This window comes from Microtus oregoni, unplaced genomic scaffold (assembly GCF_018167655.1).
Source record: "Microtus oregoni isolate MIOR12 unplaced genomic scaffold, Mior012 000011F_ref0000422, whole genome shotgun sequence".
NCBI classification, from domain to species: domain Eukaryota; kingdom Metazoa; phylum Chordata; class Mammalia; order Rodentia; family Cricetidae; genus Microtus; species Microtus oregoni.
In genome coordinates this window covers 51,480,001-51,545,000 of record NW_024543070.1, presented here as the reverse complement: position 1 = coordinate 51,545,000, position 65,000 = coordinate 51,480,001, and the positions used below count along the sequence as shown (strand labels likewise).

At 52.3% G+C, this 65,000-nt stretch overlaps 4 protein-coding genes across 7 annotated transcripts in view; 2 read left to right on the top strand and 2 right to left on the bottom strand.

Annotated features, from left to right (window-relative positions):
• The window catches only part of Gprin1 (G protein regulated inducer of neurite outgrowth 1), a 14,106-nt gene extending 989 nt beyond the window's left edge, over positions 1 to 13,117 (bottom strand). The window contains exons 1-2 of the mRNA XM_041659953.1: positions 12,767 to 13,117; positions 1 to 2,924 (exon numbers count right to left, since the gene is read on the bottom strand). The exon at positions 1 to 2,924 is cut by the window's left edge and continues 989 nt beyond it. Of these exons, the coding sequence (XP_041515887.1) occupies positions 16 to 2,772 (2,757 nt within the window). The 5' untranslated portion in view covers positions 2,773 to 2,924; positions 12,767 to 13,117 and the 3' untranslated portion in view covers positions 1 to 15. The remainder of the gene's footprint in view (positions 2,925 to 12,766) is intronic.
• Positions 13,118 to 21,878: 8,761 nt separating this feature from the next.
• Sncb (synuclein beta) lies at positions 21,879 to 29,689 on the bottom strand. The gene is made up of 6 exons (XM_041660431.1): positions 29,408 to 29,689; positions 28,669 to 28,798; positions 25,963 to 26,004; positions 25,690 to 25,808; positions 22,962 to 23,051; positions 21,879 to 22,607 (listed from the first exon to the last, which is right to left on the bottom strand). Exons 2-6 carry the CDS (start codon positions 28,787 to 28,789, stop codon positions 22,575 to 22,577), a joined length of 405 nt encoding a protein of 134 aa, XP_041516365.1. The 5' UTR covers positions 28,790 to 28,798; positions 29,408 to 29,689; the 3' UTR covers positions 21,879 to 22,574.
• Positions 29,690 to 35,234: 5,545 nt separating this feature from the next.
• On the top strand, positions 35,235 to 39,062 carry Eif4e1b (eukaryotic translation initiation factor 4E family member 1B). The gene is made up of 7 exons (XM_041659755.1): positions 35,235 to 35,321; positions 36,413 to 36,579; positions 37,020 to 37,115; positions 37,671 to 37,734; positions 38,339 to 38,452; positions 38,548 to 38,687; positions 38,948 to 39,062. Exons 1-7 carry the CDS (start codon positions 35,235 to 35,237, stop codon positions 39,060 to 39,062), a joined length of 783 nt encoding a protein of 260 aa, XP_041515689.1.
• Positions 39,063 to 40,861: 1,799 nt separating this feature from the next.
• Tspan17 (tetraspanin 17) lies at positions 40,862 to 55,352 on the top strand. Of its 4 annotated transcripts, none has more exons than XM_041660103.1 (10): positions 40,864 to 41,141; positions 41,530 to 41,845; positions 43,801 to 43,851; positions 43,924 to 44,070; positions 44,429 to 44,599; positions 46,561 to 46,686; positions 46,915 to 46,962; positions 47,447 to 47,563; positions 47,638 to 47,699; positions 55,254 to 55,352. In XM_041660103.1, exons 2-10 carry the CDS (start codon positions 41,756 to 41,758, stop codon positions 55,264 to 55,266), a joined length of 825 nt encoding a protein of 274 aa, XP_041516037.1. In that variant the 5' UTR covers positions 40,864 to 41,141; positions 41,530 to 41,755; the 3' UTR covers positions 55,267 to 55,352. The 4 variants fall into 4 exon arrangements, with proteins under 4 accessions (XP_041516036.1, XP_041516037.1, XP_041516034.1 ...); XM_041660100.1 differs by lacking the exon at positions 55,254 to 55,352 and adding an exon at positions 48,187 to 49,513; XM_041660102.1 differs by lacking the exons at positions 46,561 to 46,686; positions 55,254 to 55,352 and adding an exon at positions 48,187 to 49,513 and having other exon boundaries at positions 40,862 to 41,141.
• The last annotated feature ends 9,648 nt before the right edge of the window (positions 55,353 to 65,000 follow it).

The following is a 65,000-nucleotide window of genomic DNA, read 5'->3' as shown; positions in this document are numbered from 1 at the left end:
AAAAATGGGGACCGATCACTCGGCCGTGGGTCCCGCCCGCGAGCAGCATCGCGGCCGGCGCACACTCTGCAGCAGCGCGCGGAAGAGGCCAGGCGGGCGCTTGGCGGCGCCCTCGGCGGGCGCGGTGCGCACGGAGCCTGCACGGCCTGTGCCCGCGCGGACGGCGGGCGGTGGCGCCGGCGCCCCTTGGCGGCCGTGCTCCTCTATCTGGCGCTCCAGATGCTTCTGAATGGCCATGCCCAGCACCTCCACTTCCATGGAGGCGCCGTACACCTCCCACGTCATGCCCTTCTCGTCCCAGCTCACGTCGCGCACCGGCTCGGCCGCCTCCTGGGGTGCCATGGCGGCCGCCAACACCGAGCCGGGCCGGACCCGCACCTCTGGGAAGGCGGGCGGCGGGGCGGGCGGTGCCGCGGTCTGCGGAGTCATTGGCCCGGTGGCCACGGAGCGCGTCTCGGCGGCTCCCAGCGACACCTGCAGGCCCGCGTCCCGGCGCGACGGTGGCCCGGGCGAGGGGCTGGGCTCGCGCGGTGCCGCCTGGAAGCTGAAGGCCGGGCCGGCCGCGCCGTCCTGCGGGGACATGGGGCTCAACGCCACCGAGACGCTGGCCTGAGCGCCGGCCTGTGTGCCCGCGTCCTCGCGGGGCGGTGGCGCTCCCGCGTCCCACGACGGCGCCTTGGTGAAGTTGTCGCGAGTCCGTGGCCCTGTTGGGGGCGCTGCACCCTCCGCGCGGGGGCTCTTCTGAGCCGCAGCTGCCGCTAGGTCTTTCTGGCTGGTGCTGGCACAGGGCGCTGGCTCTGGCAGGACCCCGGGGCTCCGGGCATCTCCCAGAGGCTGGGCTGAACTGCAGGCTGTACCATCGGATGGCCTGAAAGGGGCCTTGGCCTTCTCCAGAGGCAGAGGTGTGGTCTCAGCCGAGGTTTGAGACTCTGCTTTTCTAGGAGATGGAGATGAGGAGTCAGCCTTCCCTAGGGACACAGGTTCCACAGACGCAGGGGGGTCGACTTTTCCCGGGGGATCCATCTTCCCAGACACCTGTGGCTGCTCTTTTTGCAAAGTTGGCACCTCCACATTTCCCGGGGATGTGGTACCCGGAAGCTGGGTTACCACCTTGACCCCAGACTTGGGCTCAGCACTCCCTGAGACCCTGGTGGAGTTCACAGGATTCCTCTTTTCTGGAGCCTTCGCCGCTGTATTGCCTTCTGCTCTTTCTGAGGCCATGAGATCCGCCTTTCCTGGGGACACCATAGCTAGTTTTCCTGAAGCCGTTGGGACCACTTTTCCTAAAGTCGTGGAGTCGGCTTCTTTAGAGAGAACAGTTTCCGCCTTTCCCTGGCTTGCAGAGCCCACCTTGCTGGAAGTGAGGGGCCCAGCCTTCTCTGAGGCTGTGGGACTTGCCTTCTCCAAGGACTGTGGGTCTCCTTTCCTCTCAGCTGCTGTCTCAGCTTTTGCAGCAGACAGGGACCCCCACGTCCCCAGAGACTTGGCATCTCCTGAACTTGAAGACATGGGGTCTGTCTTTCCTGAAGACTCAGGATTCCCTTTTTGAGATGTTTTTATGTTTCCTGTGACTGTTGTGTGATCTGCCCTTCTAGAAGACTTTGTGTCCTCTCTTCCTGAGGATAGGGTTTCTGTCTTCACCAACGACACGCGTTCTGCCTGCCCAGAAGACAAGAGTTCTGGTTTCACTGGGGACACAAGTTCCACATTTTTTAAGGAAACTGGGTCCGCACTGCCTGGAGGTCCCGGACTGTTCACAGATGCTGCATCTGTCTTTGACGGAAGTACACCTCCCAGCTGTCCAGCCGATACTGCTTCTGTCATTCTCGTAGACACAGGCCCACCCTCTCTTGAGGAGGGAGGGTCCTCTTTTGCTGAGGACAAAGTTTCTGTATTTCCCACAGCTGCAGGATCCGCCATCCCCAAACATACAGGATTCACCTTTTTGGTCCCAGGAGTCACTGTTCCTGAGGATATAAGTTCTGTCTTGCTTGATGACCCTGGAGTTATCTTTCCTGAGAATCCAGGATCTGCCTTTTTAGTGGATGCAGGGTCTGCCTTTTCTGGAGGGTCCATATCTTTTTTCTCCAAAGACACAAGATCTCCCTTTGCTGCAGACCCAGGGTGCTCTCTTTTGGAATATGTGGGATCCTCCTTTCTTGGCTCCATTTTGCCCGAGGATACAGGCTCTCCCTTTCTTACAGACACAGGCTCTTCCCCTTCTGGAGACGCTGTATCCACCATACTGGAGCACATTGGATCTACTCTTCCCAAGGACCCAGAATCCTCCTTCCTTGGAGTTGCACAATCCATCCTTCCAACAGTTCCAGGCTCCCCCTTTCCACAGATTGCAGGCTCTGCCTTTCCCATCAACACGGATTCTTCCTTCCTCAAGGACCCAGCCTCTTCCCTTCCTGTGGGAGTAGAATCTGCCTGCTTCAAGGAGTTGGAATCCATCTTTTCCAAGAACACAGGATTTCTGTTCTCTGGGGTTGTAGGAGCAGCTTCTGCTGAGGACACGGGCTCTGGCTTCCCAAACAAAGCTGTTTCAGAGGCTCCTGAGATCAAGGCTCCATGTCCTCTCACTGTCTCTGGCAGAGGAGTGCAGGGAGGAGAGGAGCAGGCTAAGTTCCCAGCGGGGCTCTCAGAGCAGGAGGCCCCTTCCCCAGCCCCACTGGGACCGCTGTGTCTGGAGTCCATGCCTAGGCTTTGGTCAAGGGTATGCTTTAGGGGTGCAGGGATGGCCTTTGGGGAGGAGCAGCAGTCCCTCATGACCGGGCCCCCAGTGCCCAGGCTCCCATTGTGTGGGAAGCAGAGGGGTCTTGGGGGGCTGGAGTCCTTCTGAAGCAGTTGGAGCCAGGTTGGTCTTCAGGACTGATCATCTACCCTCAGAGCCATGCTTGAGCTCAGGACAGCTGTGGCTTCTGAAACAGAGAGAACAGACTCAGGCTTAGGACACACTCCAGGGGGAACGACTCAGCCATGTCCAGGCTCCTCCCTGGATTCTCTGTCCCTGTCTGGTCCTCTCGTCAAGAAGGCCTCAGCTAAAACCATGAACCCAATCCTATCACTCCCTGCACCATCACACCCAACAACTATCTAAGAAGCCAGTGCTCCCAGCACTCGGGATACCACGGCAGGAGAATTTCTAGCACAAGGCCAAGCTGGGCTACACAGTACCCAGCCTCAAGACAGACAGACAAACTGACCCTTCACAGCTTGACCAATCTGACCTTTCAACTTCATTACAGTTTCCTCACCTTCATCAGCCTTATCTCATGCAACGTGCTACCCAAAGGGAGGCGCTTGTTCTCAAGGCCAATGGCTGAAAACTTTTGATGTCACTGGGCCAGAAGGGTCATTTCAATGAGGGAAGCAAGCTGCATACGAAACAAGGCGGGGGTAGCGTAACTGGCAAATTGTAGAGTGCATGGCTTTCCGAAGGTGGATCAAATGCTGTCCCGGAGGCTTGAAACCTGGGAACTCTTGCTCTGGTGCCATAGGAAAATGAGAAATCCAGACTTTGATGTAAAAGATGCTAACTAATTCAAGATTTAAATAAAAAACCCCAAACACTATGTGGGCCAAAGAAAACATGTCTGTAGGCCACCAGTTTATGTCTGTGTAGGGGAGCTGTGAACGGCCTGTCAAGGAAAGGACACAGTCATGAGCTTTCAAAGACTGCTCTGAGGTGGTGTGGCAGTTGCGCTGGAAGGAGAAAGGAGCTGGCCAAGACCCAGGAGGAAGCCAGTCAGCTTCTCATTCAAGTGGTCCGCCCTCATTCTTATAGCCCGGCCTATGCAATGCGCCCTGAAGGTCCGTCCTTCAGGCAGAAATGAGACCTGTAGAACTGGTGGAAGGCAATTGGCTGTAGTGAACGATGGTGGGCGTGGTCTGCAGAGTACTGGGTAAGGTGGGGGATTGCTGGGCTGGAGATCCGAGGAGAGAGGAAACTGTGATGCCTGGGGAGCGTCTGGGAAAAGGGGCCAGCAGGCAGATAGATGGACCTAGGAGAAACTGCCATTACCCCTGCCGCAGCCAGAATGAGCAGAGTTGGTGATGGTGTTGGGGTGATGGCCCCCAGACCATCTTACCCATGGTCAGGCCAGAATCTCTAGAGCAGCAGTCCTCAACCAGTGGGTCGCAACCCCTTCAGGTTGAGTATCAGCTATCCTGTATATCAGATATTTACGTTATGATTCATAACAGTAGCAAAATTTTAGTTATGAAGCAGCAATGGAATAATTTTATGGTTGGGGTCGCCAAACATGAGGCACTGTATTTGAGGGTCGCAGCATTAGGAAGGCTGAGAACCACTGCTCTAGAGCCTCTCTTGGCTTTCATAGGCCATGAACCACCTATCAGTGAAATATAATTAATCCGCCTTGAAAACATATCCAAACCTGGCTGCCATCCTGGGCCCCTGCCATCCTGGGCCCCATGCGTCAACACTCTGCACCTGGATTACCCTTACTTTCCCTTCCCCTATCCAGTTTATTCTTAAAAGCTGTGGGAAGAAGGATCTTAAACCCCAGGCAGATCACCTTCTGCTCAGAACTGTTCAGCATCTCCCCAGTTGATGCGAACAAGCAGCAGATACAGTAACTCTGGAGACCCTGCATTTGCTGGTTCTGTTGTCTCTGGTCTGGTCCACCCTCCTCGCATCCTCCCCTCTCTGTGTGTGGTTTTAGCTTCAATGGGCTACTGCATGGTTTCTTAAATACCACCCAACGCTCTCAGGGCCTTTCCACCAGCCATCTCACTCCAGGTCCTGCATGGTTTACTCTCTGAGGTCTTTCCTGATCTATCCTGTATAAACTAATCATCCTCAATGTTGATGTCACTCTCCATCCACTGTGTGTCTATATAGACAGTCTCACTATGTAGACTGTGTGGCTGGCTTGGAACTCTCTATGTAGACCAGGCTAGCCTCAAATTCTCAGAACTCTGTCTACCTTTCCCTCCTCAGTGCTGGGGTTAAAGGGACCACACCCAGTTTTGTTTTCCTGAATTTTTAAAATCCAAAATACTTGTTACTGTCTGTTGTGCTGTAGATCTGTGTTCATTGAATGCTAGCCCCATGGGATGGCACAGTTGTAATCGCAGTGTTTGACAACAAAAGCAGGAGCTTGAATTTGAGGTCAGCCAGGGCTACATTGCAAGAACTGGTTTCAAAACAAATCATAACACACACACACACACACACACACACACACGCAGTCACACAAGGACATCTAAGCAATGGGGACTTTACTGTTCTCATCCACACATCAGCGTCAAGAACAACAGGCATGTACACAGGAAGGAAATCCTCAGGACGTATTAGCCATGTGAAACACTGCATGAGCCTTCTGACATCCAGCAGCGCTACCCCTAGACCCAGACTCCCCTTATTCTTGTTGGGAAATTAAACCAGCTGTACTCTTCTAGGAAGGGTGTTTGTCAATCTCTACATGTGTTTACAAGACACACAGTGATTTAGCTAGCAAGCCCCCTTCCAGGGATATTCCTGCAGACACAGGATGGTACCTCATCGTACAGGAGAGCCCCCGGTGGTGAGGAAGTCAGAAATGGCCAGGGTATGTGAGACGGCCACATGGACCACCACACAGACACTGGAACATGTAGAGTGAAGAGGAGAGATGCCTGAGAGAGACTGAGCAAGCAAAGACACGTAGGGACAGGGGCAACATGACCGCCAGGATTCTGAGCGTGTGGCTGAGGGAAACCATGTGCGTGTTCATGGGATTATTTATAGGCAGAAAATTCCAAGATAAAATCTCGTGAAACTTTCATTGTGATGGCCTCTCTATAGTAAGACCCGGATCTGAGGGTGAAAGAGCCTTTCTTTGTATTTGGGTCTGAATTCGGGTTGTAGGTGAGCACTGCACGCGTGCTGTGACAGTGGCCGTGTGTCCTGAGAAACGCATGCTGTGGGTGATCTTGCGGTTGCTTAAATAGCACAATGTGTACTTAGTACAACCCTAAACAGTGTGGGTCAGCAACTCTCTGTGGCCTCTGGATGCAATCAGGAGACTCAGTCAATCTGAGATGATATGGGGAATCTCTAGCACACCATCTATAGTCAATGAAAATGCGCAATTTAAATTATGTGCAGGTGTTTCTCTGCATATGGGTATATGTGCATGTGTGCATAAACCGAGGAGACCAGAGGCCTCCTCCTGGAACTCCTCCCCCTGGAACTGAAATTACAGGTGGTTGTAACACGGATGCTGGGAACTGAGTAGGGGTCCTTTGCAAGCGTGCTAAGTGTTCTTAACTGGCAAGCCATCTCTCCAGCCCTATATTAACTTAGAAGAATAAACAGAAGGAATTCATCCTAAAAAAACAGCAAAGGGTTGTGGATGTAGCTCGGTGGATTGCCTAGATAGCTAGAGTGATTGCCTAGTGTGTGCAGGGCCGTGGGTTCCTTCCCCAAACCACAAGAAAACCACCAACTAACAGTTTCAAACTGTAGGTCCCTACACCAATGACCCAGCCATTGTCAGGTCATCCTCCTGGGCACTGCTCACTTTCTGTGTCCACAGGATTGGCAGCACGAACAGGTCAGGAGCACTTTGTGTTGAACCTGAGGAGGCGACGGGAGCTCCCACTCCATTTTGCATGGCTGCACAGTTTTGAAAGAACAGAAAAGTGAGAGAAACCTCTACTGGATCTGTGTGAGGAAGTCATCTCCCCAATGCTTGTCTAAGCCTGTATAGTCACCTCCTTTCTTTGTTGGTATTTATCTTCTATAACTTCTTCTCACATCCAAGCAACACACACACAGACACACACACACACACAGACACACACACACACACACAGACACACACACACAGACACACACACACACAGACACACACACACACAGACACACACACAGACACACACACACACAGAGACACACACACACAGACACACACACACAGACACACACACACACACACAGAAAGAGAGAGAGTGAGAGAGAGAGAGCTTTGTGCACACCCATGGCTGGCATTCCCTCCTGTCTCAGCTTCCACACACCCTCTGCTGTGAAAATCTTTTCCTCCTAGACTGACTGTGTCATTAACATTTTGGTTCTCAGCTTAAATGTTCCCTCCTCCAGGAAGCCTTTTTTGCCCACCAGCTTCCTCCGGAGTCTCATGGCCCCTTCCTATATCCCCCTTCCCAGGTTTCTATCACTCTGCATGTGCCCATTTTTTTTTTTGTTATTGTTGTTGTTGTTGTTGTTTTTCCTCAAGACAGTCTTCCTCTGTAGCTTTGAAGCCTGTCCTGGAACTCACTCTGTAGCCTTGAACTCACAGAGATCTGCCTGTCTCTACCTCCCGAGTGAGGGATTAAAGGTGTGTGCCAACATGGCTCGGCTGCCTGTGTCCATTTAACCTGAGTCCCTGACTGGGCTTCAGGTTCCCGCTGAGTCCTAACTGTTCACCACTGGGTTCCCTAAATCTCAAGTCTGAGGCTTGAGGTGATGGTAGTCATCCCAGGGATGGACACACAGGAGGGCAGTCTTGCTGAGGACTATAGGCTCCTCGGTTTTGGAGAGCTGAAACTGGATGCCTTTTTAATTTATGGGGGGTGTGCAAGAGTCACGTGGGTGTGGTTGAAGTTTTGGATCTGGATTCCATCAGCATAAAAACAAGGGTATGGAAGAACCCTAGTCTGCGGGGACAGGCAGGCATCGGACATGAGCGGCATGCGTGAGTCTGTCTTCGTTTACTTTGCCCACCAATAGTGATGTTGGGATAGAGCAAAGGAGATGACTAAAGGTCCCGAAGCAAGAGAGACCCCAATACCCTCCAGTGAAGGTGCCTGGAAGGATCACAGTGGGGGTCGTGACAAAAATACTGTATCCTAGAAAGCGGTAGCGGCACCCAGTTCCAGCTTCTTTGACAAATGAGAATGCACCCACTAACGCAACACTTACTGGACACCTCTGCAAATTCCATGTGCTGGGGATACGGGAAAGGATGAGGAGAGGGTAATAAGCCAGTAGTAAATAAATGATGTCATTTCTGATATGCGATGTTGTGAGGACAAAGGAGTGGGCCACTGGTCGGGACACGTGGTCAAGAAGGCCCCTCTGAGGAGGTTGACATTGGAGCCAGCCATGAGAAAGCCAGAGAGGCTGGAGCAGAACTGGTATCAGAGAGGGAGCGGAGAGGAGGGAGAGGCCTTGTGGGAGTGGTGGGTGCTATCCTAAGGGTACTGAGCAAACACTGCTGTGTTTTAAATAGGAAGTGTGAGTGACTGTTCTGTGGCCAGGTCCTTAATTCACTGAGCAAAGTCACACATATGGATTTTTTATATTTTAAATATTGGCTCATTTTTCACATACACGAAGGCCAAACAAAACAATTGTTCCGGTCGATTTTGTGACCCATCTTGTCCTTGGGACTGTGGGAAGGAATATGATAAACCCGAGTGATTGGGCAGATGGCCAAGAGAAAGTACCCAGATTCCAGTGAGGACCAAGGTCTGTTTGCCGTGCTTCCCAGTTTCCTCCTTTGGAACACAGAAATGTAACAGCTGCCCAGCAATTACACAGGGAGGGACGTACAGCCCGCAAGGGTCAGAAAAGGCTAAAGGAGCCGTTCCCCGGCCCTTACTACCCCTTAATTCACACCGGTAGTCCAGCCCATCCTAGGGGTCTCCCCACAGCAGCCCCTGCCTCCGTGTGGCCTGGGCAGAAAGTGCAGACAGCTCACCAGTCAGCAGCTCTGAGTCTCCCATCAGGGCCCTTCTCACTAACCCCACCACTCACACCGACTCATGCCTCCCTCCCCACCAGGCCTGTCGTGAGAATTAGAGTAGATGAGGGGTGTGCATGGTTCTGCGCACGTTAGGGCCAGGCTGTGTAGATGGAAAGACTGTTTTTATCTACTCAGCCTGTCAGAGCCCAGCTGTGCTCCCAGGAGGGGGCGGGGGTGGGGGGCTGAGTCTGAAATGGTTGCAGCAGAGACAAAATTCAGCAAAATCTGGCGTTAGGACATGCTTGTTTGGCCTACAATGCTAACAAATTATTTTTTAAGTCAGTGTGTGTCTGTATGTTGTGTGTCTGTGTGTGTCTGTGTCTGTGTGTTGTGTGTCTCTGTGTGTATGTGTCTCTGTGTTTGTCTATGTGTCTCTCTCTGTGTGTATATATGTGTCTGTGTGTGTTTGTGCATGTGTGTGTATGTGTGTGTCTGTCTGTGTGTGTCTATATGTATGCGTGTGTCTGTGTGTGTATATATGTGTTCGTGTGTGTCTGTGCATGTGTGTATGTCTCTGTGTGTGTCTGTATGTGTGTAGGTGTGTGTATGAGTCTGTGTGTATATGTGTGTGTGTCTATGTGTCTCTATGTGTTCGTGTGTGTCTCTGTGTGTGTCTGTATGTGTGTGTATGTGTCTGTGCATGTGTGTGTGTCTCTGTGTGTGTCTGTATGTGTGTGTATGTGTCTGTGTGTGTCTGTGTGTGTGTCTGTTCTGTGTTTGTGCATGTATGTCTGTGTGTCTCTGTGTGTGTCTGTATGTGTGTGTATGTGTCTGTGTGTGTGTTTATGTGTGTCTGTGTGTGTCTGTGTGTGTGTGTCTGTGTGTGTCTGTATGTGTGTCTGTGTGTGTCTGTGTGTGTGTCTGTGTGTGTGTCTGTGTGTGTATATATGTGTCTGTGCATGTTTGTGCGTGTATGTCTGTGTGTGTATGTGTGTGTCCATATGTCCAAAGGTCAACCTTGGATCTTATTCCTTGGGAGCTGTCCACCTTATTTTGGGGGCAGGATCTCTCACTGGAACCTGGGACTCACCCATTAGGCAGGCTAGCTGGCCAGTTAGGCTCAGGGACCTTCCTGTCTCTGGTTCTCTGGAGCTTTCTTTATGTGGGTGGAGGGGATCAAACCTCTCTAGCACCTTAAGTCAATTTTAAATAAAGGAGCAAAGTCATCAACATCTAAACATTGATAGAGTCCGTGTGGAAATCCAATGTCCAGGTTTATTCTGGCAAACTAAAATTTGGCAAGCTGAGCCGGGCGGTGGTGGCGCACGCATTTAATCCCAGCTCTCAGGAAGCAGAGGCAGGCGGATCTCTGTGAGTTCGAGACCAGCCTGGTCTACAGAGCTAGTTCCAGGACAGGCTCCAAAGCCACAGAGAAACCCTGTCTCGAAAAACAACAACAACAACAACAACAACAACAAACAAAAAAAAATTGGCAAGCTGGGCATGCTTCCTGCAGAGCAACAGCCAGCTGGTGCTGAGAAGAGTGTCCTGAAGGAGGCGAGTAGCCACAATCCCCCCTCCCGATGGTGCCCTGGATACTAACTGTCCATTGCCACTCATCTCTGATCATCACTTCCTCATGTATGTTACCTTCCTGCCCTGCAAGTGTCTAAGTTTTCACACCTTACTCATGTGCCAAGAAAAGCAGGAAGTAACTCTGTCCAAGTGCTTCTAGAGCCCACACACCTGTCCGGCAGGAGATATGCTCCTGGTCTCCAAGAAGGAAGCGGGAAGTCCGGCAGGTAGGCATGGCCAGGTGTTTGTATGCCCCTACTGCAAAGCCAGGAAGAGATTGGCGTCCCAGTTCCCAGCTCCAGCTTCTCAGCTTCTGAGGTGGGACTGCGCCCAGTACAGGGGACGGACAGCTTGTGGGTCAAGCCCCAACCTAGTCACTAACTTGTCCTGTGACTTTGTGTGGGTTTTCCCACTCTGGGAGCCTCAATCTCCCATTCCAAAGGCCAGAGACAAACCCCAAAGGATCTGCTGCTTACAAGGCTGGGGAAATCCTTCCTGAATTGAGAGGAGTCTCAGTAGCTTCCAGCCACTACTCCAAGGCAGCCCAGGCCTGGAGCCTCACATCCTCTTCCTCTATCCTTCCACTAGAAACCATCTCCACTCCTATCCTACCTCATGCTTAGCCCTGGACCCAGAACCCCCAGGCTCATTTTACCATGTAGACTCCATGACAACGGGGGCCCTTATCATCCCATGCCATAGATGAGGACCCTGAAGTCAGGAGGAAGACTGGGGTTCAAAGCCTGGATTTTTCTCAGTCTATCAATCAACATCTGGACACTAAAGCTAGACTCTTTTCTTCCTCTTTGTGTGCGTGTGTGAATGTGGGTATTCTCATGCACACATGCAATTCAGAGGACCACCTCAAGGGTCAGTTCTTCACTACTAAGGTCTTTCTGTTGTACACCTTCAGCTTCTAGGGATCCTCCTCTCCCCTCTCACAGCCTGAGCGCTGAGGTTAGGCTTTGGATGGGTTCTGGAGGGCTGAATTCAGGTCCAAACACTGGCTCCTAAAGTCCCTTTCTTTTTGGCCTAGGCCAAAGATCCTTCAAATCCTATGGGCTTCATAGGTAATAGAACCAGAAAGCATCACAGAGCAAGTCAATGTCTCTGCATACACACACATGCCTTTGGGGACACGCACACCTCATGGACACACGGCTGCATATTTGGATTGGACATAAGGAGGTGTGCGTGATCCATATAGGTAGCAGGCTGAAATGACCGTGTAGGGGAATGGGGGAGGGGGCAACTCATCTGGTATGCAAATGAGCAAGTGGACTGTTTGTGGAGGGACTGCACCAGCTCATGCCAGTCTGGGCCAGGACCTGGTCCCAGTCTGTCAACCCTGTGAGCACAGGATGGCCTGTGCTTTTATGCCTTGTGGGGGCCACTGGGGACCCTGTGGGCGTGGGCATCTGCCATCACGTGGCCTTACAGTTTCACCTTGGGAGAGCTAGCCTGAGGGTATGCATAGGCCCTTGTCTTTGGGCTATCCTGGGAATGCAGAGCTGTGGGCAGAGAGGCGGGGCTAGCCTGGCTCTTCCATTCCCTCTAGGATTTCTTCCCAGTCTGGAGTCATCTCTACACCCCCAGCCAGGGCCAGAGCTGCCAGGCACCTGCAAGCATCTTCTGCTATGGCAACAAGACTGACAAAGGCTTGTGTATGTCTGTGAGTGTGACTGAAAACCCCAGGCTTCTGCCACTTGTCCCCTCATCTAGTGCCCTCACAGCGACAAGCTACCACAGGTGACAGAGTCTATAACAAAGGCCTTCTCTGAGAGACATTCCCCACACCACCTGTCCATTTGTCCATCCACCAGTCCACAGAAGGGCAAGAATGGACGTTCAAGGGTGTGCAGACATGTGCTAGTGTGGGCTGAAGAAGAGCTAAGAGACAAAGCGAGTGTGTGCGGAAGGGTCACAACCTATTCCAAGGTGTAGGGTGCAGAAGGGGCATAAGCACAAGCTGGCCAGAGCAGGGCAGCTGAGTGTCGATTTGAGTATTGCTGACTTGATCCAGGATGGGTGCTGTGACTGCGTAGACCCCACTGAGTGCCCTGGGTGGGTGTACAGGTGGCCGGGTTTGTGAATCTGATGGGATGACCAAGGGCCATGGTTGTGTGTGTGTGTACCTGTGGCCTCATCTAAAGATGAGGTTCCCAGGCATGATCGCGGTGTGCGACCACGTCCAGGAGTGTGTGCTACACTGGGTGTGTGACGGGTGGGATGAATCAATGAGAGCAGCCCTTCCCCCCGGTGGCGGGAATCGCCCCCCTCCTGCACCGCGGTGCGGAACAAAGCGGCGGGCAGCGGGGCTGAATGCGGGGCGGCCTGCTCACACCACAGGCCGGGGCAGTGCACCGGGGCCCCGCCCCACCGCGCCCCGCCCCGCCGCCCCCGCCCCGCAGCCCGAGCCCCGCGCGGTCCAGGACCCTGGACAGCGATCCCAGCCGGCGCGCCCAGCCGCCCCACGCGCGCCGGCCGCTTACCCGCGCAGGCTCCTCGCAGCTCCGGTTCCCGCCGCGCAGACCACCCCGGTGCTCCCGGCCGCGCTGGCGGGTGGACCCGATTCCGCGCTGTCCCCGGTCGGCTGGGCGCCCCGCCCCGGGCATGCGCGCTGGGCGCACCCGAGAGCCGGGAGGGGGCGCCGCGGAGGCGCGCGAGGGCCGGCAGACGCCGCCCGGGCCCGGGGGGCTGCGCGCCCGCCCGCTGCTCAGCTGAGAGCACCGCGGGAGCACGGGCGGCGGCGACCCCGGAACCCAGGTTGTCCCGATCTGCCAGCTGCCTAGGCGAGGAGATTTCCCGCTTCCCACCTCGGCCGCACTTCCGGCCTCTGCGCCCTCCGCCCCGCCCCCGGCCCTTTGTTTCGCTGCTGCCCACGCTCCCGCGAGTGGCCGCCCTGGGCTGGGAGGATTCCTGCTTCCTCCCCGCAGCATCCTCCCACCCTCTGGTCCTCCCCCTGGATGCCCTCCAACAATTTATCTCACCTTATTGAGCCTCAGTTTCTAGGTCTGTAAAATGGGTCTAGCATTAAATCACCTCAGAATGGTCGTGGAATAAAAGGTTCCTGGAGTCGATGTCCAGGGCTTCCACTTGAGTCTGCAGAAGGCGTGAGGACTCACTGCCCATTTCCCTCTACATTTGAGCAGAGGAGTGGGACCCTTCCACTTCTGCCTCTCAGATGAGGACTCTGTCTTGGAAGTGAGTAGAGATCCTTGTGCCTGAATTGTGAAAACCACCTGCTAAAATAATAACGAAGGCAAATGAAACTTTTAGGCAGGGACACAGAGCTAAAATTTGGTTTATAGATGTCAATGACTTTCGAGTCCAGTCACTCAGGAGCAAGGGGATACTCTAACCACATTTTCCAAATACAGATAAGTTTCTTGTTTGCGGCCAGGTCGAATTGCAAATTCATACAGGTCACTCCCCGCAGCCTCACACTTTGGCTTATGTCTTTGGAACCACTTCTTATCTGATCACCAACTTAAAATAATAAAATCTAGATAGCAAGTGAGGATTTAAAATTCACAGGAAAGCCTAGTTTTAGGGACGCTGCCTCTAACCAGGCACTCAGGAGTTTAGGCAGGTCGATAAGCCTGTGCTCCGAGCCAGCCTGGGCTACAAAGTGAGTCCTATATCAGCCTTGGCAAGACTTATCTAGTAAAACAGAGAGACTCTGTTCCCAAAAATCTTAGAACAATTAAATTCAGATGCAGACCTCTTCATCGGAATAAATACGGAGCGCGGGTCCGTTTTCAGGACCACGGACAGCACAGAGTCGCTCTCTCTTGTTATTGGTGCTGAAAATGGTTCTCCTACTGCCCAAGAGGGTACTTAATTAGCTTCAGAATTTACAAAACCTGTTTCGCACTCATCATCTCATCTTGCACCGGCCGCCCCTTCAAGGTGAGCGTTATTGGCTTTGTGACAGAGGAAGCAACTGAGGCTTAGGAGGTCCAGGAGACGCCAAAAGTGGCTTTGAGTTACAACATTCTCCCCAGAGGCAGAACGACACTGGAGCAGAACCAAGTATATTGAGAAGGCCGTGGTAGTGTTTCAGGTGAGGAAAGGGACCCGGAAGCCTTTTCTGGGGTGGATACTAGGCAACCCTTACCTGGGGAGGGGGAGAATCAACTGGCCTTAGTCATGAGGTGGATGTTGACAGAGGCTCTTGTTGGTCCTCTGAGGTTCCACCTTGTGGATGGAGAACACATACTGTATGTGTGTTGGGGAAAAGGGGTGCTTGTGGGATGACCACCCTAGTTATGAGTCCAGAGTGGAACTCTAACGCTGCCACAGCTGGAGGCACCCCGACGGAGAGCTGACAGCCATGAGGGTGGGGAGGGCGTCAGCATATGGAGGGAGCATTTCAAACAAGCAGGCAAGCATTAGAATCCTAGTGCCTTCCAAGGAAACACCAGGCTGCTCTGAAAACGGGAGGAAGGAAGGGCAGTGAGCAAGGAGACAACGTTCTCAGGAAGTCTGCACCCTGAGAAATAGAAGAGGCATGGTGGCACACTTCTGTAATTCCAGCACTCAGAGGAGGGGAGAGAGGACCAGAAATTTACGGTCAGCTTGGACTCCATAAGATCCTGTCTTTTCCAGAAAGGGAAAAAGGAAAAGAAGAAAGAACAAAAATGAATGTGGCATCTTCCACAGAGGCAGAGGAGGTTGGGATGGGAGGGGCCAAGACAGAAGGAAAGGGAAAGATGCCAGCAAGAGGAGGCAGGAGTCTGGAAGGAGGGATGAGATGCAGATCCTGGAGATGCCTCTGAGAGCCTGGGGTGAAGATGAAAGGCATGTGGCTGGCCTGTGAGGTGCTAGGACACCAGCAGGGGGTGAGAAGGTGACCCAGGGAGGGGAAGCAGCCAACACAAGGTTATGAAGACAGCAGTCACAGTGGATGCCTGGAGCTTAGATCTGCAGGGAAGTCTTAGAAAGTGGAGTAAGTGTGCACCAGAATTCCCCTGGCCAAGGGCAAAGGACCTGGAGAATGCATAGGACAACACTTGGCAGATGTTCCTTAGGGACTGTCCCTGGTTATTCAGCTCCTGTGGTCTCTTCCTAGGCATCTTTCTATGCCAAGTGGTTCCAGCAGTCTGGGTGCTTCTCTTTGACAAAGACTTGGGTAGTGGATTGTTGAGAGTCCTCTTTGTGGGCGCATCTGAAGGGTAAGGTCAGAACTCTGGCTGTGTCTGCTATGAGGTCATGGTTGAGGCCTCTTTCCATAGGTCCTCTGCTGTACCTCATGACTGCTTTTGTTCCAAAGGGACTTGCTAATAAAATCGCATTTTAAAATTTCTGGGCAGCGAAGCACTTGCTAGAGCAAATGAGAAATAGAAAATGGGCAAGAAAGCAGCTTCTGTGTGCTCAGTGTTGGCATTGCCAGTTGCTAGCTTCGAGGTCTCTGAACCTCATGGCACCGTGTGTAACACTAGGCTTTCAGAGGTCCACAAGTGCCCGGCATCGTGTAGCCTTTGTGTAGATCACCACTGCTAATGGAGTCTCACACAGATGTCCTTTCTCATTGTGGTACCCACATTTTCCCTAGGGGACTACTTCTGCGCCCATCTATGGGGCAGGTGATGACCCAGATCTGGCCAGCCACTATCCAGTAATTCATTTTGGGGATAGGGTGAAGCAGGGAACCAAACACAGGGCGAGTGGCTCTTTTACTTGTCTGTAATTTTAGGTGAGGCTAGACTGATGACGTACCTACTTGGAGTTATATGTGTCGTGCATACTAGGAGCTTTCTGGAGAGTTATATGTGTCCCTTTATGGAGAATCTACCATGGCCTGAAACTTGGTCTCACCTTATAATAAACCTACATGGTTATCTACACCCGTGTGGTATCTGTGTACGTGTATGTATCCGTGTGTTTGTGCCTCAGGTTGGACTGCGGCTGGGGAGCCATACACCTTCGCATGCACCAGAAGATAAACAAGCGCCTGCCGCTCCTTGGCGGGTGCCCAGGCTGGGGGTGGAATAAACAATCCCAGTGACTTTCTGTAAAGAGAGCGTGTGTGGCAACAGGCACCATGGAGACAAGCAGACTGTATCGGAGCAGAGAAGCAGCCAGCCCCCAGTGCCACTCTGAGTGCCTGTACGCACATGCTCACAAGCCACACAATGTGTATTGCATGTTCTCCCTCCCTCTCTGTCATGTCCATATCATGTTCATGTCTATTTCAAACACAATCGTGTTTCACACCCAGGACCGCCCACTCCTGGGCTCTAGCCAGATAACCTCATTCCAGTTTTACTGGAAACTAAAGGCTTTGAGATGACCAATTGATAACATCGGTTCCGATCTATGCTAGACTTTAGCTTTTAGCAAATCGAATCCTCCAGGGATAGCGCGTGCCTGAGTGTGTGTGTGTGTGTGTGTGTGTGTGTGTGTGTGTATTAGGATTATGGTGAGCTCCTGCGTGCAAACCCATCTTTGTGCATCATTCTTGCACACAGTTCTTGTGCTTCAGGGAGACGAGTGCAGTTCAAGTTTTCATGCTCATCAAGAAGCCGTCAGGCCGCACACCCCTTCAGGCTCCATGCCTCTCCTGTGCCCCTCCCAGGTGATGCTGTTAGTGCTCCCTAAGTGCTCCACCTCATCTTATTTCTTAAGGAAAGCCCACTGAGATGGAAAATGATGAGTTCCACTGGTCAGATGAGAGGAGTAACTCACTAGGGCCACACAGTTAGAATGGGACAAAGCCAGGAGCTGTCCTATGGCCATACAGACACATGCAGCACCCATGTCTGTGCACTGACCCCCAGTTAGCCTAGAGAGCTAACACCTGGCAAGGCCTTCCTGACTTCCCCACATATACTGCTCCCAGGCCCTCACCCTGCTGCCCCAAGAATCACGAGGATCCTTGTTTGGCCTGAGAACAGCTAGCTGGGCATGGTGGTGCAGGCATGTATTCCCAGATACTCAGGAGGCAGGAGGATTGAGAGCTCGAGGCTAGCCTGGACTATAATGAGTTCTAGACTAGCCTGGGCAATTGAACAAGAACCTGGCTGTCTAGAAGTAAACATAAAAACGGGTTGTGGTTGCAGTGTGGCAGTAGCATATACCACACTCTGGGTTTGATCTCCAGTACTGAAAGAAAGTAAACATAAGAAAGAGCTCACACTCTGATGCCCACATAGGCCCCTTCCCTACCCTCCTGCAACTCCCCACTCCTAACAGCTGAAGGCTGGGGTGGCCCAGGATTTGGATGGGTGACTCAGGCTGAATCATGGCCCAGCTGCTCTTGACAGCCCCTCCCCCTTCTGCTCATAGAGCCTATTTGGAGGGCAGGGGTGGGCCTTGATGTTTGGGGAGGGAGAACAGGGAGCAGGTGGGGGGGGACAAAAGGGGACAGAGCACTTAAGAAAGAGACACAATGCAGGAGTCCCTGCTTCTTATTCCACCAGGAATGGGCCAGGAGCTCCTCGTCTAATCCCTGAACTCATTTTGGCTCCCTGCCCCCGATAACACTGCCATTAACTAGTCTAATTGATCACTCCCAGTTAGCATCTCTCACTCTGCAGTTGATAAAGACCTTCCCATCCGGCGGTGGAAACACACATCCTCACTTTGGAGCCAAGGAAATCAAAGTCCTGTGAGCTAGCCAATATCACACGTCCGTGGGATGAAAGAACCAGGGCAAAAGTTCAGGCCTCCTTGGTCCAGCCTGTCAAGGTGAGCAGGGAGCAGCTGAGCAGAGGAGCTGGTAGAAACATGGTGGGTGGGGTACTGGAAGGCATTAGGGGCATCAAAAGGGTACCGTGGCATGGCATAGTCGAGCCAGGGTTAGGGCAGTGAGAGGCATGGCTAAGTAGAGAATGGTAGATGGATGATTAAAACTTCTCTCCTTCCCTGTAATTAGTGGATCACGGAATTGTCTGTGCCTTCAAATCTTTCATTGTCATTGATCAATATTCAAAGCATGGTGTTTCCCTGGAAAATGCTTTGGTTTCGGAGAATTTTCTTCTGGAAACCTCCATTTTCTTATATGGAAACCATGGGCCCAGGCTCTGGTAGGTAGGCTGTAAGAGGCTTGAGAGAAATCACCACCCTGCCCTTTCGGAGCTGTGAAGGTCTCCACAAAGGCTGCTACTGCTTGTCACTTTGTATTACCATTTAACTAACATCCACGGGTGCTGGACAGAGGGTAGAGTGGGCTTTTGGAAGCCTCGGGGCAGTGCTGAACAGGAAGTGGGTAACATCTCTTCCTTCCCCCTGCCTGGGCTCTGTCTGGCCTTCCCCCACCCTCAGCCCAGGAGCCTGTTTCTAGGCAACCAGATGGATGCAGAGATGGTTTGGAGGGGAGAGAGCTATAAATAGGGAAGAGAGAAAACAAAAATAAAGTTCCAGAGAAATCCCTGAAGCCACATTACTGGGACTGGGGGGCAGGGAGACAGACAAACGACATGATAAGGACATGGGGACAGCCCCTAGCCCTTCATTAGGGAACAAGGCCGGTTTCCAGCTAGCTGCTCAGCGGGAGTCTCCAGGGAGCCGAGGTGGACGAGCATGGTGAGGGAGAAGAAATGGCTGCGGAGCTATAGGAAGTCTGGGAAGAGAGAGACTTCCAACAACGTGGAGTTGAGAGCAGACGCTTAAGAGGAAAAGGAGAGAAAGCCAAGGTCAGCCGGGGTGAGGCTGGATACTCCAGGCGATCTTGGGAGGCCAGGCAGGTCTCAGGCTTCCTGACAGCACACACAGGCTGCCCTCCCTGTAACATTCAGGCTCTCCAGATAGCCTCCCGGTGTCCTCTTCATTCAGGTGCCTTCCTCACCTCACCGCAGAGGAGCCTGACCTGGCCGATTTATTTTTAAATTTTATGACTTAATTTTTTTTTTACATTTATTCATTTTGGGGGTAGGAAAGCACATTCATGGAGGCTAGGGAACAATTTTCTGAAGTTAATTTTCTTCTTCTACCATGTGAGCTCCAGGGATCAAACTTGGGTCAGCAGTCTTGGCAGTCAGCGCCTTTACTCGCTGAGCTAGCTCACTGCTCCGTGGCCGCCTTTACTTGCTGTTCATCACCCATTCCCGTCAGACTCCCTGCCACACCCTTTTAGGTTTCTCTTAAGGCTTGGAATCATCTCTTTCTATTTCTTTTTTTTTTTTTTTTGAGAAGGGTTGGGTCTTGCTATGTAGCACAGGCTAGCCTCAAACTCATGATCCTTCTGGTTCAACCCCACACCTGGCATTGCTGATCATTTTGTGATTCCTGGCCTTTGAGTTGTCAGAACACCAGGGGTTCCTTGAAATCCTCGCATATAAGACAGGAGTATGGTGCACACAACATGTGTGCACAGCACCACGAGCACGCGCGAGCACAGATGCAAGCACAGCACATATGTGCACCCGTACCACTGGTGCAATCGTCACACACAGATCAACGTGCATGCAGTGTCACTATGGTGCTCAAGACACAACACACGTGTCTGTCCGCATTTGCCTGTTATACATATTTTTCCATTTGTCTCTCTTCAAAGCCAGGGAATACAGGTTTTGAAAATTCCAAAGGTCTTGTCATTTAGAGTCAGGAATAGGGCTCAATCTGGCTTTTGACATTTTTCAGCAACCAGCCCTGGGTGAGTCGCATTGCCTCTCTAACTCCTGTTCCCTCCTTTGTAGGCTGAGGTTGTAGCAATGAAATATTGAGAGTGATTTCAGGTGAAATTAGTGAAGGTAAGTACCACATGCTTGGTCTATACGGGGAGCTTGGGAAATGGCTCAGACCCATGAGCTGAACTTACACACATACACACACACACATGCTCACATGCATGCATGCATGCACACATACACACACAGTCCTCAGACATGGGCTGGCTTCTTCTGCTTCTGGATTTGCGCCTGGAATGTATTTGCAGAGAATGCTGGTCTCTGAGCAGAAGCGTTCTCAGTGGGGCCAGGTGTAGGATTTGGCACTTAGGAAGGAGGAAATAAATCTCTTCACAGGCCAGATGGTAAACCTGGTTTTGACACCCAAAAATGGGGATCAGGAGCTGAAGACAAAAGGTCGAGCCAATAAATAAATAAATAAATAAATAAATAAATAAAGGGTTTAGGTGCTGTTTTGAGGATTACAGATCTCTCTCTCTCTCTCTCTCTCTCTCTCTCTCACACACACACACACACACACACACACACACACACACACTGCCCACAGACTGGGCATAAGAAAATCAGGACAGGGCTGGAAAAAGTGTGCACAAACCAAAGGTATTCAAAACTTAGAAAAATAGAGTGTGCTGGTAATTTAACCCTATCTAGAAGCCAGAGCTCAGCCAGAGGGCCATGCACGTCATAGTGTCTAGAACAGTGGTTCTCAACCTGTGGGCCGCGACCTATTTTACAAACTGCTATCTCCAAAAGTATTTACCTTATGATTCATAACAGTAGCAAAAGTACAATTAAGAGGTAGCAACGAGGATAATTTTGTGGTTGGAGGTCACCACAACATGAGGAACTATATTAAAGGGTCACACAGCGTTAGGAAGGTTACGAACCATTGTTCTAGAAGATAGCGGGTTGTAAGTACTGTAACTGAGCCAGAAGGCGTCTCCGGCTCCTACCACTCTCACTCATCCAAGCCCACCAGTTTGTTTCCCGCGGTCATCTGTTAGCGGCTTCCTGCTTCCAGATATAAAGGCCCAGGTGACCACAACACCCCGGTCTCCCACAGGGTTAATGGCCTTCCCAGACTTGCCATCTCCTCTCCCTCCAACGACTCTAGGGAAAGGGGAAAGAGTCTGACTGAATAAGGCAAACTGCTTCCAGCTACGTAGCTGGACTTCAAGGCGAGGTTGAGGGGGCTTCTCTGCAGTAAATCTGGCAGGCGTCTGCCAAGCGTATGCAGACAGGACCAGGTTTCTACAGCAAATGGGAACACCGCACAGATGGGGCGGAGCCTTGAGCCACGCGCTCTGTGCCAATAAAGGAGGCGTTTTCCTACTTGCAGAGGCGGAGCCTCTACGCAATGCGGGTCTTTTTGAGGTTCCCTTCTTACTCTGAGTCGGCGGGGGCCCCCTAGTGCTGATCCTGGTTTGCTCCAGGTGTCTGGCGGGTTTCCCAGTTTCCTGCAGACCCTCTCCTACTCCAGCTGAAAGCGAAAACTTTCAGTGGTGCTTCTGGGAGGGGAGAGTACCGCCTGCCGGGAGCTGTGCCCTCTCCTGGGCCAACGTCTCCAACGGTTTTGTTTGTTTGCGTTGGGCAGGTGTGCGTGGATGTGTCTGTACAGGACTGGAGTGGGAGGGGTCTGCTAACGGCTAGCGACGTCTTTCTGCGACTCAGCTGCAACCGCAACAGAGAGCGCAGGTCTGCACGTGCGCTCTGTTTGCACTCTCGCCGGGTGCTGACACTCGGGCTAGCGCGCGTGCACGTGCGTGCATGCGTATTCACGATGCCAGTGCTGTTTTTTTTTTTTTTTCTTCTCTTGGCCCTGTACCCCTTTTCCTGCCAGGAGGTGGCGCCCGATACTAACTTCCCGCCTCCCAGTCAACTTCAGTCCCAGCACAGGTAGCGGTGGGGGCCATCACCCTCCGAGTCGTGGGCCTGCTTGGAATAGGAGATGGATAAACTGAGGTCCCAGGTAGTCAGCGATGTGCCTGTGTTGAGTGTGCCAGACCCCAAAGAGCGGAGGGGCAGTCCGGGGCCCGGAAGCCCAGCCCTGCCCATGCGGCGCTAGCTACAGACAGATTGGCTTTATTCATGGACACGCTGGGGGGCGGCTGGGCCGACCCACCCGGGACACGCTCACACGGTGGGTGGGGGGGCTCTCCATGCCACAATCACAACACACGACGCCCGCGCTTGGACCGAGCGGGCTGAGGGAGGGGGCATGGCACAAACTGGCTCCTGGTATGGGTTAAAAAAAAACATTTTAGGGGTCGAAGTGGGGCTGCCCGCGGGGGGCCCCCTCGGGGAAAACCTCTGCTGGGTTGGGGAAGGAGCCATAGCTTTCCCATCTTGGTTTAAAAATACATAGAACATGCTACATCCACGCAGACACTGGACCAGATGGAGGGTGAGTGGTAACACTGGTGGGGCAGAGCTCCCAGCTGGGCCTCTGCCCGACCCCAGTTCACGCCTCAGGGATGAACGCGGGCAGGTAAGACAGACTGAAGGGCAGGGCAGACACTAACACAGGCTCGAGGGCGGTGCCTCGGAGCCGAAGGAAGATCTCGTGTTTGGGGGAAAAGGTAGAAGGACAGCCCTGGTTCTGGGGATGAGGGTTGGAACAGGGGCAGGGAAGGAATTGTGCTGCTGGTGCCAGGGCCCTCCTGGACCCTTACGCCTCTGGCTCATATTCCTGATATTCCTCCTGCAGCGGGGAGTGGGGTGGAATAGAGAAAAGCATAAAGGAAGTGTTGGAGACTGAGTGGTCAAGTGCAGCCCGCCAGATCCCTCCCCAGCAAGGAGGAACAATGTTTGCCCCACCCCCAGGGTAGGAAGAAACCTGGAGTTGGGTCCCGCCGAGGTAGTCCAAGGCAGTTGTGCCTGGGCCCTAGCATTAGGCACCATCTGCCATCTGTCCTCTCCTCCCTACTTCCACCTCCTGGAATCTGAGTTATTGAAGCCCCCCCCCCCACCATTCCACTTACGTTGGGGACCTCCCACCCCGCTAGGGGTGATGTCATCTTCAGGCGCCCCTCCCCCAGTCCTGTGGCTCCCTCACCTGCGGTGTTCCCTCATAACTTTCCCCTTCAGGTTCCATCAGGGGTTCAATCAGTGGCTCTTCAGCGGCTTCTTGGGCCACCTCCTCTGGCTGTGAACAGAGGAGAGCAGGGCTGTGTGGGAAGCTGGACATTCCTTACAATCCCATACTAGCATGCCATGGGTTGCTTGGAAGAGTGAGGTAGACTAGGGTAGCTTGGCAGTGCAAGGGGTATTTGGGCGAGGTGTCCATTTGGAGGTCTTAAAAATGAGAAGAAGATGGAGGTGTGACTGATGAATTCCCACCCAATCATCAGGGGAAGCTAGGAGTGCGGAGGGAGGGTGGAGCACTCTGTCGCTCAGCCCAGCACCTCACAGCCTCTACCTCCATCCCTGAGACTGAGTAGATAGGAGACAGCTGATGGGTCTCCTGTTTAGGTGCAGTCAAACTGCTGGGCTGACTATAGGACCCAGGAGAGAACTCCGGAAGCTCCCCTCTCAGGCAGACTGGAGCTGCCGGCTCAGGTCTGGGGCTGGAGAGGGGCTCTGTGCCATTCCCTCTGCTGCCTTCCACCCATCCCTCCCTCCCCCAGGGCTGAGCTTGGCCTGATTTCTTCACTGTAGCTATTTTAAGATAAGCTGGAAGCAACAGCTCATGGTGTTGCTTGGATGTGTGAGCTAAGACTCTCCCCTCCCCCCCTGCATCTGCTGCCCAGATGGGCACAGACCAATGAGCATGGAGGAAGAGGTCTGCTAGACACATGGTCCGCCACCTGCAAATGAGCACATATATGTAAACACGCGATAACTTGGGGTGTGTGCATGGCTGTAGAAGACCGCGTGTGGACTGGCACATGCCTAGGACCCTGAGAAGTTGGCACTTCCAGTTGCCTTAGTCCCATGGGTGGCTTCAGCTCCTTGGAGTTCTGTCTACCTGCACCCCTTGAATAGAGGGCTTTACATCTCCTGTAAATGAGGGTGGCGGCTCAGACTTCTCTTTGTGGGGATGACCAGAGAGATGAGAAATATTAGTTTCTCCCAGCTAGGACCGGAACCCAGGAAAGACACAGTTCAAAGTCCCAGCTTGAGGCCTTCAGGGTATAGCTTCATGCTAGAACATGTGTCTAGTGTGCTAAAGGCCTTGGCTCAATCTGCAGCACCCTCATCCCAAATAAATCCCAGCTTGAGCCCTTTGTGTGGAAGCGAGTACGCCAGGACAGTAGAAAGGCTCAGTACCTAACCACAGTGGAACATGGACCCTGGGAATGGAGAATGATGGCAGGCTTAGAGGTCACACAGTGGATTAGGAAAAGCAGAATACAGAAGAGCTTGTCCTCTTCCTGATGACATACTCATGAGATTAAAAAAGCACCCCACAAGTCTGCAGTGATGGAAGTCAGGAAGCAGGTGCCCTGGGGGAGTAGGCAGGGCCTGGACTGAAGGGAGCTAAGGGAGTCCCTCCTGATGCAGGCACATTTCACCGCCTCATGTAGGCCTGGCTAGGGTAAGGGACCCTAAAGGCAGCATAGTGCAGGAATTCTGGAGGCTGGCGTTTTGTGTGATGAACTGATTGCCGGCTTCATTGGGGAGATACCTTTCCAAAATGCCTTTCTTTTTGGGGTGTGTGTTTGTGTAGGGGGGGGGAGTTAAAGCCACCTTTTTCAAAAAAAAAAAAAGATTTATTTATTTATTTATTTTTTGCTGAGCGGTGGTGGCGCACGCCTTTAATCCCAGCACTCGGGAGGCAGAGGCAGGCAGATCTCTGTGAGTTCAAGGCCAGCCTGATCTACAAGAGTTAGTTTCAGGACAGGCTCCAAAGCTACGGAGAAACCCTGTCTCGAAAAACATGTATGTATGAGTGCTTGTCTGCATATATGTCTTCTGTATGCCATGTGTGGGCCTGGGTCCTAAAGAGTCCAGAAGAGGACATTGGATCCTTTGGAACTGGAGTTACAGATGGTTGTGAGCCACTATGTGGATGCTGGGAACCTAACTCAGTTCCTCTGCAAGGCCATCTCTCCAGTCCTACAAGAAAGAGTCTTACATAGTCCTGCCAGGCCGCATGTGGAGCATTCACCATTTGCCGGCCAGGCTTTCTATCGTGGTGGCTCTCAAGGTGGAGTCTCTAGACCTGCAGCGTTACAGTCACCTGTGTGGTTTTGTCTCCTGACTTCTGCCTCAGGACCTTTGTGTTTCCTGCTCAAAACAGCTCGAAATACAGTCCCGGCACATCTCCGGGCTGTCCAATGGCACCTCCCCAGGGAAACTCTCCTAAACTCAGGTAGTCCTGTTACAGTGCTTTGCCCCATCACAGCGTTCTCGTCTCCACTGCGCATGCATACCCCGTCTGACGCCCATGCGCACTGGCCGGTTTTGCGAGGTGATCTCTCTCAGTAGCGTGAATGCAGGGCACCACCCACTGTGAAGCCACTAAGAACAGGTCTTCGCTGGCACGGACAGCCATTCATCGAAAGGAAATGACCGAACAGGCCGTGGCTTGCTCAGACGTGCCCAGGAATATCTGGAATCATGCCAGTAAGCGGGCTATGCACTCACAGCCCCTTCTGGGTCCCTTCACAGGGAGCATGGCATCTATGCATACTTCCCCATGGCTTCATTCTGAGCCCAGTGTAGCCCAGTCTTGTAGGAACGGAGGCAAGCAAGCCTGTGCCCCAGGCGGGTGGAGTAGAGGTGGATGATAGCAGGCATGTGTGCCCAGCATGCCCGACATGTGCTGGGGGATCACTTGCCTTCAGGTCTGTGGGGAACTCCTCCTTCTTCACCAGGCCAGTGGCTGCTGCAATGTTCCCAGCCCCAGAAAACACAGCGCCTCCCAGATGTGATGCCTGCTCCTTGGTTTTCTCAGCCACTGGAGCAGGGAGGTATTGGGGGAAGGGTTCAGTGCCAGCCCCCCGCCCCACATAGTGTCCCAGAGTCTTCCTTTCCCAGGGGCAACCCCACAAAGAAACCTCAGGAGCCCCCATACCCCTCCCCACCATAAAGTACAAGGACTGGTCTGGTACCTGAGGCCACACCTTGGACCACTCCCTCTTTGGTCTTGCTTCCTATAGGGAGAAAGAAGAGCATATTTAAGAAGTCTGAACATAGCGAACAGAGATTCCAACCCAATGTGGGGGTCATGCAGTGAGCAGAGAACCCAGATAGCAATGGGTCCCCTGAACTGCCTCTCTGAACCCCCACATCCCACGGTTCTCACCCCACGCTAATTACACTCAGTTCCTACACATATTTCCTCAGGCCTTCTGCTCCCCTGCCCCAACACCCACACCCCCCAGTGGACGCTGCCTGAGTGGCTCTTAACTTCTCCCGGTCTGCAGTCTGAGCAGCGGAAGGGGCTTGGATAGCTTTCTCTTTATAGTTGGAAACCAGAAGCTCAGTAAGGGCCCTGCAATTGGTTAGGAGCTGAGTGAGCAAGTATTCAAAGCCGACTTGAAACTCCTGTTCCCAGGTACTGCGTGAATGTGTAGCCCAAGATGGGAGGTGGTGCTGGGAGGAGCAGAGACAGGCGTTTGGAAGATGCCCTTGGTGCCCCATGTATGTCTTTCATGAGCAGGTCCTCCAGACAAGGGCCAGTTCTTCCTTTTGACTAAAGCGGAGATTGTTAGGTGCAGGTGAGTCTAACGGTGATGTTCAGACGGTAGAAGGAACTCATGACACTGACTGGGTCTTCGTCAGATGCTGACATGGTACTGGAAGAGGCAAGAAGTTCTGACCACGGGGTGTGTATCCTCCTGGACCTGGGCAACCTGCCACGTGAAGACTTAGCAGCCAGACAAAGGCTAGTAAACCTAGGCTAAGGCCAGTACAGAGAGGGTGAGACTAGGTTAGCCAGAGTCAAGGGTGAGGCCCGGCTGGGATGAAGTGTGCCCCAAACTAAGGTCAGCCAGAAGTTGGAGGTGGAAGGGACAGGAGTCATGCCATGCATTATTCATTCCCTCTTCGACAAATTGTTTGTGCATTTGATGTGCAAGGCCTGTCTGACTGTCTGACGGGCCCATGGCCCATTGTCTGACCTGGAGTAGTAGGGAAAGAATATTTAGACTCCAGGGACTTCAAGAGGTGGGGACACTGCCTGGGACTTGAGATACGGGGAGCACACTGATATTCTAAAAGGAGACTAGGGAGGAGGAACCAGGCAGGCAAAACACCACCCCAGGACCAGAAACATTGGATATGGTGAAAAACAAGGCTGGAAATGCAGGCTGAGGTAGGGCCACGAGGGGTACTGCATGCTAGGCTACAGGAGCCAGGGTCTTAACGCAGAGGTTTCTGGGTAAGGGAAGACTAGAAAGTAAGTGTCTGCCAAGGAAAAGCCTCCGTGACTTGGAGAGGCAGAGAGACAACAGTGGGGTGCTGGGTGTTTAAGAAGCGAAAGAGACGAGGGATGAGTAAAAGGGGGGCAGAACAGATGTGCGCTCAAGGCTGGGCTTACCTACCGCTGCTCTTGCCTCAGGTGGCAATGCCTCCTGGCCTCCCTGCAATTTACTTGCCTGTAGCTTGGAGGGACAACTATGAACTGGTCAGATCATGTCAATCTCTCACGTATAGCCTTTAATGGCAATTTCAAGGATGCTCCAGCCTGACACACAAGGTCTTCTTGTGAACTGGCTCTTGCCTACCGACCTGAGCTCGTCCTTTGCCATGACTCCTGCCCTCTGCTCTTCAGACCATTCTAGGTCCTCGTATCCCGCCTTTCTGCCTTCCCAGGCCCTTTGGTGTTCAGGCCTGTTCCACACACACCACCCTCACAGGTAGCTCCCCTTTGGCTTTCTTCCCCCAAATGATTCCCACACTTGATGCTTGATGCTAGATCCATCCCAGAAATGCTGTGCCTCGCCAAGAGGAATTTGCAGTTTTGTCCCCTTGCCTCGCCACAGCTCAGCATCCACACAAGGCTTGGCACAGAGTATGTTTTTAATGAGCACAATCCAAATTTGCTATGACCTTGGGCAAACTGTCCAGCTCTTTTATATCTTTTTCTACAAGAGCAAGCCCTGGCCCACCGTATGAGCTTCTAAACGAGTCCGCTAGCTTCCATTTCTAGCCTTATCTCTCCTTACGGAAAGAACCCTACAAAGTCCTTTCGCACTCTGGGTGAGAGACATTAACCTCCTGCCCTTTGTCCTGACACCAGCTGACCTCTGAGAGGAGTGTGAACTGGAGGGAGAGCTGTGGTAAATCCACAGGCAGTGTGTGTGTGTGTGTGTGGGGGGGGGGGGGGGGGCAGGTAGCTGGAGAGAGCCCGCCAATACCCAGGGAAGGTGGGGCTTCCTGGCTGGATTCACACCTCAGCTTCAGGCTTTTCCAGCAGTGTGACCTTGGGCAGTGTGGTTAGCAGAGGGCCCCAGTGTCCCCGATCTGTAGAAAAAAGGCCAGGAGCATCAGATGCTGTGGCCTTTCACGGCACTTGGCCTCAAGTAAAGGTTCCCCATCAGGTCACTATTAATAGTGATGTCAGGATAAGAAAAAGGAAACTTTGGTGAGCTCACTGCATTGTCCTGGGTCTTTCATTTGAACACCATCTTCACTAGCTCCCACCCTGTTCCCACCTCCCTCTGGTCAATTCCATGAGCTGGCTGTGTCTCCAGTGACCCCTACTGACCTCGCCCATCTGCTGACTCATATTCTCACGCTCAGACCCCTCAATCTCTCTGAGGACCCTTCCTGGTACCCCCAGAAGACACCCAGCCCGGCAACCCCTTGCCCACCGACGTAGAGGACACCCTCCTTGGTCTTCTCTGCTGCCTCGGTGACCCCCTGCTTGGTTTTCTCGGCTGCAGCCACAACGCCCTCCTTGGCCATGGACAGGCCCTTCATGAACACGTCCATCCTGGCGGCCTGGGGAGGGCGAATACACAAGTGCCAGGTCCTGGCTCCACACCTTCACTCCGGCCCTCCCGGGGGACCTGGTGCCCCCTCCCTCCATCCCTGAGAATTGGCGCGCTTCTGGACCCAGAGTCCCCTCCTACCCACTCCACTCCCCAGCTCTAGGCCTCAGGGCCATGCTGCGGTGAGTCCTAGCGTCCTTGAAACCCCGGGACGCGGGAGGGGCCACCACCTCGGTTATCCGGAGATCTGCAACCTGCAGGCCCGCAGAACCGGAAGCTGGACTCGGCGCGAACACCCGGACCCAACACACGCACACGACAGTCACACGGTCAGCATGCAAACACACACCATGGACATGCTCACGTGCACACACAAGACACGGGCGTTCAGAAGCGCATGGACACTCTGACACACGGGCACGGACGCATGTCCGCACATCCACCCAGACTGTAGCAACCGAGAGGACAGACACACGCATCCTGCAGTGCACCTGCCCGCGCCTGCCCAGCGCTTTCCACCTTCGTGCCCACGTTTCTCCCCAGTGCAGTTTCCATTTCCCTCCTCACCTCACGCTCGGTCCCTTTGGACCCCAGTTCGATCCGCTTCCCTGAGCCTCACCTGGGTTTCGGGGGCCGGGCTGGGGATGGAGCTGTGGTGGTGGCAGCGGCGAGCAGATGCCGAGGTTGGGCTACGCGGGGCAGGGTTGGGATTGGAGCCAGTGGGGTCCGGCCGTGGTCAGGAGCTTGGGTCACTGGCCCTGAACAGGAGCGCAGCAGTGGTCCGGCCTCGGGTGCGCTGCCACCAAAGGATGCTACTCGAGCGCTCCGGCTCAGCTCCGACTCCAGCTCTAGCGCTGCCGCAGCTCTGAGCTCAGCACCCCCCCTGGTGGCCGCGCCGCCCCTTCCGCCTGACTGACAGGGGGCGGGGAGGATGACATCTCCTCAGAGCAAGCAAGCCTCCCGGGGAGGGCCTCTGACGTGTAGTCGGGGACCCTGGTGCTTGAGACGCTAGTCTTTGGGGAGTATGGGAGGGGGCAATGCGGCGAGAGAGGAGTGGAAATGAAATGATGTGGTTGGCTTGGGAGTTGAGATAGATTCGAATCCTAGCTGGTTTTGTTAGTGACTGTGGGATCTTGAACCTCTTAGCTCTCCTTTTGAAATGCCAGTTCCCTCTTCTGTAGAACCAAGCAGGGAGTGAATGCCTGTCTGGAGGGTGGAGACTGGGGGTGGGGGGAAGCAACACAAGGACCTGACCTCAGGGACATGCCGCGTGTATGCGCTCATGCCCATGCAGATATGAGAGGTAGGAAACAAAATAAATGTATCCACACTTAAACCAAACAGGGTTATTTCAGCTGCGAGGGGTGCTGGGAAGATAGTAAGATGCTGGTGTGAGAGACAGGGCTTGAGGCAGAGTCAGCAGACAGCAAAGCCCTCTGCGAAGAACCTTCTTGGAGTAGAGAGATCCCGAAGAAGCACCAAAGCAGACCAAAAAAGGCGAGGGTTAGATCCACATAGCTGAACCTTCAAGTGCAAAGGTCAGAGGCACTACCACGCCAAGGGGCGGTCAGAAGGCAATGCCACCTACAGTAGGAGCTAAAGAGAAGAGGACATGGACCTTTGAGTATAGTCACAGGCAGGGATTCTGATGCACCACGGGACCTCAGTCAGCTTGATGACAGAATTACGCCCATGCAGGTGTGGAATGGCAGGTGAAAGGGACCCTGTCAGTTCAGGGAGTCGAGGGAGGAAGTAAAAAGGAGGTGGCACTTAACGTGGGCTTCACCGAATGGGTAAGATGTTCCCTCGGGAACAAGGTCGGAAGGGTGTTTTAGGCTGTGGCTATTACACAGGCAAAGGCAGTGGGGACAGAAGTGCGGTGTGTGTGAGAGATGAGTGATGAGCTAAGGTGTGCCAGCAGCAGACAGCAGGGCACGGGCAGGAAAACGCTCATGGCTGCGGCAGGACTGTTGAGTTGGCAGAGGCCACGGGGTTGGCAGCATTTGTCGGGACTATGAATGCACAGTCCTTTGGGATCAGCAGCTCCCCTTCCAGGAACTCACTCTGTGGATCCCTATTCACGTGTGCACACCGACACGTGTGTGCACAGGTGCAGGCATGGTCATTGTACACTACAACTGACAATGTCCTCTTAGAGGTCTGGGTACTTCCTTACAGGACACCCACCCCGTGGCACACTGTGATGTGGTTAGGAGCCAGGAGCCCGACCCCCATGTACCAACACACTAGTGAAATAAGACATGTTAGTGAGAAGCAGGCTGCAAAGCTTGTGGATACTGAACATGCTAATTCTGATACATAGCAAAATTATATTACACACTTACATATTTAATAAGTTATATGTAAGAACAGTTTTTTGTATATCAATATGATTTTTATTTTATTAGTATAGCATATATTAATATATAAATGTATATGTACATATTACATGTATTTATCACATGCTATATGTATTAAATATAGATTTAAATAAATGTAATGTGATGTTTTTGTTTGTTTGATTGATTGTTTTTTTGAGAGAGGATTTCTTTTTTTGAGACAGAAGTTCTGGCTGTCCTAGAACTCCCTCTGTAGACCAGGCTGGCCTCAAACTCATAGAGATCTGCCTGTCTCTGCCTCCCAAGTGCTGGGATTAAAGGCTTTGCTCCCCCCCCCCAGTGTAAAGCAATTTTTAGATTAAAAAGCAGTTAAACATTTTTTAAAAGATTTACTTATTTGTTTATTATGTATACAATGTTCTGCCTGCATGTATGACTACAGACCAGAAGAGGGCATCAGATCACAAACAGGTGGTTGTGAGCCACCATATGGGTGCTGGGAATTCAGGACCTTTGGAAGAACAACCAGTGCTCTTAACCACTGAGCCATCTCTCCAGCGCCAGCAGTTAAACATTTTTAAAAATATACTTAATGCGTCTTTACAAAAGATTTCTTTATATCTTATGTGTATGAGTGCTTTGTCTGCATGCTTGCCTGTGCACCACAGCATGCAGTGCCTGTGGAGGCCAGAAGAGGGCGTTGGATCCTTTGGTGCTGGAGTTACAGATGGTTGTTAGCTATGTGCATGCTGGGAATCAAACTTTGGTCCTCTGCAAGAACATCAAGTGCTCTTAACTGTTGAGCAGTCCCCTAGACCCCTAATCCACTTCCCTTGCTCACTTCTCACAGGCCTGCAGACAATCCTTTTTCACCCTCATCAAGATACAGGACCCTCCTTTAGATGATGGCTCAGTTACCCATCCAGACACACAGGGACACACAAGATTATATTTTGGTCCTGGTCAGGTTTTATCTGCCTTCTCCTGATGGCTTGTGCACCATCATACAGACCCTTGATTCTAGGACACACTGCCCTGTCCCTAAGGTCCTTATTTACAAACTGCGGCAAAGGCAAGTTGACAAAGGACAAGGAAAGAGAGGGTGTGGTTATCACAGAGCAGCGGTTCTCACCCTCCTAACGCTGCGATCCTCATGCTGTGGCAACCCCCAGCCATAGAATTATATAATTGCTACATTATCATTGTAATTTTGCCACTGTCATGAGTCTTAATGTAAATATCTGACATACAGCATATCTGATATGTGACCCCGAAGGGGTCATGACCCACACAGGTCGAGAAGTGCTGTCATGGAGAGACTGGAATACCAAGCGGCTCAAGCTTTCTAAACAAAAGCAAAACCAAAGAGCCTCATAGCACGATGCTGACTGGCCAAAGTGTAAATACAAATAAAGTAAAAGATTTAAAAAGAAAGAAAAATCTCAGAACAGTGATGGGATTCAAGAGCCCCAGCTTGTCAACCCCACTTAGCTGATCTCTAAAGGCAAGCTGACCTTGGCAAAGAGCCAGATTCCCAGCAGGCCCAGGGACTTGTTTTAAATGCCTCCTGTCCCCCCCCACACACACACACACAAGCCCTGCCTCCAGCCCTCCAAGAACTGTAGAAGGTTCCCTCAGGCCTGGAAGCCACCCTGTGCCAGGGAAGAGCCAGGGCTCTGATGGAGCCAAGACCACACCCATCCCTGGAGAGAGCAGCAACTCCCTTGGTCCATCAAATACAGATCAGTAGCATTGTCCCTGTCTGGGCCTTCTGCAGAGCTTCCTGATGTGAACCTGAAGGCTCTGGCAGCATCTACTTCCTGTCTTTGGGGAATGTTTGTCCTAGGAACCCATGGGAATGGAGCCACCACACTGTGAAAGCTGAGCAGCTGTACATGGAGACGCCACACAGAGCTGAGGTTCCTCTGACAGCTGCATTAACTACCCCATGTGAGTGACAGAGGCCCTCAGCCCAAGCTGTGAGCAAGCCTAGCCTATCTGGCTTTGGAGCATAGTTGAACTGACCCCACAGGTACTGCAGATCTGCAAACATAGTAAATGATTCTTACTATTGTGGGTCACTGGGACAGGCGATGTGACATGGCAATAGGTAAGTGGACGGTTGTTGTCCTTCTCTGTCTTTCAGTATTCTAGACATAGCACCTCTTCATCGTCTCTACAACCTCTGCCAAATGGCACACATTAACACCTCGGTGGGCATCCTCCCAATTATTTTCATGGTTACAGTCTGAGAACCTGGCTGTGGTGGTGAATTTCCCCACTCCACATACACCAAACAGGGTCTCTCAGTGTGGCCTTGGCTCTCCTGGAACTCACTCTGTAGACCAAACTGACTTCAAACTCAGAGGTCCTCCTTCCTCTGCCGAGTGCTGGGATTAAAGGTGTGTGCAGTCACACTCAGTTTTGGAGGTTAATTTTGATTGTCTGTTAAGCTCGATTAAAAAGCATCAAGGCCCAGGGCATTAGTGAACTGTATCTTTTGGAGTGATATTTGACTGTGAGGGAAAAACTGACTGACTATGGGTAGCACCATTCTGTGGGTTAGCCTAGGGTCACAGGCTGAACAAAAAGGGAAAATAAAGCCAGCTGAGTACCCATGTATAGATAGAAGTTTCTGTCACATCCAGTCCTGCAGCCATTAAGTCCCAAATAAACACACAGAGGCTTATATTAATTTAAACTGCTTGGCCTACTGCTCAGGCTTATTACTAACTAGCTCTTATCACTTAAATTTACCCATATTTCTTGTTTATGTTTAGCCATGTGGCTTGGTTCCTTTTTTCAGTGAGGCATTCTCATCTTGCTTGCTTTGTGTCTGACTGGTGACCGACTCTGCCTTTCCTCCTCCCAGAATTCTCCTAGTTTAGTTGCCCTACCTATACTTCCTGCCTGGCTACTAGCCAATCAGTGTTTTATTAAACCAAAGGAGTGACAAATCTTTACGGTGTACAAGACATTATCCCACAGCACCCATGTTCCCCTTCCTCTGCTTCCAGTCCATGAAAATGTGGGCCATGCCTCTCAGATGCAAAGGACTGGACCTTCTGAAGTGTGAGCCCAAATGAACCAATCAGATATTCAGGTTGAACTTATATCTAAGCAACCGGAAACTTGGAGGGCAGGATTCAGTTGTCTTTAAATAAAAATAAAGATTAAAGTGTGTATGTGCACATGTGTGTGTGTGTGCACACCATCCTGTGGAGATCAGAAGACAATTTAAGGGGGCATGCATGTGTGCACACCATCCTGTGGAGATCAGAAGACAATTTAAGGGGGCTGACTTTCTCCCACCGTGCAGGTTGCTGGGACTGTCAGTCCTCAGATTAGAGGCAAATGTCTTTACCTGCTGAGTCATAGTGTTAGCCCCTAACAGCCAGTTCTGGTCCATGCATACAAACCCCACACCACTCTAAGGCCCAGGTCAGATCCTAGACTTTCTCCTCCCAGCCCAGCTCTTGCTCCTTTCTGGCAGAAGCTTGGCCAGTGTGGACTGAGGTCTGTACTCAAGGGCACAGATGAGTCCTGTTCCCACCAGACCCTGGCACAGAGGGTACAGCTTAAAAAAATGGTGCTGGGGCTGGAACCCAGGGCTGCTCAGCTCCACCCACCCATTTGGTGCCCATTATTGTGTGCCAGGACCTAGCCTCGCGCCCCAAGTACCGTGGTGTGGTTATAGGTGTGGGTTGTCAACAGTGGACCTAGCCTCGTGCCCCAAGTACCGTGGTGTGGTTATAGGTGTGGGTTGTCAACAGTGGACCTAGCCTCGTGCCCCAAGTACCGTGGTGTGGTTATAGGTGTGGGTTGTCAACAGTGGACCTAGCCTCGTGCCCCAAGTACCGTGGTGTGGGTTGTCAACAGATTGTCAGCCTCCAGCAGAGCATTCCACCCTGCCCCTTCTGTGAGGGCTTAGCTTCTAGTCTCTTCTCTTTCCTCAGTTGGTCCCCTCTCCGCCCAGGCAGAGCTTTCACCTGACATCAATTGAGCAGTGAGCCAGGCCTCATTCTCTGGAGCCTCACGTGCAAGCTCTGAGTCATGTATTGACCTCCTGATCTGCAAAGCTGGGGGTGGGGGTGGGGGTGAGGCTCCATGGCTTCAGTAATTCAGATCAGTGCAGGGAAGGACTTAAACACATGCTGGATGACTGTGGCCCTGGGCCTCACCAGGGATGTCCAGGTGAGTGTTCTCAGCAGGAGGCAAGGAGGACATAGTGGATGGGGGCCCTACAAAGTGGAGCGCCTCAGGGTACCAAACCCTCCAACCACTCAGGACAAATCAGCAGTGTGGCTTTTAATACAAAAGTCTGCCAGTCTCTAAACATAAGCAAATGGCTACTCTTCTGTTTGGTTGAGGCAGGCTGTCTTATAGCTCAGGCAGGTCCCAGACTCCCTCAGTACTTGAAACTGGCCTTGAACTCCTGACCCCCCTGCTTCTACCACCCAGATGCTAGGATTGCAGGCATGTGCTACCCCATTCAGTGATTACTGCTTTAAAAATCTCAGCTGCTTCTAGAGCCAGAAAAATGTCACTGGATGATAGTGAAGGCACAAACTGAAGGTGTAAATGGAACCAGGGTGTGTGTGTTTTGGGGGATGTGCTATGGAAGTGTTGCTACCTCTGTCACCTGTACAACAGCCTACTTCAAAGTCAGCTTTTGCTCAGTAGGTCCCAAATACCCTAAGAGCAGACCCCAAATATCGACTCTAACTCAATTCTCTGAGTCCCCACCTGCTGCCTGAGGACGGGTTTTTCTTGTCACAGCTGTGCAGAGTGGTGAGCACTTACCTTCTAAGAGAAGGATTCTGGTCAAACCCCTATTCCATCCCACCCCACCCCCACCCCACAAGCTCCTCCACCCACCTGGCTGCCCAGGTGGGACTGGGCTCTCTGCTTGGTTAAAAGCAAGGCCTTGTGACCTTTTAGCTGCTGGTGGAGCTTTGCCATGGCTACCCCCGACGCTGTGAGTCTACCTACCTGCCTATCCCAGACCCACTGGCTAGCTGGGGTAAAAAAACATAGGGAGAGGGGTCGGTCAGCCAGAACTGGGGCTTATGGATCCAAAAAAGGATTTTTTTTATTTTTTAAAAAAAAATTTTAAAGACAAGGTTTCTCCGTGTAGCCTTGGCTGTTCTGGAACTTGCTCTGTAAGCCAAGCTGGCCTCAAACTCACAGAGATCCACCTGCCTCTGTCTCTCGAGAGCTGGGATTAAAGGGGTGCGGCACCAGCTCCCCAGCTCTGGCTCACTGCCATTCTTTTCTCTGGTCAGACAATCAGCGCTGACGGTGAAGAGCACAAGAGGAAAGAGGAGGTGGAGAAAGAAAAGCCATCAGAAGCAGCGGTGAAGGTCCTCCCAGGAGAAGACACGGGAGACCCTCCTGCACTCCTGACTCCGAGGAGGAAGGCCCACAGAGAGCAGCACCCCCTGCATTATAGGTAGGGAGGCCACAGAGACCCCCAGTGTCTGTATCACTTGAGCTGCCCGAGACCCTTGGATCCTGCCTCACACGCAGTGGGCTTTTTAAAAAAATATTTTTTATTTATGGATATGAGTATTCTGTCTTCCTGTAGGTCTGCACACCAGAAGAGGGCATCAGATTCCATTATAGATGGTTGTGAGCCACCACGAGGGTGCTGGGAATTGAACTCAGGACCTTCGGAAGAGCAACCAGTGCTCTTAACCTCTGAGCCACCTCTCTATCCCTTGGTGGATTTTTAAAATACCCTCTCACCCAGGCTGCAGGGATAACTGACTTCCCATACCTTTGGGGACTATGTCCCAAGTCTCACCCCCTATTTTACAAGCTTGTTAACCCAGTCAGGTACTGCAGGGGTGACATGTGGGGTCTTGACCCTCCTCTCTCCTCATTCCCCAGATGGGTTCTGTGGTTCTTCAAGAATGACCGGAGCCGGCCCTGGCAGGAAAATCTGCAGCCCGTCACTAAGTTTAACACTGTGGAGGACTTCTGGGCGTGAGTGCCGTGGGGGGCTCTGAGCTGGGAGTCAGAGGAATTACAGTCTGCCACCTTTTCAGGGGCTGTCAACATTTGCTGGGAGCTGCGGGTTGGTAGGCTCTAGACAGACCATGCCCTGCCCCAAAGCGTCTAGGGGTTTAGGGGGAACCTCAGGCCAGGGAGAAGCAGGAGTGAAGCCTGCTACTCTGTGGCTTTGGGGCCCTGACCAGGTTCCTTTCTATCTGGAAAGCTGGCTCAGCCATAGTAAGGATTAGGCTGATGCTCTAGCATTTATGTGCCAGAGAAGAGAGTGGAGGGAGGCCACACAAACTCAAGAAGGAGGCCAAGCTAGAATGCCCTATTGGTGTGGACTTCCTCAGGCTTTCTCAGTTGGGTCAGGTTCCCAGAGAAGGGATTCTAGGCAGCAGGGCCCTAGAGGCATGTGTGGGGGTGGGGAGGTCCTGGGAAGAAAGAAGCAGGTGGTGGGAAGTTAGGTCTGGTGAGGAGCTGGAAAGTCAGGCTCAGGTGAACCGCGTGCTGCAAAGCCTTGAACTCTGTGTGGGGTCTTTCCAGGACGTACAGACACATCAAGCTGGCCAGCAAGCTCTCTTCCGGCTGTGACTATGCTCTGTTCAAGGTAGGCTCTGCTCAGGGGACAGAGTCCACGGTTTTCCCTTCATGAATGACTGGGGCGTGCACAGATGCTCGAGTCTGGAGGGAAGAGAGTCTCAAGGATGGAGCCCAGGCTATTAGCCTGGCTTCTAAACTAGCATGAACATCAACATTGTGTGTGTGTGTGTGTGTGTGTGGGTGGGTGGCTGGGAGCATTCCTTATGTCCAGTCCAGTCCCATCTTGGAGGCACTACCATCAGCATTTAGAGATTTCTCTGGGTGTCTTCTGCCCGGCAAGGTCTGGGGACCACAGAGCCAAGCCTGGGAAGTTTACCCTAGTCCACAGAAATTCTGACCCAGAGGCACCCTGTTCAGTAAAGGTGACAAGCACACAGAGAAGGTTACAAAAGGTGGCAACAGTGGGGCTCAGCGGCTTGTGGGGTTTTGGAAGGGGCCTGTGTGGGAGGCTGAGTGATTGGTGGCAGCACCTGCTTGTGCAGACGGCATATAGGTAAGAGAAGCAGGCCTAGTTAAGGCCTGGATACAGAGCAGACAAGGCTATATGCCAAGAGTTTGGTGCCCACTTCCCTTAAAACAAAAGGAGGCAGTTAATCTGCCATTCCTCACAGGATGGCATCCAGCCCATGTGGGAAGACTACAGGAACAAGCGGGGTGGCCGTTGGCTGCTCAGTCTTGCTAGACAACAGCGCCACACGGAACTGGACCGTCTGTGGTTGGAGACAGTGAGTGGCGGAAAGGGTTGTGGGTGTGGGCCTCCAGGGGGAAGTGGTCTCAAAGCTGGTAGGGTGGACCCTTACCATTCCCCCTCTGGGCCCAGTTGCTGTGTCTGCTGGGGGAGAGTTTTAAGGAATTCAGCCAGGAGGTGTGTGGAGCTGTTGTCAACATCCGCACCAAGGGGGACAAGATTGCTGTGTGGACAAGCGAGGCCGAGAACCAAGCAGGAGTGATGCACATTGGGTGAGAGAGAGCCCTGTCTGCATGGGTTCTGGAGCCGGGATGGTTGGTGGCTTGGCCTGCAAGGGAGACCTCTGGAACCCTCCGTACTAGGAGTGTAGATCCAAACCATTTTAACTAAAGCCTTCATTGTCACTGAAGGGTTCTGTGGGTGGCTGGTCTTATCTATGAGTAGACGAGGCTGTGGCTGGAACCAGGGTGGTCGCTGAACAAGATAGCTTGGCCTAGAAGTTGTCGGCCATCTTTCCCATCTCCCCCTCCAGTCACGTATACAAAGAGCGTCTGGGCCTCTCTACGAAGACCATCATTGGATACCAGGCCCATGCAGACACTGCTGCCAAGAGCAATTCTTTAGCCAAGAACAAGTTTGTGGTGTGAAGCCAACCTCAGTCACCGGTCCTGGGACACCCTCATCCTGCAGTTTGGTGCACAGGGAAGTGTGCCTTGTGGATCGCAGGACAGACAGCTTGGCTCTTTACCTGTCTCGGAATACACTTATGCACCCCCACCTTAGATAAGCTCTCACTATGTTGCCCAGGTTAGCCTCCTATTTATGGGTTTACGGCATCCTTCCGCTCCAGCCTTAATAACCGGGGTTACAGGAGCTGAGCTCCCCATTGTGTCTGGGTTCATGAAAGACTCCTTCCCCATTTGTTAGGCCCAGGCCTGTGGCAGCTGGCCAGTGTTTATAAACCACACTTGACCCCTAGCTCTCTGTGTGGCCATTTGGCAAAGGCAGGGTGAAGCCAAGTCCTGGCTCAACCCCGTCAAATGAGGACAGGAGAATCCTGTGGCCAACACTTCTCTGTGCCTGTCAGGAAAAGGGACTGGGTGAGCTGAGGCAGGCTCTTCTGTCTTGGAAAAAGGCTCTGGGCCACTATTGTTAAAAGTAGTTCAGGTTTTTTGGTGAGCATTGCTTTGCAGTTTGGGTGCCCATTCTAAACCTTGTCCTTTCCCTACACCAGCCGTGACTTGGTCCTCGGATCGGCTGCCCTTCCTATTTGCTGTACCCCCACTACTGGAGTAGGTTAGAGGCCAAACACTGGCATTTGTAAAGGCAGGCAGGCTCTGGGGACTGAGAAAGCCTCCCAGTTCTCTCAAGATGGGATAAGAGTGCAGTGGGTTGTGTGTGTCTCCTGCCCGAGGGCAAGACTGAAATGGAGGAGTGATAAACCCTAACACCATGAAGAAATTACTGGTGGTGGTTGGGCCTCTCCATGGTTTAGAAGGGGTCCACTTGGGGCTAATGACACCTTTTGTATCTGTTCTTAATAAACCGGAATAAATGTGGAATCTAAATATTCAGGATCCAGGCTTCCCTAACCATGGATCTGGCCTGTCCTGCTTCAACAGGACTCCAGTGAGTCCCATGTACTAAGGAAACCAGAGAAAGCCCGAGTTGGTGTGGGAAGGAGCTATAATAGGAACAGGCACAGCAGGCACTCCAGCCCCAGGGGCGCCATCCACTGTGTAGATGCTTGGCAGTGTTCACGGGTGCCGCCCTCTCCAACCGCTCATCCCTGGAGATGGACGCCACTGGTTCTGAGCCTTCGACTGGAGGCCCAGGGTCTTCTCACTTGGGTCACCAGGGCTGCGGGTTGGCTCATCTCAAGCCTCTGGAGAAATGAGGCCATTGCTGCAATAGCAGGTCGGAGGGAGATGGAGAGTTGGGGGCTCCTCAGAGGTGGAGTGTGTCTGGCTGGAGGTGTTGCCAGAGCTTGGCCCAGAAACAGGTTCTTGGGGAGGGGTGAGGCCGGCTGGGTGGAGTGGAGGGGCGGTGAACGAAGTATGGGGCGTGGCTCCAAGGAGAAGCAAGGTTCAGAACTGAGGCTGACTAGGGTGGAGCTCCAGAAGGCCCGAAGCCGGTTGGGGGCGGAGTCTGGGCAGGTCAAAGGCAGAACCCGAGTTGGGAGGGGGCGCGATCAGTGGCTGGCTAGGGGCAGTTTTGGGCGTGGCTTCTGGAGGACGGCGGCTGGGAATGGTCAGAGCCAGGGATCACTTAAGCTCGGCTGGGGGCGGAGTCGTGAGCGTGGGCGGAGCTCTGGGAGGACAGAACCTGGCTGGGACGGGGGCGTGGGCGGAGCTCCGTGAAGACTGAGACTCGCTGGGGAGGGGCGTGGGCTGACTCCGTGGGCGGGGCCGGGACGCTGTAGGGAGGCGGGGTCGGATGAGGGCACCGCACTCCGGGTGTGGCGGTCCCAGCGCCGGGGGCGGCGCCAAGGCGGGCGGGGCGGCCGGCTCGCTGTGTGGCCTTGGCCGTGAAGCCGCAGCCGCCGGGCTAGGCCCGGGGCGGCTCCAGGCCTGGGCGGCCCGCAGAGGGCTGAGCCCGTCCCCGGCTCCGGTTCTCGGGGCGGCGGGTCACCACTCACCATGCCCGGCAAGCACCAGCATTTCCAGGACCCTGAAGTCGGCTGCTGCGGGAAATACTTCTTGTTTGGCTTCAACATTGTCTTCTGGGTGAGCGCGGGGTTCGCTTCGCGCCCTGCGCTGGGGAGGGGGACGAGGCAGCCTCAGTTTCTGGGCGGGGAGAGACCCTCCTCAGGAGCTTGAGACCGGGGACTGTCCCCGACCCCTTCCACCCCGATTTCCAGTCCCCAAGAACTACTCTCGGGGAGCTACTGGGATTACTGAGGGGCGGGACCCAGTCCCAGCAGAGGGGGGGGGGGTTTGGGAGTCTCGCGTTGCAGCCCCAAGTTTGGGCGAAAAAGGGGGCGGCGTTTGCCGGAAGACTGCAGGGGCGCGGTAGTTGCTGGATAAGCCCCGCCCCGCCTCCTGGCCACTCCAGCTACCGGCAGGGTGTGTGAGGTTCTTGAGGTTGGGTCCTATTCCCAGTCTATCTCCACAGACTAGGAGCTTGTGAACCAGGAGGGCATGGAGTGACAAAAGCCAAGATCTCTGGAACTGCAGACAGGAGCTCTGGTTGAGAGCAGGGAGCTGTCCCTCGGGAACAGAATTCAGCATTCCATTGCTGCGGGAACAGAGGCTTCCCTCCCGGGTGGCATCTGTATCCGGTCCCTGCCAAGTCATCTTTCTTTTCTTCCTCCCCCTCCTATTGCCAAAGCGGGCTCTGCATGCGCTCCTTCTCGCCAGGCCTTTCCAACTTGTTTCCAGCAGGATTCAAGGACTCTTCTCCACCCGCGTGCTGCCGGTTTTGCCCTGTGGTGGGTGCCTTGGATCACAGCAGCCTTCTGCTCTGGAGGGTTTGGGCAGCTGCAGGAAACACTGCCCTGGAAGTCAGAGGGCCTGAGTGTAACAGGCCTTGTCCGGAGGCCTTGGGGCAAGCCACCTTTACTCTCTGGGCCTCCGCTTTCCAACCTGGGAGTGGGTGGCATTGGAGTTTGTCCTTTTTGGTTGTTAAATAATGGTTTTTGTTGTTGGGACGTCAACAACAAAAGCCCACCCTGGCCCGGAATTTGCTGCAGTTTTCCCTTGTGAGCTTCCTGGGTGCTGGGATTTATGGTGTGAGCCATCACAGCGAGTTTCGTGTTGAAGTTCTAATGAGGCACAGTCTCCCCGCTACCTTATTATTATCTAGTTTACGGGGGGGGGGGGGGCTGAATAACTAGAGCCAAGAGGTTAAGTCATTTGCTGAGAGTGACAGATGCCTATCAGTGACTGGAGGGGCACACTGCAGTAACCCTGAGTGTGTTTCTGTTGTTTGGCAAATATGATGGTCCTGGCTTTGTTCTGAGGTCTGGGCAGGGGAGTGGAAGAGGGCAGAACACTGAGGTCCTGTGCTTGGGCAGTGTGGAGCTTCAGAGCAGAACTAGGTCAGATCTAGCTGACTGTGGGTATATGGAAGGGTGACAGAGGACCTGGATATGGGGAGGGGTCTGAACCCTTGAATTCCTGATGTCCCACCTCCCAAGTGTGGGGATTATAGGTCTGTACCACCCTTCTGGCTCCACCTATGCCATCTGGACACCGGCTACAGGTTCTTCATCTGGGCAGCCTGTGTTCCCTTCATCACCTCAATCTTTCTCATCATCTTGCTTCAGTTCCTGGCTTGGAGAGCCGTGACTGCCAAGGCCAGCCACCTCTCACCCCTGATCCTGGGCCACTCCCTGGACACGCGGTCTTTGAGGAGGACACACCATTAGGGTAGAGTGAGACTATCCAGTCTCCACCTCCGTCCACCCTTTCTTTGCCTGGTCCTGGGTTCTATCCACTTCTGGATTCTTCCTGGAAATGCCTTTCCTGTGCTGTTTCTGCAACCAACATCCCTTCTCCAGCCCCTTCCCATCTGATCTGTCTCATCTTTGGACAAGAGACCAGCTAACGTTTTGTTTCCCAAAAACATCTCCTTGTTCAAACCAACCCCATTCCTCCTCTTGCTCTTTTTCTAACTTTCCCAGCCTCCTGCTTGGTCTCCATCTGCCCTATTTTGCCCTTCACACCAGGGTCCAGCCTTAACCTCCTGTTTTCCTTCCTCTCCACAGGCATTTCAGCTTGTTGGGACACTGGCATTCCCCTGGCTCCATCCTCACATCTCCCCTCCTGTTTTAGATATCTCAGGGTCCCAGGCAGCTGTTGGCCCTGTGAGCACAGTGGAGAAAAGGCTCTTGGCCCCATGTGGCTGATCCCTATAGAGAGGAAACATTGAACAAATAAACAGATATCCAGGTGGCTGGAGAGAGTGGTGGGCGTCAAGGAGGCATGAGACAGAGAGAAGGGTTCCGGATAGAACATTCAGAAAAGGCTAAGATCCTGGGGTCATCTTTAGCTGCATCGTGAATTGGAGGCCAATCTTGACTACATTGAGACCCTTTCTCAAAAAAAAAAAAAAAAAGAAAAAAGAAAAAAAAAACCGAAACAAAGACATAAGTATACCTGGGACCAGATGCTTTCTGAGCCAGGGGGACCTCTCAGTGGGATTCTACTCTATGTGGAGAGTCCAGGAAGGGGCTGAGTCCAGTCTGAGGCTTGGGGTGGCTTCAGTTCCTCTAACTAGCCTATGGAAAAGACTCTCTGAAGGTATCCTAGGTAGATGCACCACCAAGTCCCATTCACAGCCTGGGCACATCTTCCCAGTTTCCTGATGCTCTTCAAGGAGGGGGTGTAAGGGAGAGTCAGTCCTGGTCTGGTGTCCAGCTCTGACCTCTGGCTGCTTTTGCAGGTGCTGGGAGCCCTGTTCCTGGCCATCGGCCTCTGGGCCTGGGGCGAGAAGGTAAGAGAGTGGGACCTAGGGGCAAGCTGAGAGGAGGGTCACTCCCTCACTGGTCCACTCCCCCATCTGCAGGGCGTTCTCTCCAACATCTCAGCGCTGACAGATCTAGGCGGCCTTGACCCCGTGTGGCTGTTTGTGGTGGTTGGGGGTGTCATGTCGGTGCTGGGCTTCGCTGGCTGTATTGGGGCCCTCCGGGAAAACACCTTCCTGCTTCAGTTCGTAAGTGTCTCTCCACCCCAGCCAACACTGGAGCCCCCTGAGCTCTTTCCATTCAGTTCTCTCCTAGGCGTGGTGGCCAGACAAGGCACAGGGAAAACCACGCTGTCTTTTGTCGATACAAAACAGTATTTATAAAGGGAGGGAGCAAGCTCGGTGATAGATCACTTGCCTAGCACACACAGGGCTCTCTCTGGGTTCCCTGCTGCAGGACTGGAAGGAGGCAGCACCCGAATAATAGTGGGTAGAGACTGGAGACCGTGGCTCCTTTAGGTCTAGCAAAGCAAGTGGGGAGCTGTTGCCTGTGGAGTCCCCGGAGTCCTGCCTCTCCAATGCCTACCATTTGTATGCCCCAACCCAGTTCTCTCTGTTCCTCGGCCTCATCTTCTTCCTGGAGCTGGCGACAGGGATCCTGGCCTTTGTCTTCAAGGACTGGATTCGAGACCAACTCAATCTCTTCATCAACAGCAATGTTAAAGCCTACCGGGACGATATTGACCTTCAGAACCTTATCGACTTTGCTCAGGAATATGTGAGTGTGATATCCATCATGGGTTCCGTTCAAGCAGTCCCTGATGGGCACACAAGAGAGGGAGCAAATTCTCTGCGTGCATGGATGACTTCCTCAGCTACCCAGGCCAGTAGATGCCAGGGAAGGAACCTAGGAGAGCCCCTGTCCCAGGAGAAGCCAGCTCCCGCTTAATCCCCAGGCTTCCTTGTGCCTAGCCCTGTAGGGACACAGGCGCATGAAACTGCGGCCAGAGGAAGAAGTGGAACGCAGTGCAGGTCTCTTTCTTCTCAGTCTGGGTCCAGACTATCTACGGAGGCTGTGTTGCTGGTGCCCCTTACTGAGCCTCAGAGTTTGCACGACATACAGCTGCCAGCCCCCTTTCCCTTCCAGCATAGCCACTTAGGTTCGGTGACAGGGACTCTAAGAAATGCATTGCTGGATGGTTTCGTCCTTGTGCAGACATCAGAGCAAATCTAGCAACATAATGGCTTAGTTTCTTTTTTCAGTTTTATTATTTTTCTGTGTATGTACATGTATGTGCACCATGTGTGTGCCTGATACCTGTAGAGGCTGGGAGATGGCATTAGATCCTTGGAACTAGAGTTACAGTTAGTTGTGAGTCACCACATTGGTGCTGGGAATTGAACCTGTGTCCTGGGAAAGAGCGACCAGTGCTCTAACCACTGATCTGTCTCTCCAGCCGGAGTATAGCTGCCTCTGCTCACTCGGTGCTGTGCACTGTCTGTAATGATGAGACAAGTTCGCACATCCCAGTCCTCACAGTTCCTTAGGGCGCTCCCTGCCACACCCAGTCACCTTCATAAGATATGGTTCTGGGACTCAGCAGTACCTTGGAGCTGCCCAAGGGCAGAAGCAGTCACGTAGCCTGAAGTTCCCGTGTTCTTTCTTTCTCTATTCAATATGGAACTGGGACAGGCCCTGAGCCAGGTGCGGGGAGATTCAGGGTTTTTAAAATGTGCAGCCTGTTCCCTTCATGATGGCAGTGTGGTGGGGGAGGTGGTGGTGAACATACAGAACAGGGCTATGGGGGCAGGGCAGGGAAGAGGGGAGGGAGAGGGGAAGGAGTCGGTGGGTGGTGTGAAGGACAAGACTGTTCCGCAGCAGGGACAGCAGGCACTTAGCAGGTGATGGACAGGTGCTGGCTCGGCTGTGTCTGAGAGCTGCACACAGCCACATGGCAGGTGTCATGGGAGCCTGTGTCTGTCACTAGAGCCGGCTCTTGCTCATCCTGGAGCCTCCCTGGCCCTCACAGCCAGCTTCTCAGCAGCTGGGACCGTTCACTTAGGGCTGCACTGTTACATGCTGCAGGCCTGTGGTGGCCATGGCCACATCTGGGAAGGTTAGCAAGGATATCCTAGGGAGGGATGTGTGTTTCCAGCATGAGGCTAGCAGGCGTTTGTGGAGTGGGTTGGGATGGAAAAGCTGGCTGGGTTCCTCTCCTGTCCCTGCAGTGTAGGTTTTGCAAAATTCCTGAGGCAAGTGTGGAGGGATTCAGTGTGTAGACATGAGGGTCTATAGTGCCTCCCGGTGTAGACACAAGGGTCTATAGTGCCTCCCAGTGTAGACACGAGGGTCTATAATGCCTCCCAGTGTACACATGAGGGTCTATAGTGCCTCCCAGTGTAGACATGAGGGTCTATAGTACCTCCCAGTGTAGACATGAGAGTCTGTAGTGCCTCCCAGTGTAGACACGAGGGTCTATAGTGTCTTTGTCCCCTCAGGACTTGTTCTTGCTTCTGCCCCTCTTGAGGAAGCCACAGCCTTCATGCTGTGTCCCACCTTTCAGAGTCACCGACCTACTCCAAGTCTTGTGGACTCTGGTCTGTTGGCTTTCGGGATTGGAGTTGCCAGCCAGCCAGCTCTGTCTTTTGGGTTTGCCCCAGATGGGAAGGGTGAGGCTCTGGGGTTAGGCCTGGTCACCGGTGTGTGCCCCTGGAGAGCAGACTCTCCTGTCTTCCTAGTGGTCTTGCTGTGGTGCCCGAGGGCCCAATGACTGGAACCTCAATGTCTACTTCAACTGCACTGACTCGAACCCAAGCCGTGAGCGCTGTGGGGTGCCCTTCTCCTGCTGTGTTAGGGACCCTGCGGTGAGTGGGGCCCTGGGAGGAGAAGCCGTGGGAGGTGTGTGCCAGTGTGCACTGGTGTCCATGAGAGTTGAGAAGTCTGGAGTTTTGCTGCAGATGAATGGGCACGACAAGACCCAAGCTTCTGTTTGCTTTTTTGTGGAGGAGGAGTGCCGTAGTTCAGGACCCAGGAGACCATCAGGGAGACCATGGCAGTTCCCTTAGCATACTAATGGTCCGTCTCCCCCTCAGGAAGATGTCCTCAATACCCAGTGTGGCTATGACATCCGACTCAAACTGGTGAGAGAGGCGGGGACAGGGTTGAGGGTCCCTGGGATACACGGGTGGCTTGGGGCCTCTCATAAGCTCCCTTGGTAGATCTTAGGGCTTCTATGGGGTGGAACTGGCCCCAGATGGGTCTGAGGTCTTGGATGCTCACCCATCTCTGTGGAGCACCTGCTGTGGTTGGCATTGCTCTAGACCTTGGTGACCCAGTGCTCATGCATGGTCTCTGTACTCAAGGGAAGGAGGGAGAAAGACAGTAAACGTTAGGCATGGGCAGTCACGCGAGCTCAGGGGCTGATGAGGAGGTCTGTGTGCTCAGGGAAAGCCTCTTCAGACCAGAGGCAGGCTAAGATCTGTACAAAGGCCCTGTGGCAGAGTTCCAGGAGACAGACATTGTCAGGGAGGACACTGGAGTGGGGGGTGGGCTTGGGAAGAGGGATAGACGGGAGCTGAGGCTCACAGCAGCAGGCAGGCTGAGCCCGGTCCTGTGTTTCCGCAGGAGCTTGAGCAACAGGGCTCCATCTACACCAAAGGCTGTGTGGGCCAGTTCGAGAAGTGGCTGCAGGACAACTTGATTGTGGTGGCCGGGGTCTTGGTGGGCATTGCCCTCCTGCAGGTATGCCCTTGGCTCGCTTGCCCTCCTCTCGCCTGAGGCCTTCCGCTCTCCCTTACCTGCTGTTTGTCTTACAGATACTTGGCATCTGCTTGGCCCAGAACCTCGTGAGTGACATCAAGGCAGTGAAGGCCAACTGGTGAGGCTGCCAGGGGTGATGGCCACGCGCCCAGTCTAATGGGCCTCTGGCGGGGGCCGCTAGGATGTGCGGCTTCGCTCAAATGGCAGGCCTGCGGGGTGTCTGTTATGATCTGAGTCCCGAGGCTTTGTGAGCAGGTGCGCATTGCCCGCTGGGGGAGCCACCGGACTGTTGGCCACAGAGCTGTGTGAGGGGTGTGTTCATGTGTGTGGGTGTGCACACTCAGGAGTGCACCTGGAGTCAGCACCCCACTGTTGTGAGGCCATGGTCTGTCCAGGGCTCTATGGGAAGATGTAGCCAGGTGGGTAGGGAACTCACACTGGTCTCCTGTGTGATGTATCTGTGTAGTTGTGGAATGGGCTTAGGAGTCTGCTGTTTCCAGCCTCTTCTTACTGTGATCTTGAGCCCCGCCAGACGCACGCCTTGGTTTCAGTGTCCAGGCCTCTTGAAGGAGTCCCAAGAATTTTCTCTCTCCCTTGCCTCTCAGGAGCACCCATGGTGATGGCTACAAACTACTCAATAAACAGCACTTGGAAAAACAGTGGCTTATCCTCACCATCTCCGAAGGGTCTGTTGGCAGCACAGCCTCAGAGCTCTCCAGGGAGGGCCCTGGCCTGAACCCAATCGCCTAGCCAGGTCTCCTAGGTCCGGGTGACTTATGCACCCGAGATAGCCTTTTCAATGGGTGTGTTGCCTTAAAGACTGCATCCCCTGCTTCTCCCGAAGAATGGCTGTGTGGCTACACCAGCTTCTCAGTGTCCGTGTCATCTGCATCAGGACATGGAGACAGACACCTCACCCGAGAGTTGACCTTTCCAACCTGGTGAACACCTCAGGGCTTCTCTTTCAGCCTCAAGAAAGGCATAAAGATCTGAAGAATGGGGTGCTGGAGATCACCCCTAAGAGGGTGTAGCCTGGTGGACTGTAGATGTGCTGGGCACCGAGGCGGGCGTCAGAATGTCCAGGAGAGTGGCTGAGCTATGGGAGCAAGGGCCAGTGGGAGTATCTGTGAGGGTGACCCTCTCCATGGCCTGCAGTGGTGCCTTGAGGCCACTAGAGGGCACCTCAACACCACAGTCTCTGCCGCTGGCTTTCCTTTACACCCTCGCCTCAGTACCTACCCGGGCTTGCAAACTAGAAGCAAACCAGCTCAGCCGTAGGCAGTATAAGCCTAAAGGGATAGCACGTGTGAAGCGACTCTTCTCTGCCTTTTCCCTGTGCTGGACGAAAGGAGGGATGGGCTGGTCCAAAGGTCACAGCTCTGGTGCCCAAGTTAAACGAGTGGGATAGAGTAGTGGGACCTGCTTTGCCTTGACCTTGATCAGTGCTGGAGACCAGGCAGAAAAACAGTTTCTGTGATGACGAACTATCTGTGTGCAAGCCAGGTGATGATGGTGGTCTGCTCAAGAGTGCAGGGGGGGTACAGTGGGAACTGTGTCAGTGGGAACTGTGTCGAGACAGGCCCTCACCCACAGGAGCCAACTGCTGCTCTGTTGTAGCTACTGCTATGGTGTGGGAATGTGGGACTGACAGCGGAAATCTCAGAGAAGCCGGACGTCTGTAGGCTCTTGTAAGACAGCCAGATTTTAACTCAGACCTACAGGCAGCACCGAGAGCCCGGGGCCCAGCTTCAGCTCCTGTGTTAGCATCACTCGTGACGACTGAGCCATGTGGGGTGCTGGGAGCTGCAGCCATCTAGGCTGACCAGGCGGTGTGCACCTGGTAGCTTTGACCCCTGGCATAGGCTGCACAGAGCTCCTGGTGGCCCTGGCTGTGGTCGTATGTACACTGCAATAAATACAGCTCCCAAAGCATCGATTTTCTCATTTCAGATGGTTTCATTTCTCCCTCAAAGCTCGCATCTCCCTTGTGGATTGCAATTTCTTTTTCTGATGAGGAAGCGGACTCAGAGGGGAGGGAGTCTGCCTGGGGCACAGGAGGCACAGAGCCTCCTACTCCCTTGTGCTGCAGCTTGGCATTGCATGCGTCTTCTTAGCAACCAATGAGGGGTGTAAAGTTATCTTTCTTCCCCAAAGGTGACATCCAAATCTACTTAGGTACTAGTGACACAGGAGAGAGAAAGGCAAAGTCCCTGCCCAGTGCTGCCTCCTCACGGGGGAACAGATGGTGAGGAGGCAGGCATTTTGTTGGTAATGTGTGCTATGAGGGTGAGTGACAGCTGGGAGCCTGGGTGGAGGCTCGGGAAGGGTGCCATCTCTGGGGAACAGCCATCTAAGTTTTGGCGACAGCTTCTGTAAGGCCTCCAAGGCCGTGATGGGGTTGGTGTGAGGGAGCTGGGCTGGCAGGAATGATGTGTAAAGGGCGGAGAGCATGGGCACAGGAAGTGGAGGTGCCAGGGTCTAGAACCCAAGTTGATGAGATGGTGTAGACCAGACCCGAAGTTTTCCAGAGGTCTCCATCTATTCATCCATGCTGACCAGCCACTCTGCCTACCTGTCCTTCCACACACGCACCCCGCACTGCTGATCACAGACTCTGCAGCCGCTCACACAGGAGGCCCCAGCCAGAGACTGGGGTTTCCGCAGCAGAGGCAGGCAAGGAGCAGTCACTGGTGGTGTGAGGTGCGCTGAGAAGCACGTGGTTATCCTGAGTCAGCTTCTTGCTCTGACAAGATGCCTCAGAAAAATCAAAGAAGAGTGGTTTCTTTTGGCTCACAGTTTCAGAGGATCTGGTCCATCGTTGCGTGGTTTCTTCCTGTGGGCCTGTGGTTAAAGTTAGGGTTAGTGCTAGGGAGGGCATTGTGGAAGAAGTGCTTGACTCAGGGCAGCCAGAAAGCCCAAGGGGAGGGGCCTGGGACAAGGCATAACTCCCAGGGACATGTGCCAGACCACTCTCTCCAGCTAGTCCCTCTTCTTATCATCACCTCTCTTCAAGTTAAGAAGCCACCAGTGGGTTAGTGAAGCCAGAGTCCTTATGAGCCTGTCACTTCCCAAAGGTCTTGCCTCTAGACACTGCTGTATAAGAACCAAGCCTTCAAATGCATGAGCCTTTGGGAGGGTATTTCAGATCCAAACCATAAACCACTTGTCAGTGCACTTTGGGGTTGATTAGGGACCCACTTCCCATTCCCATGACAGTTCGTGGAGCAGTTCCTGTACCAAGCGGTCCTCACCATCAGAGGGGCCTTTGCAGTTATGCCTAAAACACAAGGGAGCAGACAAGGCTTCCATCATGCATCCCTCTAGGTGGGTCCCCGGTCAGTAGGGAGCAAGGACGCCTTCCAGCTCTGTCAGGATGGAGTACACACGGGTGCCAAGTGTGGTGTCCTCCAGCGCCCTAGGAAAGGGAGCTAGGATCTCAGGTTAGCCAGAGGACTCCCTCTGACTCCTGATTCCCCCAGGGAGGATGTGAGTGGGGACCTGCAAGGGACAGAGCCCAGGCTGACAAGTCCCTGCGTTTTGGGGATTGAAGGAAGGCGTCCTAGGAAAACGAAATCATGTGTTCTTTGGTGACAACCTCTCCAAGTGACCACCAGAGAGCAGCAAACCACACAGCATAGCCCGTCAACCCTGGCCAACAGCAGGTAACAGACAATCCCTTTGAATAAACCAGGTAAGCCAGATAGGCCACTATCCCAGAGACACAGAGGCCTACTGTACTGGTGCCAAGTTCAGGTCTTGCCACCGCTTCATCATCTCCTCCTTGGAGTAGCTGACACCCCCCGGGGAACCTTTCCCTGTGCTCAAGGTAGAATTGGAGAATATGGTAGTGGTGGTGGTGTATGTCATTGCCCACACTCTTTAGGAGACCAAAGCAGCAGGTTCTGCATGCACCTCCATTAATTTAGGTAGGTTTGCTAAGCACCTACTGTGTGCTGGCAGTGTTCTTGGGACTGGGAATACAAAAGGGAAGTGGCCCCCTCCACTCCCACATCCAGACCTAAGGGGCAGGGGGTTTTGTCTGCAAGGAACCAGATATTCTGAGCCAGTCACATAGTTACATAGCCACTCGGTTCTGCCTCCACGGCAGAAAGCAGCCCGAGACAGGATGTAAACAAGTATCCATGGCTAGGGGCCAGGGACATGATCTGCGGATGCAGTAGCTGGGATGCGATCTAATTTTCAGCTGTCATAAATCTTTGCCTTCCTTTTGATTTCTCTAACATTAAAGCATGGGAAATTATCTTTAGCTCTGGAGCTGGGTTAAAAGAGGCTATAGGTTGGATCTGCCTCACAGGCTGGAGTTTTCTGTCCCCTGATCTGAGGACAGGGACAAAGCGTCACCACCAGGAACCAAACTGTGGGAGCCAGAGATGCAGCTGGTGGGTGGGAGTGCGGAGGCAGAGGCGGAGGCTAGCCTCAGCGAAGGCTGGAGTGGGTGGGTGGGTGGGAGTGAGGAGGTGGAGGCTAGCCTCAGCGAAGGCTGCAGTGTGCTTGGCGATGAAGTCCTTGCACAGCCTTGGGGCTCCTCCCCAGCACCAATAAAGAAATCAGAGTGGGCCTCACTGCATAGGCAAAATGTAGTAAAGACTTTGGATTTTAAGATATTTTTGATAGTACAGGTAAAACTGGTACTCATTTTAGCTACAAACACACAACAGATGAAACTAAAGTCTCTTTAGGTCCTCTCTGTCCTCCAGCCCCCTGAGGCTGCAAGGTCATCCCTCAGTGTCCATGAAATATCCATGGTGCTCGTATAAAATGATACTAGCTGCAGAGAACCTACAGATATCCTCTTCAGACCTTTATTTTCTCTTTAAACATGTATTTTGCCTGCATGTGTGTATGTGCACCGTGTACATGCCTGGTGCTGCAGAGGCCAGAAGAGGGGTCAGATTCCCCTGGGACTGGAGTTACAGATGCCTGTGCTCCACCACGTGAGTGTTGGGAATTGAACCCGTGTATCCTGCAAGAAAGAGCAGCCGGTGCTCTTAACTGCTGACCACAGTTTACTCACTTTTAGCTTATTTCAACTAATATATAAAGGCACAAGGTTGAATATATTAGTGGAGTACTATATAATATTTAAATTTTTTATTTTATTTGTGTTTATTAGATTTTTCAATTTTATTTTATGTGTGAGTGTTTTGCCTGTGTGTATGTATGTGCACCATGTGTGTGCTTGGTGCCTGTGGCAGTCAGAAGAGAGGGTTGGATCCCCTAAAACTGGAGTTATGGATGGTTTTGAGCCATCGTGTGGGTGCTATGAATCAAACCCAGGTCCTCTGCAAGACCAACAAGCGCCCTTAACCCACCCAGCCTTCTCTCCAACCATGGTGTTTGGATACATGTTACATTACATTGAGTGTTTGAGGATTGGCATACTTATTTCTTCAATAGTTACCCGGTGGGTGCTGGGAATTGAGCCTGGGTCCTCTGCAAGAGCAGCAAGTGCTCTCTCTTTATTGTTTTTATTGAGCTATACATTTTTCTCTGCTCCCCTTTCTTCCTTCACCTCCCCTTCTACCCTTTCCTGTCACCCCCATGTTCCCAATTTACTTAGGAGATCTTGTCTTTTCTCCTTCTTATGTAGATCCATGTATGTTTCTCTTAGGGTCCTCTTTGTTGTCTAGGGTGTCTGGGGTTGTGGACTGTAGGTTGGCTTTTCTTTGCTTTATGTCTAGAAGCCACTTAGAGTGAGTACATATTAGATTTATCTTTTCTGGGTCTGGGTTACCTCACTCAATATGTTTTTTTTCTAGATCCATCCATTTGTCTGCAAATTTTAAGATGTCATTTTTTTTTCTGTTGTATAGAACTCCATTGTGTAAATGTACCACATTTTCTTTATCATTTCTTTGGTTGAGGGGTATGTAGTTTGTTTCCAGGTTTTGGTTATGACAAACAATGCTGCTATGAACATAGTTGAGCAAATGTCTTCGTGGTATGATTGAGCATCATTTGGGTATATACCCAACAGCACTATTACTGGGTCTTGAGGTAGACTGTTTCCTAATTTTCTGAGAAACGCACTCCCACCAGCAATAGAGGAGTGTTCCCCTTACCCCACATCCTCTCCAGCATAAGTTGTCGTCAGTGTTTTTGATCTTGGCCATTGCACAAGTGCTCTTAACCACTGAGTCACCTCTCGAGCTCCTCCCTTCTATTTCAAATCATCATCTCTAGATTCGTTATAAAATAGATGTAGATGCGATGCAAATGGTTGCTTTGCTTGAGGAATCATGAAAAGGAAAAAAGTCTGCGGAATGGCTCAGTAGACAAGGGTGCTTGTCATCAAGCCTGACGACCTGAGTTCGATTCCTGGAGCTCACGTGTTGAGAGGGGCAAACTGACTCCTGCAGATTAGACTCTGACTTCCACACAAGTGCACCCCCACCCCCACACTATAAACATTTTTAAAAGGGGGGGTGACGTTAGCGTAGATGTGGCCACCACAGGCCTGCCTTCGGAGCACGTGTTGGCAGCAGAGGAGTAACGACGCTTCAGTATTTCCACCTGTGGTCGGCCGGATCCTTAAATGCAGAACCTAAGGGTGCAAGTGCACAGGGCCGGCTGTCGCTTTTGCCAGACCTGTCACACATGGCCTTTCACACGCTTTAAACTTTGCTTTCATTTTACACACCCGCAGAGAAGGCTTAATACCACCCCCGGTGTTATGAGCGCCAGGACACTGTCCCCAACTCACTGCCACTTGCTTTCTGTCCCAACATGGGACATGGTATGTGGCAGGCAGTTGGTGGCATGTCTGCAGGCTTTGCCTCTCAGCAAATGGCAGTGCTGGGCTCTTCCAGCCTGGGCTCTTTCCAGTACGTTAGTCTGGGGAGAGGTGTGGTCAAACCTTCTCATCTGAGGCTCACACCTGGAGCAGCTACTGCGTTACTGTGTAGGAGGATGAGGGACAGGGGAGACAAGTGGCCCCAAGTCCTTGCTGATGGCAGAGGTGATTCCAGCAGCGGCCAGCTAGGGTCTCACTTCTGCTTCTCACTCTGATTTCTACCCAGCACTATCTGAGCCCCGAAGAACGTGCATAAATCACACAATTAACCCAAAGGCTCTTACCGCAGTGATGCCTCCTGTCTCCTTTGTAGATAGATATACAGAGATGAGGACATCACTGCCCTGCATGCAGAGGGGCTTGGGCACATCTGTACTCCCTGGGTCCTGCTGCAGCGGTTGTGTGGTGTGTGGATTAGCTGTCCAGGTTGACTGGCTACCTGGAAAAAGGCAGCGGACAGCGAGCTCAGCCTTTCCCAGGCCAGGCCAGCACACCCATATACCCTGAGGGAAATACACTGTAATCACACCGGAGCTGGAACTCAGGTGCGGTTCTCCCCCCATCTGTGGGGGCTCACAATTAGAACTCGCAGACTTGTCACCGGTCTTTAGAAGTGATTTATGAGTCACATGTTCAAATACATGGTGTTCAGGTCACCCAAACCCAAAACTGCCTGGAAAGCACCCCTTCCCCTGCTGTCTCCTAATCTTCCTGTGTGTGTGGGGGGGTGGCCACTGTTGCCAGCTCTGTTTGTGCCACTCCCCCACCCAGAGATGGCATATTTACTAGAAAGCAAATCTCAAGAAATGAAACAAGGCAGACCCGGACCCTCACTGCTAATTTTGCACTGTCCAGCAGCTCTGGGAAATAATTGCCCGTCGGTACATGGAGATGTTCCTGATCCCTTCAGCAGCAGCAATGACAGAGAACTCGGCTGGTTGTGCACTGGCTGCTCCCCATGGCATTTTCTTTACATGAACTGGCCCACTTGGCACAACTCAAGGAGATAGTTCTGTCTGCCCGGTGATGCAGGTGTCCACAGAGCCCAATTGCCTGCTGGATTCCTCCAGGCTGCGTGTGCAGGCAGCCATGATTCTTGCACGCTCACACGTCAATATAATGAATGGTTGGAAGTGGATGGCTGGGTTGGTGTCCATGGGTGGCTTTTGTTTACATAATATCCCTGCCTTGCCCTCTGGGGCAGTCACGGCCATTTACAGTCCCACAAACAATGCAAGGTGGCACCTTGTCCTGTTGCTAGTGGCCTTTATCTGTCCTTTCCATCTTTGCCAGTGTGTGTGGGGGAGTGTCTTCCTCATAGTGTTTCCCCTGTGAGTATAGTTGAGTATCTTTTTCATACAGCTCTGCGGACCATGGCATGGACAGAATGCTGCAGCCGGAAGCCCCAGGGCAGGGGACCCCACCACTGCAGTAGTGTTTCTGCCTGGCGGAAGGTTTCAGAGTGCTGAGGTCCCTGTTGTAGGGAGGGCACGGCTGGCAGAGGAAAGGGCTTAGTAAAGGCACACGGGGATGGGAGGTGGGGATGCTGGGCTGTCCTCTCTTTCCAGCTTTGCTTCTGAGTCCCTGACGCCCAGCTCCAGGCAGGCTGTTTCCTCCGCACTGCCCCCCCCCCCCCCCCCAGCTGGAGTTATAACTGCAACCCTAGATAGAGAGGGGCGCTCCTCACACATCAAAGAAGGCATCTCGAAGAGGGATTCTATCCCAAAGCCTCTAGTGAGGAAAGGCTGGGGGCCCCTCGCTGCCTCTCTTGACCTTCCTGCCCCTCCCACCCTGCTCTATCAGCCGGGAGCGTACATCCTCATTAACACGGTTCAGTGGTCAGCCTGGTAATTGATCTCCCTCTGGCCCAGTGTGGACGTCGGCTAATGGGGATGAATGGGGCGGGAGGTGCCGTGAGGGATGATCACTTGGAGGCCCACACAGGGAGCAGAGGCAGGCAGGAGATGGAGATGCTGAGCTGGTTGGTCTGGAAGTCTGGCGTCCATGGCTGCTTCTGCTCACCCTGCCCCCTGACTCCAGGCCCTGCAGCTGACAGGCGGCTAGATAGGTAGAGAGTGGCCCTGGATTCAGCTGCCACTGGCCCCAGGGACAGAGCCCAGTCCTGGGAGCGAGACTCCAGTTCTAGAGAAGCGCTACAGAGGCTGTGAGCACTGCAGCCTCAAGGTTAGGCAGGTGATGTCTCCAGCTTCTCAGTGTGGGGGTCCTCCAGGATAGGCCAGCAATGGGGGCAGACCGGAAACGAGGTTCTTTTGCTTAGTCAGTCGACAAGGATTTATCGAGTGCTTACAGCGAGCCAGTCGCTGGGCGAGGAGTTGGGGTAGACACGAGGTGGGGGAGAAAGGTAGGAGGGAACAGTGTGAAGCATGCAGAGGAGATTTGGTGCCGGGAACTATTTAGAAAGGGATCCGGAAGGTACGTGTGCTGAAACCTGAATGGAGACCAAGGAAAGATTCGGAGCCAAGAAGACAGGCCTGCGGTAGGAACGGGCTGGGTACACGTGAGAGATGGGAGGGGCCCCCCCGCAGATGAGATACACCACAAGGAGGAGGTGAGCTCAGACACTGGCTGAAATAAAGCCAGGAGCGATTCACGGCCAAGGCCAAAAGGCCAGTTGCCAGGTTTAAGGGGCCACATCCTTCTGATGTGACACTGGCCAATCACAAAGGCAGAAGATGATGTCATCAGGGTCAGTTATGCCTGAAAACCCCGGGGAAGTCAGTTTAGGGGATAGCCACGGTGCCAGAAATGGTGAAAATAGACACTCAGGGGCATTTGGGCTAGCCTCAGACTACCTCTCTGACCCTTCAGGTAGAAGTCACGCACAGGGCAGGCTTTCTGCTTCGTCCAGCCTCTGCCTGACTTGTGAGCCTGACTCAGACAATCCTCCCAACAGCCAGAATGCCTATAAATGTGTGCGAAGGAGACGGGGTAAAGTCTCACACTGGAGCAGGGTGCAGTCAGCTGGCAGGCAAGCAGGAGCATTCTAGAATTCTTTCCGGATCTCAGACATTAAACCCACGTATGCTTTTTATGGGCAATTTAAGTGGTTTTCAAGGGTAATGTTGACTGTTCTCTTGATTTTTGCCATATGTACTGATTTTGCTGTTGAATACCCAAGCTGTATGCTGTTGTCATGGTTCTTGTGGGGCTAAGAGGTGCCGCAGACCTGTTGTGAGCAAGTGCTGAAAACCCGGGGGGAGGCCTCGTGTGGAAGGATCCCAGTGACTCACCCCCGCCTCACGGTATGCTGACACCCCCATATCCTTGCTGAGTTTGACCCTCACCCCATGGTGCTACATCTCCCCTGAGGCCTGGTTAGTCCCTCTTTGTCTCAATTCCTCCCTCCCTTCCTCTTCCCCCCCTCCCCTCTTCTACCCTTTCTTCTCTTTCTCTCTCTGAGACAGTCTTACTATGTAGCCCAGGCTGGCCCTAAACTTGTGGTCCCTTTGCTACAATTACAGGTGTGTGTCACCATGCCCAGTTTACTCTCTTGAAGGTCCTGCAGTGCTCTGTTGCCGTAACGATACCATCGAGAATTGATCTCAGGGACTAGAGTTCGGGATAAAGTCTCCCGGTTCCATCATTGCTGGCCTGAGATGAGGCAGAATGTCTTGGTCAGTGGGCACAGGGGATAGAGGAAGCTGCTCACTTTATAACATCTAGGAAGCAGAGAGAGGAAGGGTCCAGAAACAAGACATACGCTTAGAAAGCACACCCCAATGAGCTTCTTCCTCCAGTGGGTTAATCCATTGATGTGCTCATCACCCTCCTGGCCCAAGCATCTCTAAGGAGTGTCACCAGCCAGGGATGCCTGTGGGGACATTTTATACCTAGATTGTAACCATCCTCCTCAAATGTTCCTTCCTGTCCCTTCCTGGCCCTGCTTTAGGCTTCTCCACACCCTCATCTAGAGAAAAAGACAGTCCAGTTGGCCCTCTGTATCGGTGTGTTCTGTAGCTGTTAATGCAACCAGTCATGGCTCAAACATTTTAAAAATTTTGTCTGCACTGAGCCTGGACAGATTCCCTCCCTGTCATTATTCTCTAAACAATACAGTGTAATAACTATCTACGTAGTGTTTGTTAAGTATAATAACTAATCTGGAGATGATTAAACAACATTTATGGGTGCTGTCATTGGAACGTGAAGTGCCTCCCACATGCTCATGTGGGTGAACACTTGGCCCCCAGCTGCTGGTGTTGAGTTGGAAGACTATAAAATTTTGAGCACCTACCTGATGGACAAGGGTCACTGGGGTGGCCTTGAAAGTGCTATCTACTTCCTGTTCTGGCCTGAGCATTCTGCTTCCTGATCTGCCAAGATGCACACAGTCTTGTTACATTGTTACCCACTCCTGCAGCCAAGCCTTCCACATCATCGTTGATCGTGGAAGGCTGCTTGCTGAAACGGTGAGACCGAACACTCCTTTCCTACCCTTTGATCACAGCACTTGGGAAGTAGAGGCAGCTGGGTCAGGAGTCTGAGGTCAGAATTGTCTGCAGAGGGCATGCAAGGCCAGCCTGAGCCACGCGAAACCTCATTTCAAAAGACAAAAGTAGCAACAGCAAAAATCCTTCCCCTTCTTAAGGTGCATTTTTTTTTTTATCACAGTGAAAACAATGGGGAAAAGCCGTACAATGGAGGTTCTGGACCAACACTCTAATAATGCACTCAGGGATAAGGCTTTTGGATTAGAGATCTTAGCAGATTTTGATTTAGGCATTTGTTAAATTTCATCGAGTTATGATTTTTAGAGATCATAGTTTCTTAGTAAACAAAAATAAAAAAGAATGCTTTTAACCCTATGAAAGCCATATAAGAGACACGTGGAAGAGAATCTGGTAAAAGGCCTAGAACAAAATGTATTTATTTATTTAAAGACTGGATCTCACTATGTAACTCTGGCTTTCCTGGAACTCACTATGTAGACCAGGCTGGCCTCAAACTCTCAGAGACCCACCTGCCTCTGACTCCCGAGTGCTGGGATTAAAGCTGTGCACCACTACACCTGGCTGACCTTTATTCTTAACATTGGGACATTAGCAGAGGATGAGGAGGGGAGACTGGCTCTCAGAACTTCATTGCTAATGCAGCAACTTAAGAGATAATCATAAAAAAAGAAAGAAGCATGACGATTAGAAGAGACAAGGGCAAGAACTATCTTCCATTTCCAACCTAACAGATACATAATGCTTATTAAATTGAGTAAAAATTCAGCGAGTCCACAAAGACTTCTAAAGGGCTTAAGGAAACCTTTTAATGCCAAGAGCCCGAGAAAGTTCATGTATTTGGCAGGTTCAAATGGGTTTTCCACAGTGATGGGTGACATTGTTTCCTTAAGACCAGAAGGAAATCGGTTGGTCTAGAAGGCAGATGAGATGTTCTGGTCAGGGGGATCTCTGTTGAAAGGCAAGAGGTGGCAGCTGAGTTCCAGACTGGGAGCCCGGAGCTGAGCACACGCTAGACAGTGTACGTTAGCCAGGAGGAATTACAGCAGTTAGAGGCTTCGGTTCAGGAGATTTTTACTCCTTTTCCTGAGTCATATGGAGTCAGACTATTCTACTGTTTTCTACATGGCTCAAAAATAGAGTCAATTTCCTGTCTCGCATCCATTTCCTGGCACGTTTGGGTTCTTAGGTTATCTGTGATACGCTCAGCAAAATGTCAGTGGCTCAGGGATCACTGAGTGTCGGGAATCTGCTGTTTCTGCCTGGTCCACACCTCTTCTTCATCCTCTGGGTATTCCTTTGTGGAGACATCACCAATGTTCTCTCAGGGAAGGATGCATAGAACTCATGATTGCAACAGGGAATTCCAGTTTCCTGGCCAAGGAGATTGCGCAAATGGCTGTTGCTGCAGGGTCTTTGCTGAGAAACATTTGCTCCTCCTTGAAGTTCCAGATCTTCCCATGACTGCTTTCCTGCCCATGGCCCTCTGCAGGAAACGATGTAGAGAACACAAGGTCAGTAAAACACGACCGACCTTGGCAACCACACTTGAGCCCTTAGATCTAGCTGTGTTCAATGGCAGAGGTGTTTCCTTCTTTCTTTTTTCCTTTCCTTTCTTTCTTTCTTTCTTTCTTTTTGTTCTCCTTTTTGTTTTGTTTTTTTCTAGCACCTGCAATCAAGAGTCTTGATTAAGGACCAAGAAGATGGCTCAAAGGGCAAAGACAGTTGCAACCAAACCTGAAGACCGGACTTTGAGTCCCAGAATCCCCAGGTTGAAAGGAGATAGCCAACTCTTGAATTGTCCTCTGACCTCTATATACACTGTGGTAACCCTTCCCATCCAATAGATACATATATAAGTGAAATAAAAATAAAAGAGTCTTGATTGGTGAAATAGGAAAATGGAAATGTTGAGGCCTGACTTGGACCTGTCCTCTCATATGGAGACAGGTGCAAACAGAGCTTCCTGAATGGATTCCAAGTTGGCAATCCCTGCCTCTTCCTCTGAACAGAGAAATGAAGGCATGGCCAAAGCTCGGACTACATGCTAGTTTTTGTAAAGTTAGATTGAGACATAAATTACAAGTGGTAAAATGTGCCCATTTTAAGTATGTATGTCAATGCACTTTATAAATGCATTTGTCGCTCTGTTAGCTACCACCGCAGTCAGGATGGGGAGGATGGAGAACTTCCCATCGCCCAGAGGACAGAGATGCTCCTGCTTCCCAGAAGGTGCCCTGTGGTGCCTCAGCAGAACCTCTGTTCTTCCTCTCTTGCCACACGCCACCAGGCTGCTTTCTGCCACCGTGGGTTGATCTCGCTTTCTTTAGAATTTAATATACAATTGGATCTCTCTATATCTGCCAGTTTCTCAGCCTCAGATTCAGCCAACTTCTCATCAAAAACGTTTAAAAAATTACACCTGTCTTGAACATGTACACACATTTTTCATTGCCATTATTCTCTAAAAGATCCAACTATTTACATAACATGTACATCATCTATTTACATAACATGTACATTGTACCAGGGATTATGAGTCATCTAGAGGTGACTGAATCACAGCGGAGGATGTGAGTCAGTTCTATGCAAATCCAGACCACTGTTTAGGATGCTAGGGCATCCTCCAGTGTTGGTGTCTGTTGTGGGCCGAGGGTCTGGAACCAATCTGCCTTGGTGGTGGACGGTCAACTGCATAATTAATCCTCAGGATTTTGGGTGTCCTATATTTTCAAATTTGCCTACCAGTAACAAAGTATTTGTAATTCCAAATCAGTGTTTACAGTGTTGCTGCGGTCCTCTGTGGACATTAGCGACGGCAATGCCAGCTGTCCTTGTGTGTATGTTTCCAGCTGTGGTTGCACCCGTACACAACAACTCCAGGGACCAGATAGATGGCTCAGTGTTAACAGCACTTAAAGCTCTTGCAGAGGACCCGGGTCAGTTCCCTGCACTCACAACAGATGGGTCACAACCTTCGGTAACTCTGGTTCCAGGGGAGGACACCCTCTGACCTTCTGAGGCACCTTGCCTGCATGGCAAACACATGAGCTAGTGTAAGCAGACCTAGACACATAAATAAAGAAGCAAATTATTTAAAAAAAAAGACAAAGTAACTTTCGAGTGAATGGTGACTTTATAATGAGACTTATGAATACTTAAACAACTCAAACCAACACTCACACCAAACAAGCGACTCTTTTACAATCTACTTAGCGCTATCTCTGTTGCCATTTACTGTTCTTTCTTGGCATTTTCCTTGTTTTAAATAGCCCAGAATGTAAGGGAGAAATGCTGGTGGGTGGTCCTGATCACAAGGAGAAGGCTGCTTTGTATCCCACAGGGACTACATGTTAAATAAACCTCATTCAGGTGTGACCTGTGGTCTTGGGGACACAAGTTCAACGCCAAGTCTCTCTCTCTCTCTCTCTCTCTCTCCCCCCCCCCCACACACACACACATACACACACACACACACAAGTGTTATACCTTTAATAGAAGACACACACCACTAAGTTACATATTGATCAATTGGCAAAAATGTAACCAGAGGCCTGCAGGACCCTAACCCCATTTTCTCTAGGAGTAATGGATCCATTGGACTTGTGATTTGTCTCTCGGGAACTTCCAAGGCCATTAGTACAAATGGGACATGACTATTCATGAATCCACCACCTTTGAGCTTTTGTGTTCTCACGATGTTTTGGAGGTGGGCATATGCTCCCAGGAGCCGCAGAGGTATTTTCTTTTTATTGGTAGTGATGGTCCTATGGCTGCGTCATTGTTTATCCATCCACATTGATGCAGCATTCGGGATGTTTGAGCAGTTACAAAAAGCTGCTATTAACTTTTGTGTACAGATTGTTATGTGGACATATGTTCCCACTTCTAATCTGTGTATTTTCTTTTAAGTAAATACTGTATTCGTTTAATCCTTATAACAGGGTGAAGTAGCCTAATACAATGTACAAAATGGAGTTCAGAGCTGTAGGGACATGCAGAATGTCACACAGCTCACAGCAGTCAGTGGTGCACACCACTTCTTTGGTGGCACCTGAGTGTCTTTGTTCAGTCAGCCCTTGTAGTGACCTGGGGGGGGGGGGGTCTTGTCTCTGTCAGTGTGCTTTTGCTGGTCATATGGTCTGAATGTGTCAAAAGTTTGTGTGTTGGGAGCCTGGCTGCCAATTTCATGGTGTTGAGAGATGGGACCTTTGAGAGGTGACTGGGACATGGTGACTGTCCTTCTGAATGGATTAGCCCATCGGTCACTGGTGGGCTACATGTGGAGTGGCTGTTTTCATCAAAGTGAACTCTGTCCTGCTGTGTGAGGCCTCCACTATGTTGTGTGGGAACAAGGCCCTTGCCAGATGCCTGAGCTGTGCTCCAACACTTCCAGCTCTCAGAACTTTGAGCTGAGCACTCTTCTCTGTGCATCTCATAGTCGACAGCATTCCCTTAGGGACTGGACAGTTGTCTTTAAGTTCCCCGGATGCAAAGCATGCCATTTCAGTCCATCTAAGAACTGCTCAGCTGCCCAGATCCGTGATTGCAGGCATGCTGCCTGTCTGAGCAGGAGCGTCAGGCTGTACCCACAGCCTCTGGAAGCCGGGCTGCAACGGAATCTTTCCCAACTCATCTCTGCCAGGGTCAGCATGAGAGCTCATGCTTGCTTTGGGGCCCCTCCTCCTCCATCATACACTGCAGTGGGACTGTCCCTCAAGGCTTCCCAAGGCCCCTTAAAGGACCACATGCCCATTATACTAACACATCCCTGCTGGGGAGGCTTGGGTTCTGAGTTCCAGAGAGTGAGAAACAGCTGGAGTGGGCTCTAAACAGCCTGCCCTGCCTCCCCCTACACCCTGCCCCACCTGCTGTCTTCTCAGGCCAGGAGTTTTAGCAGACTCTCAGACAGACTGTCAGTAAATCTGGAAATCTCTATGACTTAGTTAGCTAAGTCTCCCAGTACCTCCAAAGGTTTCTGTGGCTTGTAATCAGCTACCCTGTATATGGTAGCTTCCGTTCCCTTCCCTCACGGACTGGCGTCTCTAGTGGCGGTTGTCCCATGGAAATTCCCTCTGACCTCTGCTTCCTGTCCATTTCTTGGTCTCAGGAAACTCTGGGAGAAGGAGCCAGGAGCCTGGTACCCATGCTTAGGATGAGCCAGGGATACAGGGAGCCAGGGTAAGGATCTGAACTCTGAGAAAACAGATGCTGCAAATGTAAGGCAGAGATTGTGAATGTGTCAGGTCCGCAGGTGACATGGGAAGTCCTGGTACCTTGGGGTCAGTTTGGGTACTATCCATACCTTGGTCGGTCTCTGGCCAGGAACTTGGCCGCTTTAATTCAGCAAAGTACCTGAAGAAAGCTGTAAAGGTTAGGCCAGAATGGGGAGCCTAAGTCTGGGACTTGCCTTGAGATCCGTTGTACGTTGAGAATATTGTTAAGTGAAAACACGCTAACTCCCCCAGACCCGCAGACTGGTTCACTCAGCCTAGGGTGCTGTCCTCAGAAGCATTCATTAGCATCACTGGGCAAATCATTAACACAAGCCTATTTAAAATAAAGTGCTGAACATCACAGGTAATTTATTGAAATCACACTGAAAGTGAGAAAGAGAATGGTTGTCTGGATAGGTTCGATCTCCATTGTAAAACTGAAAAATTCTAAGCTAAACCATTGACATAAAGGACCGTTCTCCATGACAGGTTAAAAGGCAGTCTCTTTAGTGTTGCCACAGGGACGAGAAATTCTGCCGAAGACTGAAAGAGCAAAGAGGGTTCAGGCCGGCTTCCCTGGCCAGGGTTAGTACCACCAGGGCGGAGGGTGGGGCTGCAGGTTGTGGAGCCAGGGTGGCCTGCAGTAGGAGAGAGGTTCTGAGGTGTTACCCCATGCTGAGGTGGAGGGAGTGAACAGGTGGGGGCAGAAGTCATTAGCGTCTCCTCATTGGCCGAGGGCGGGGCGGGGGTGGGGGTGGGGGTTAGCATCAGGCGAGCTTACAGGAGGCACCTGAGACAAAGCGGGAAGCACTGTGGAAGGGCCCTGTATGCCAGGCTCAGAGGGAGGTGGTCTCGGTCCCACCAGGAATGGCTGAGGACAGCTTTGCACCTCTTCTTCCTCTGACCTAGTGTTTAATGCA

Bases quoted from the DNA above. Each gene is read 5' to 3' on its own strand.
- Sncb (XM_041660431.1), bottom strand. From the start codon at position 28,789: ATGGACGTGTTCATGAAGGGCCTGTCCATGGCCAAGGAGGGCGTTGTG. The intron at 23,052-25,689 runs GCAAGTGATCCC...CTCTGTTCACAG, and splicing joins AGTTCCCCACAGACCTGAAG to CCAGAGGAGGTGGCCCAAGA. The intron at 22,608-22,961 runs GTGAGGGAGCCA...TCCCCGCTGCAG, and splicing joins GTTATGAGGGAACACCGCAG to GAGGAATATCAGGAATATGA.
- Eif4e1b (XM_041659755.1), top strand. From the start codon at position 35,235: ATGGCTTCAGTAATTCAGATCAGTGCAGGGAAGGACTTAAACACATGC. The intron at 37,116-37,670 runs GTGAGTGCCGTG...GGGTCTTTCCAG, and splicing joins ACTGTGGAGGACTTCTGGGC to GACGTACAGACACATCAAGC. The intron at 37,735-38,338 runs GTAGGCTCTGCT...CATTCCTCACAG, and splicing joins GTGACTATGCTCTGTTCAAG to GATGGCATCCAGCCCATGTG.
- Tspan17 (XM_041660100.1), top strand. From the start codon at position 41,756: ATGCGCTCCTTCTCGCCAGGCCTTTCCAACTTGTTTCCAGCAGGATTC. The intron at 43,852-43,923 runs GTAAGAGAGTGG...CCCCATCTGCAG, and splicing joins TCTGGGCCTGGGGCGAGAAG to GGCGTTCTCTCCAACATCTC. The intron at 47,700-48,186 runs GTGAGGCTGCCA...CTTGCCTCTCAG, and splicing joins AAGGCAGTGAAGGCCAACTG to GAGCACCCATGGTGATGGCT.